We start from the raw sequence: 71,777 nt of genomic DNA, 5'->3' as shown, positions 1-71,777 counted from the left end.
CGCAGGAGATAACGATAATAAAATTATTATAATGTTCTTAATTATCGGAATTTGCTATAAATGAGCAGGTTGTATCAGAGTGAGTCTGAGAAAGAATCAGAGACATTTACTCTTCAGCTCAAAGCCAGGACTCAGCCTGCCCATTGATCCGGATTTAACGAATTTATCTCAGGACGAAAGAAAAAAAGAGATTCAATCGTTTTTTCTGCTTCAACATTTCCACAATTGACTTTATTTGCCTCAGAACCCGCGGACCTACAGTTACACACACACACACACACACACACACACACACACACACACACACACACACACACACACACACACACACACACACACACACACACACACACGCAGGGGTTGTGTGCTGGGAGGCAGCAGGTGAATCTTTGGTTTCGGCGCTCAGTCTTGAGCACATCGGGCCCACGGAGCGCTCTTTGAGGGTAAAGTGTCCTCCATCCGCTTCATTCTGTGTCCGTCCTCTTTGCCCACGGTGTCTGTCCACTCACAGCTAAAAACACAGTTCGTGCTGTCAGCTGCAGAACCGGGTTTTGACCCAGCTGGTCGGACCCGTCAGACGCTGGCGAACCTTCGGCACTGCGTGTGAAGGCCTTTAGTTCCGGATGTAGAATAAAAAGTTCCCACTTTACGGGGGTAAAGCAGGATGTGTTTCTTTTTTCTCCCCTTTTTATTGTTTTATTTGAAATGTCTTGATTCCGCTGGGGAGAAATCAAACCTGAAGCGTTTTGCTGAAATCTCATTTTAAGGCCGAAAACATCTTTACGACAAACCGGAAACACGATGAGCTGAGTCCGAGCCTGGGTCCACTTGTGGATTTTACACAGCAGCCAACACCAGGACCCACGGCGCGAGGTGACCTGAGAGGATCAGAACGGGTAAACTGGACACGTCACAACCTGTGACTGACGTCAGAATTAAAAAAAGAAAAAAAAAAACAGCCCTGAGGTGTGACAGAGAACGGGGTGGGGGTCTAAAATGAGGACTTAATTAGTCTGGAGGGTCCTGGTCTAGATCCAGGTCTAGTCGCTGTCGGACGAGCCGTCTCGTGCGCAGGCGTGGTTGTAAAGGCCCTGCGCCATCAGGTGCTGGGCCAAGGAGTTCGTGTTCCCGGAACTCTTCTTGATCTTGGCCCGCTTGTTTTGAAACCAGATCTTGATCTGGGACTCGTTCAGACTGAGTTCCTGGGCCAGACTCTGTCGGCGCTGCTCCGTCAGGTACCGGTTCTTTTGGAACTCCGTCTTTAACCGGAGCAGCTGCTCCGCCGTGAAGGCTGTGCGGGGCCGCTTGTCCTCCTTGCTGGGTGCCGGGGCTCTCTTTGGTTTGCGGGATCTAGGTCCTAGAAGAGAGAACCAGAAGTAAGACTTGGTTACTGGGTCACAATTAGCCTAAACCTCAGACAGATGTTTCTAGAACCGAAATATCCGATCAGGGATCCGTTTGATTTCAGGATGAAGCGGCGCTCTAACCGAGAGGCCTTACAACAAACCCACCAAACAAGCCCACACACCCCCGATTAGTCTGATGCCTGATTTTAAGCATATTATGTCCACATTTATTTATTTGTTCATTTAAAGGATTATTCATTTACTAGTCTCTTATTAATAAATGACAAAAGTTACACGTGTAGCCACATGACGCCTATGTTAAGGAGTTGTATGAACTAAGTAAAGCCGTCGTTTATATTTTCTATTTCTTTATTTGTTTTTATTCTATTTTTATTTATTTATTTAGGCTATTTATTTTACTTTTTTCGTTATTTTTTGTTGTTGTTTTAATTGATCATTGGCTGGCGGGCGGACTAGTGGAGGTCTTCAGTGAGGAGCTTGGTGGACCTGTGTCATCAGGGACGGTAGATGAACCTGGGTCAGCCCGTTCAGTCTTATGGGGCTGAGCACAGTCAAGTGGTTTTATGAAGTGTTTGCGTGGCAGGAGTTTGACTTTGTTTCATCGCGCAGCTTTTTTTTTTTTTCATCAGCCACACTTTGTCATTTTTCATTTACACCACCTGAATGTTTGAAACGAAGTTTTGTCAAAGAATCCAACATGAGAACAAAACATCCTAAAAATCTGCTCAATCAGGATCAGTCAGGACTGTGAGCGCGTGTGTGAGCGGCGTCCGGGACCGGGGGAGGAAGAGGAGGAGAGGGAGGAGGAGGAGGATGAGGGGGAGGAGGAAGAGGAGGAGGAGATTTTTTTAGGTGGGGGTAGGGTTGTATGATGGAGGATGGGGAGTTCGGCGCCTCTTTCCCTCCTTGTTACTATTTAAAAAAAAAAAAAGAAGTTTCCTCAAAAGCGTAAAAACACCAAACTTTTCGATTTTAGTCTGTCCCCGATAACAGCCGCACAGGAGAAAATAAGTGTGAGCTGCGGGCCTCACACACACACACACACACACACACACACACACACACACACACACACACACACACACACACACACACACACACACACACACACACACACACACACACACACACACACACACAGTTACTCCTTGATAGGGTTTAACACACATTCTCACTTTACAAAGGCACAGACTGTTGTAATCTGGAATCAAAGAGCTTTTATAGAAACAATTAGCTAAATAGATATCGAAGTGATGTCGATAGCGCGCGCGCGCGTCTGTGTGTGTGTGCTCGGCCTGCAGCTCTTAAACTTTCCTCTAACAATAAAAACTCCACGTCGCTCGGTCTAAACTTCACCCGTTGTTCAGATTAAAGCGCAGGTTAAAATCCCGCTGCCCCCGATTAACTGTTGGTGGATTAATTTATTAACCAGAGCAGGCCTGTTTGCTTTAAATCTGTTTTATTTCTCATCATGAACGCGTGAACACATCCTGACAAAGAAAAAGTCCAAGTGCAGATCAAGCTCGCTCCTTTACGGTCACCGGCTGTAGTATTATATTGTTTATTATTTACATGTTTATTATTTGTTTTCTTATTCATATGTTTTTTTTTTATTTATGTGTTGATTATCTAAATAATCTCTGTATTTATCTATTTCTCTGTATCCCTCACCGAGGCTTCGGTGAGAGCAGCGCAAAGCCTCATCACATGAATGATTTCTATGGACTGAATCACAAATCCAAAAAAAGATCCTTGGACACAAGAAGCGCTCATAAATCGGACTTTAATTAATCTGACTGTGGGAACAGATGGAAGCTTCTTTAAAGCGGGAAATCGAACAGATCTTTTTTCAACACTGACTCTGATTTTTTGGGACCCTCGGCCTCACTTTTTGGGACCCCTCCTCATTGTCAAAAAAATATGCTAATGACACATCAACAAAGAGAATTGACGAACAATGGCGTTAAACTTGGTTTTACTCCTCTTCCTCACATTCTACCTTTGCTTTGGCTCATTTTTCAAAACGAACTTTCCCCAAGAGAAACGAAAAGCCGCTCGGCCTCAGATTTAAAATCTGATTTCATCTCAGAATGCTGCTCGAGTTCAGTTTGTGTTTGGCCTGGGATCTGTTCTCCTCAGAGATCTGCTGCTGGGGGCTTTTCTTCACTACGAGCTGATCAAGATGTAAAGATGTAAAGGTGTTAAAGAAGGTGAGCTGATAATAAATACGAGTTCGATGGAGCAAGAAATAACTCGTTTTGTCAGTGTGAGCTGATGTGTCTATTAGATGTTCGTGTGTGTGTGTGTGTGTGTGTGGGGGGGGGGGGTATTTTCATAGTGAAGATCAAGATTTAGGCTTTTAAACGAATTACTATTAAATAAATAAATAAATAAATAAATAAATAAATAAATAATAATAATAATAATAATAATAATAATAATAACCTCGGTTATTCTCACGAAGATCTTTTCTCACTCTTTCAAATGTGACATCAATTTAGAGGCAGAGGACTATCACTGACCTGAGGACGGACGGTCGGAGTACCGGGTACAATAGACCCAAGCAGGCCACAGCATCGGTTTTCCCCTCTGGTCCTTGGCTGCCTCCCCTCCGGCCCTCAGCTCCGGCCTTTGGGCTTCACAGTCAGCCTGCTGTTCCTCAGAGGTCCCAGTTTTCTCCTGGTCCCGGCCTCCACCCTGCGGCTGGTTTTTGGATGACTTTGTTACCGCGCGCTCGTGTCTCCGTATAGACCGTCCACCACTCCCCTCCCGGTCCAAAGTGCCATCCTTCCTCTGCAGACCAAAGTCCGGCCTCAGGATGTTGTCTATGTAGAAGTTAGTGACCCGATGGATCTGCGGGGGTCCGGGAGGCTGCAAGGGGGGTGGACCGGCCCGGTTCAACTCCTCATCAGAGTCCCGAGGTCGGCTCGGGTCAGCTCGAGCATTCAGCATCCTGCAGGTTCCGGTTCGGCCACGGCCTCCTCTCTCTTTGTGTCCTGGTTTTAGGATGATGTTCCCTCTGTGGCCGTGCGCTGAAAAGAAATATTGTTCCAGTTGTGTTTTCAAAATAAAAATGGCGATGAGCAGCGCACTCCTTAGGTCCGAATTTATTTTCTGAAACCATCCAAGGTTAAAGTTTAAAGTTGGCCTCGTGCATCTTCTCTGATTTCCTGTTTGGTGTTTTAAAAATATCTGAAAAATGTGAAAAATAAAAATAGATCCGAGTGAGAGCTCTGTCACTGATGCTGCTCTGATCCAAACTGACTCACAAACACACGCGCTCATACTTTCACTACACATTTTGTTCTCTTGTCTGATTGGCTAACACAGATGATGATGACGTAGTACTAGTATACTCACAGACACGTGCCTTAGACCAATGACGCGTCACAGCTCAGGTCACGTGAGGCTCCCGGAATTAACCTAGAGGAGAAAGTAAATACCCGGGACATATGATGCGTTCAGGGACCTAAAATGTGTTCAGGACATGAATGCATTCAGGTACAGCGGTAGGCTAATTGTTTTAATCGACGCACTGATGGGGGGCGTCTGAAGCTGTTGGAAAATTAAAAATCTCCTCTGCAAGAGGATAAAACCAGGACAGTGAAGGTATCACAAAAAGCTGGGAAACAGACCGAACAGACATTAAACACCACACTGTGTTTGTCTTCTGCTGGGGCTCAGAAGAACTTAAAGAGAGCACCGTTTGGTTTCAGTACCAAAAGTGCTGTCAGACCATTTCTAATCTGATATGTGTGTATGCTGTATGTCAGTACCATGCAGAGAGTGTATGAAATCCTAAAAAACATTCAGGGATGCACTGATACTGATCGGTGGTATCGGTAATCGGTGTATTGGTGCCCTTCAAGGTTCGACTAGTAGGAAGACATCAACGGTGCCAATCCAGGCAAACAGCTCTCTGCCTTTTTGTTTTTTTTAACCAGCACTCTTTTCTACTTGATTTTGAAATTTTGCCTCTGATGCACTGTCTTTGTTTTTGCTGCATCACCAGTCTACAGGGTATAAAAGTTTACATTTGAAAAGAACTTGAGTAAAATCTGAAGGATTGTTTTGTTGGTAAACATTTAAATATTTCATAGTCTAAAACCGTGTTACCCAACCCTGGTCCTGGAGGATTCCTGCCCTGCATGTTGATGTTACCCCACTCCAGCACACCTGATTCAAATGAATGGTTCGTTATCAGGCTCGAGCAAAGCTTAATGACGAGCCGATCATAAGGGCATAAGGTTTTTATTGTGGCTTCAGGGGGGGTCATGCAACTTTAATTTGTTAAGTTTGTATGCATTTTTTTATGTTTTCCATTTGTATTTTACTCAGAGGTTTTGGTTTATACTCCCCTATATAAAGTTACCCTGCATGGTCCACAATGGTATTTCCCCATAGACTGTATTTCCCACTTGTGCACACGTCACTTTCAATGCACATGTCACTGACTGGAAAACCCAATAGAGTAGCAGAAGAAGAAACAAACAATTAAAATGAATCCGTGTGTTCGTTCTTTCATTATTCTATTACAAAACAAAATAAAAAAAACGGAAAAACTGACTTGTTTTTTTTTTCTGTTTTAAAACCAAAACCGCATAACGGACTGACAGAAAAACAGAAAAACCACGTTTTTCTGTCCTGGTTTTAAAAATAGAAAAACGATTGTGTCAAAATTGTTTATGTGATAATTTGATTTTAAATTTGAACATCTCTATATAAAATTAGACAAAAGACTCACATTGAAGGTTTATACAGACATGTTCCTGAGCTTTTTTTTTTATATATAAGTAACAGATCGCTGACGATCCACTCCATCTTATCAGCGCGCATGCGCACTCCCGTGTGTTTCAATGAGAGTCAGAGCACAGTCTGCTGCTGTCTGATCTGCTCTCAGATAAACCAAGAAACATCAGAGAGGAGCTGGCCCACACAGTGACGCGTTTCGTGTCCTCCGATGTGCCCCGCAGCCATTCTCCTGCTGCAGGGACAGCGGCTCTGACCGTTTCCGCTACCGGCTCTTTCGAGCACACTTTCCGCTGTGGCGGGGATCAATCTGACCAATCAGACGCTGTGCCTCGGCCGCAGCGCATTCAAAGAGGCGCTCATTTGATTGGTGAAAACAGCGCTCGGCTGTGTTAAACCCACCCACGGCTTTCTTCTCCCCTCTGGCATTTAGGGAGGCGTGGATGCGCTCCTCTGCGCCTCTCTTGGCACTGCAGGAAACTTGCAAAGTGCGCCGGTCACACCCTGTCCGCAGGGCGAGGGCCAGCGCAGGGCAAGTGCGCCTGTGTTTGTGCCTGGTCTACAAATTTAGAGCCCTGATTAAAGTCATGAAACTGATCAGCGCACATCTGATTAACCAAAGTGCTTCTGTGGTGGTGAAAGTCTTAAGGCTGACGTGAAGAGGGTCGAAATAACAGGAATAAACCAAAAACATGCTGGGCAATGTTGGAGAAGTTCTCAGAACACAATCTGGTGTTTTCACACCTGATGTCACAGTAAGTGAGCCAATATTGAAGTCATTAAAGCCTATATTTTATTTCTTAGGATCCTAAAGGCGGCTCCTTTACCAATAAGAGATTGCTGAGGATGAGAAATAAAGGCACAAAGCCGATATGCATGAAGTGAGCCATTCTAAAATTACTTATTGGTCTACTTTAATTCTGTTTTTCCTAAATGCAGACTCTTCACTGATGAGAGAGCGCTGCGGAAGAGAAATTAAGGAGCAAAGCCGTTACGCATGAAATGAGTCAAAGCTCATAGAACAGGTGAAAAAGAGGGAAAGAAAAAAACTTGATCACCTTCCCTGATGTTTCTTGGTTTATCTGAGAGCAGATCAGACAGCAGCAGACTGTGCTCTGACTGTCTCATTGAAACACACGAGAGTGCGCATGCGCGCTGATAAGATGGAGTGGATCGTCAGCGATCTGTTACTTCTAGGCTAAAAAAAAGCTCAGGATCATGTCTGTATAAACCTTCAATGTGAGTTATTTGTCTAATTTTTATAAAGAGATGTTCACATTTAATATCAAAATATCACATAAACAATTTTGACACAATCTTTTATTATTTTTCGTTTTTCCATTTTTAAAACCACGACAGAAAAACTTGTTTTTTCTGTTTTTCTGTTATTCGGTTTTGCTTTTAAACAGAAAAACAAAAAAACAAGTCGTTTTACCGTTTTTTTTTTAAATTTATTTTGTTTTGAAACAGAATAACGAAAAAACGAACCATACACGGATTGAAATGGCTACTGTGAGGAGATTGGGCTATCGAAAGGAAAGTTTCCTTCATGCTAATTTGAGAAATCGTCATCATTATTGCCCTCTGTACTGCTGGTGTGATTATAAACAAAAATTACCCAAAACATTACCAGTCTTCCCATGGTGGGGCATGCAGATTATTATTAAAAATTAACATCGGATCGGGATCGTGAGCGGGATTGGGATCGGTCGATACCAAAGCCCAGGTATTGGTATCAGAACCAGAAAAGTTGGATCGGTGCATCCCTAAAAGCATTGTATTTGTCTAATATGTGTTGGACAAATGCATTAAGTGTGTGAACAGCAAAAAGGGTGCTCAGCTCTGTGAGGGAAGAACACAAACAAATACAGAGAACTAACACTCTAGAGTGGGCCTCCTTCCTCTGATCCAGAAAAGAGGTGTTCTCCAACAGTGATGGAGTATACACGGGGCATGTCTCTGTCAGGCCTCAGCCTGATCTACTTTTCCCTTTTCTCTACTTTCCATTCACTGCCCATTTTTCTACCCACACAGGAGGAAACAAATGTGCAGGGTAGAAGCTAAAATGAGTTTAGCCAGTTGCTTTTCCTTTGCAGTATATAGGTGACGTCTTCACTTTGATGACGTCATTGCTCTGAGTTCATCCATGAATGTGGTTATTTTTTACTGATTATGTATGGTGTCAGGAATTAAAACAAAGGCAGAGCACAATCTCAGAGTCGGGAGCTCAGATTTTTTTTTGTTGACCGTCACTTATCGTCATGTTCAACTTTTTCACCTTGGTTCGACCATTGTTACTTGTTTAGTTCACATCCAGTATCATTTTCACATGAATTACATCAGAATCAGAATCAGAATCAGAATCACCTTTATTCGCCAAGTATTTTCAAGAATACAAGGAACTTGACTCTGGTTTAAACTGCACTCTCTCAGTACAAATGCTGTGGATAGAATTACAAAAGCAGAAAAAATAGAGCTTAAGTAGTAGGGAAGAATAATAATAATTACAATGTTAAATATTAAATAAAGAACTTTGCACAGAGTAAATACAAAATATATACACAATTTAAGTAAGAAATAGTGCACTGAATAAATGTCATAAAAAATGTGCAATTTGCAACAGAGAATGGAAGATGAATGTGCAATAGAAACAGAAACAGACAGACTGTGGCTGTACACGAGGTATATGAGTTGTTTTATGGCAGGTTAATTGTTCATCAGAGTGATGGCCTGGGGAAAGAAACTGTTCCTGTGTCTGGACGTCTTGACGCATTTTGGCTCATTTTGGATTTTGGACTTTTTGCATAATAAACCCTTTAAACTGATAACTGGACTTTTATTGAACTTTTTGGACGCATCACAAAAGGAAGAGCTTCACCCAGTGGCTTTCGGCTTTCTAACAAAAATTGTTTCTGACAAAAATTGTTAGAAAGCCACAATAAGCAGATACATTTCAGAGGGGGTTCCATCATTTCACCTTTTCTTTTATCATTTCTCAACCTTTAAAAAAAAACAACAACTCCCACACTAAACCAGGTGGCACCACATCGGCTGTTTGACCCTGCTCCTATAAATAACAGTTGAACTATTTCTCTTTGTTTACGCTGATTTATTAGGGCCATCAGCAGGGACACATGATGTGTTTTAGATCAGAAATTTCTTTTTGTTTTTATCACACTCCTTTGTCTCTACCCAGTGCTGTGTCCACTATCTCTATATTTAAACTCTAATGATCAGTTTCTGATGCAGATCATCACAGCAACACGAGGCTGTCTGCAAACTACTACGGATCTTCATCCTCATTAGCACCTGCCAATGAGAGCTCTGGGTCTGCTTCCCTCCAATGACATGTTGCACAGTTTCAACAGGGACACCCACAGGGTCACACAAGGTCAGTGCACAACACTAGTGTCAGTGTACAACACTAATGTCAGTGTCCAACACTAGTGTCAGTGTACAACACTAATGTCAGTGTACAACACTAGTGTCAGTGTACAACACTAATGTCAGTGTACAACACTAGTGTCAGTGTTCAACACTAATGTCAGTGTACAACACTAGTGTCAGTGTACAACACTAATGTCAGTGTACAACACTAGTGTCAGTGTACAATGAGGCTGTGGCTGCAGAGGATTGGTTTTAGCCCTTAAGACAAACTTATGGTACTACACACACACACACACACACACACACACACACACACACACACACACACACACACACACACACACACACACACACACACAGGTTTTATGTGAGATTGATTTAAACATATTCAACGTGACTGGCTGTGACTGTCATGTTGTTACACACTGACTGGATTTGATGGGATGGATAGAGAGATCAGACTGTATGAAGACACACCTGAGAACCAAAGAGAAAACCTTCATCCTGTCACCTCTGTGCTGAGAGAGACATCATGATGTCATTACTAATGTAGCTGTCACATGACGCAACCAATCACAGCCCTTTGTGCAGAGTCGGCAGACTGACAGGTGTGAAGAGCTCAGTGTGGTTAAATGACAGGTGGAGTTTCTAAAGTTACATCTTCACCTGACAAAAACAGAAGGCTGGTGTCTTCATCTTCAACATCATGACCATCGTTAACATCTCCCTTTTCATTATAATAATCATTGCAATTAACCATATCAATCCTTTCCTTCATTTATTGTCTTTATGACCATAATGTTTATCATTTTTATTATCACCATCATCATTATGAACATCATCACCATAACATACTTAACCACATCATCAACAATAACATCATGATCATCATTGCCATGATCTACTCCTGTTTTCATACAGAAGGATTTTTGTTTATCAACAATGTTGGATGCGCGTGAAACTTGAGTACAGAAGCACTGCAGAGTATAATGGTTTATCAACCGACATGGGGGAGTTAACCACCAAAAAGCTCCAGGTTTGTGAAATAGCAGTGAGTGAACAGAAGAGATCAGCAAGTGGACAGATATTAGGCAGACAGATGTTTTTAGAGGGGAAATCCAGCGTGTACCCAGAGAGGAATTTAAACACACAACTGTCACCCGATGCTCATGACTGCATTATCCGTGGACACTAACCAGACTGTGACAGACCAGGATGTAAACATGTGCAGATACCCTCCCAAACCAAAAAGAGCACACAGTCTGCTGAGTCTGAGACCAGGTTCATAATAAAAGAACCAGAAACTACGTCCAGAGAACTGCACCAAATCAGAATATTAATGGTTGTGCATTTCAGGGTTAATAGACTGGTTCATCATTTCATCATAATGTTCCCTAATTATACTTTGATTCCAAAATTCAATTTCTGTTCAAAATCATTTATAGCTTCATTTTTTATTTCCTCTCTAAACTGAGTCCATGTTTGGTCAGAACCTCGGCCCCAAAACCAACTTTTTCATTAAATAAGCCAAGTCAAATCTGGATTTTGAATATCAGCTGTTAATATTGCTTGATTGTGGTAAAACCTGGTTAACTGGGGTTGGATAAAGATGACTCATTAAGTTACACAGCTGCAGATGTCCCTGGTGTATCAGTGTAAAGTGTGACCCTGTTAACTGGTGACTCACTGATACCTTCAGCTGAGAGTCACCACTTAGCATGGTCACCATTAGCTCCAAAACATTGGTTGCTCTGTAATTGCCCAAACTTGGTAGATGTTGTCTCTTTTGACTAGTATTGTTTCTAACAGCTGACCACAGAGCAACGATACATTTTCATGCTGCTAATAGGTTGAATTTAGTGTTTAAAAAACGCTAACCTCGTCTGAATGAATGGAGCTAAACACTGCTTCTGTGGTCAAAATGTGTGCGCATCTTTGTGATGGCCGATAATCCCTCTTTAGTAAGCACAGCTGGTTCATATGTTGCTAGTGGCGCCTTAAACTGTGGACTTTGGGAACTCAGACTGAACCTCCAGTCTTCACCCAAGAGGTGACTGCCCCTATGACTTAGCCACAGGCACTTCTAACTCTTCTATATCAATTTTAATGAACATAATGTTGTTCTGAAGGAAACTTGAAAATAGTTATTGAGACTATAAATCATGAAAACCATCACTGAACTGGTGTATTTCTCCTCAGCTGGACTTAACATTCTGTGGCCTCCGTTCCCAGCACAGAACATTTTTTCACCTTTCGTTGGCAGTCTATGGTTGTGACAGTAACCTACAGCTGTTAATAAAATGTTAATGACAAAAAGAGCATTATTACATTAGACCTTGGACTGTATAGCAAATGGAAATAGTTTCTGTGATGTCATCCATCTGTGTCTGAAATGGAGTTTTGAAGTAAATCAGCTGGTACAGCCATATTGAAATGGAGCAGGCTTTGAGTCACCAAACTAACAGCTGTAGGGTGCCCGTCAGTCACAACTGAGCTCTGCCTCTGATTAGCCAAACTTGTGTTCTCAATAACTTCTAAACTAACAAGTTAGAAAAGAATTTAGCACTTTAATTAATAACTCTAGCACTTTATACTCAACTCCAGCACTTTTCTGTCTAAATCTAGCACTTCAACATCTGCTACTGACCACCTATGTACAATAAAAACTATGATTGTAATGTATTGTAAAATGTTTTATTATGATAATGTTTCTCTGTTCTTTCTTTTCCTTAAAAAGAAACAAAACAAGAGGAACAGAAACCTTTAAATATTATACTTGTATTTTATTTTATTTTTTTTAACCTGTTTGTTTTAGCTGGGGGGAACTACCAATGGAAATCAGCTTGGTAGCTAGATTTGGGTACAATTACATTTTATTTTTTTAAAGTGTGTATGAATGTACATTGTCCCACCTTATCAAATAAACTAAATTGAAATTCATCATCCATAAATCAAAAGTGCCAAATTTAAAGCCATTATAAGTGTTATATGGAGTTTTAAAGGTATTATTATTTTTTCAGACTATGAGGTGTCTTGTTCTGATTGAGATTCTATCTGCCAAAGTTTGTGTTATAGTTCATTTAAACATGGGCTTTAGCGTATCTTGGCACATGATCAACAATCCTCCTCTTGATCCTGAACTCTCAAATTTGTAGGCTGTGTTTGATGATGTCATATTGAATGGTCATCTGACACCTCAAACAACATGGGGCTGATCTGGGCAGCAAACTGGCAGGCATATCTTCAACATACAGACAATGATCATCGCTGTGATGGGAAAATGCAAGTTTTAGGACAGGTGGGTGCCACCAGGACTGAGAAAGACCCTGCATTCAGGGACTGGCTCAGACAAGGTCATACTAGGCTAACAACACATGTTAATGTTGAAATCTAATGATAGCAGCTCACTTAGTTAAATAGTTGATGCCGGTCTGTGAAGCAACATCAGCAACATCAGTGAGTCTCCAAATCCATTCTGTTGTGGATAGTGTTATGTGTTAAAATCTGTGTAAATCTTTGAAGGTTAGCTGATTAACACTTGCAACTTGGTGTTGTGACGGTTTAAAAAAAAATCTCTAGTAGTAAAAATGGTATCCAGGGAATTGAATTTCACTTTAACTTTTATTTTACTAGCTGTACATACCCTGTTTTTTAAAGTGGCTTTTATTTAGTATTTAATTTATTTACTTTGGCTTGGTGTGTATGTGACTTTCGTTGCTTCCATAACCAGCCAACCACCACCATTTTAGCACTTCTACATTTTTAGACCGAAGGTTGCTGCTTGTTAGACGTAGCCTACAGATAAAAAAATAAGACAAATGTTATCCTAACAAAGTGACCATGTTTAAAGGTACAATCAAGATAAGTTAAATCAGATATATGAACACTTACTGTTCATATATCTGATTCTCCCACTTTTTTCTGATGTTACTTTTTCTCATCATGAGGAAAAAATTGATATAAATGTGAGTTTTGTTCAGATGACACATTAAAATGTCCCCAATGTACTGTCTGCTTGAGGTAATCTAGGTTAAACGTTTAGATGAAGACATGAACTTCAATATTTTAGGGTTTGCATGCCTGATACAACATTTTTTACAGATCCATGTTCCTGTCGATACCTTACGTACTACTTATATTGGAGGTTTGGTGTGTATTAAATGTAAATAATTTGGTTAACAGCTTAAAAAGTAACAGAAAACCGCATCAAGCAGCAGTAATATATTTGCGTCCCCCCCTCGGTGTATCGGAGTGGAACAGTCCGAGGCGCGCTCGGTGGTTTGGCGCTCCTGTGTCACTGTAGGCTCAGGCTGCTGCTGTATTAGAGACTCTCTCCCTCTCTGCTTGCTTTCGGAGCTTTTTAACAGTAAACCGATGAGTGTAACGGATAGTCATGTCTGAAGAGGAGAGCAAGGTGTCCGAGGAACTCTTTAAAGATGTCAAATTCTACCTGGTGGGGGACATCGACCAAAAGGTGAGCCCTTGGACCTTAGCCTCTTCCAGCTAACTTTGTAGCATGCTTACTTGCTAGTACCATTCAATCTCAATGAGAGGGAGCTAACCAGCTAGTTCTCAGGCTGTTGTGATGGCAGCTTGTTTCAACTTTGGCTGACATTCAAGTGTCCTTGTGTTTGAGTTTTTGATGTAAACTCTGTGTTGGGTGCGTTCATGAAACGTGCCCGTTGACGCTCAGTGTTCTGGTTGAACAGTGGCTGTGAGTTTCGTGGTTGCACAGATGGTTAGCTGCTAGCTTGTAGCCATCGGTTTATCTGTCTCGGGAATGCTATGCTAACACCAGTACTAAAGCTATTGCTTTGCTCCTTTAAACTCTAAATCAGCTCCTAACGCTGTAAACGAGCCGTTAGAGTCTGTGGTAAATATCGATATGCATTGTTATTACTGTTGTTATTCCGCATCAACCTGTGACCATCAACACCCTCCTGACCCGCGGGAGTGCGCATGCGTTTTCACCGCTGTTTGAGACCTGTGGCTCACTACTGCACTTTTTGACACTATAGTAATCTCACAGCTGTCAGCGACGTTCTCCAGACTAGATATGAGCTCCCAGTCAAACGTAAAGTCACGCGATGCTGACAGTGGTACTTGAACACACAGTGAACTTTTCATCTTAGTCTGGTCAGGGTGTTTCATGGGGTTTAATATCTTGTTTCCAAATATACTCACGTATGATTGTGATGGAAGTGTAAACCTGCAAACTAAACCCACTGTCTCTAGCCGTTTTTCCATTACAACTGGAATTGTGCAAAACCTAAATATCACAATAATAAATGTTAATGGAAGCACCAAAATTCCTACAAACCTCTCAATTGTTCATATAAAGTTGTCATGCTCTCATGAGGGTTTTTTCAGTTTTCTATATTTGAGTTTATTACAAAAGTTCAATGGAAACACCTCTTTCACAGAAACATGACACTGGATAACCCCTTCCTCGCCTCCTCAGCCACGATCCTCTCCCAGGAGTCTGCAGCACATGTCCACTATGGATTTTGGAATTCATATTGTAACAGCTCTGCTGTTGTGTGGCTCTGACATTTGTTTATGGGTCGTTTCAAACTACAATAGACAGCAGCGCAGGAGAGCAAGTGTTGAATTTTCACAGAGGAGTCACTGGGAGACGTGTCTTGTGGTGGTTTTCCCAGCTCTCTGTCCCCTATATGGGGATATGTGCGCGTGTCTGCGAACTAGGGCTGGGTGATATGGGAAAAATGTCATATCACAATTTTATTTTTACAAAATCAGGATCATGGTTTTATCACGTTTCTTTTTATAGTTAATTCAGACTATTTTGCATGTTATTTAACAGCACAGAAATCAATTTACCTATTTTAAACCAAAGTTCTAAATAGAAAAAATGGATTAAAAATCATTATTTTGGTATTGTTCACTTTTTTATTTAGGTAAACAATCAAGCAAGTTTTTGTCAAGTAAAAGTAAAATCAAACAATGCTGATGCGCATAACGTTTAGTGCTCAGTTCTTAGTCATAGTCTTTTTGTTTTGTGAACTCAATAGGAAAATCAACTTGAACACAGCATTAAAGTAAGGTGCACACCTGCTACATAACAGCTAGCTTATCAAGGCAGCATATCAGTTTAGTGACTTCACCTTGTTTTTTTGAGGTCCAATGTAATTCAGAAGAAACACAAAAATTTGTGCAGTAGGGGTGTAACATATCATATCGTCTATGATAATACCCTTTTTTTTGACTATAGAAATCTGTCATTTTGCAACATCTCCAGTGCAGAGGTGAATGAGGTATGACGCTCCCTGCTGTGTACTAAACAATAATGACAGAGCGCGATAGTAGCACGGCAGCATCAACTTCATCCTCACATGAGGATTTAGTGCCTAAAAGAGGAGCTACCTCAGTGAGGTGGTTTGGCTGACCACAGATCAGACATGCAGCAAATGTGAAGGAAAACTACCACCGCAAAGGGTGGCAACACCACAAACATGTTCCACCACCTAAAGCTGAAACACGGCTGAATACAGCCAGGCTATGGAGACACCTGAGGAAGAAAACTTTATTATTATCGGTGTATTTTTGGCCTCTACAATGGACGTGTGGCTGAGCCGAATGTCCGAACCCTATGTCAGCATTACCCCTAATTCACACATACAGCGTGACGCCACGCAGCACAGTACCACATATTTTGGCCGCATGCCAATTCATACGGGATGTATCTCTGGAGCGCAGTGCAGCACAGCACAGTGCAGCGCAGTGCAGTGCAGCACAGCACAGCGCAGCGCAGGGCATTGCCCGTAGCAGCTGGATACCCGAGATCACAAGATCATAGGAGAACCACATGTACCTGCAGGAATCACACCCATGACAACGTACTTTCATGGTAATGAATTGGCGTGTTGAGCTCATCTGGCCCTCCCTAAACTTCAGCTCCTTCAGTCAATGTTTCTGTTGGCTGCAAGATTAACTATTCTTCCTCCAAAACTTCAGATTTCCTCTGGATCTGAACTTCTTACTGTGTTGTTTTGCTTTGTTTGTCATATGGATTATCGCAAGTGTCCTGAAAATATCGTGATAAAATTTTGAAGCCATGCCTACCCCTACTGTGCAGAACATATTTCACTGTAAAAAAGAGAATAAAGCAGTCCTTTTTGTTTCAACTCACAGATTTTTGGCCGTGTGGGGAACACACTCTTTACAGAGTTAAATGCTTCTGCTTCTGTCTCATCTTTACAGCGGTTACTTATTGTGTCATTGGAGTGTCCTTATGAGATACCTGTATCACAGCTGTTTGTTTTGGCTGTGTGAATGACGGTGTGGCCTCCCCTGTATGATGGTAGGGGAAACACTGCAAACAGTGATGAACCAGGTGAGAAGAAGACCAAGCCTCAGTGTGACATTTAACATGCTCTGAGAAACAACAGGAGCTCTTCAGACCCTGCTGGAAATGGTCTGAGCAGCACTGGGGTGGGTAGTCAGCTGGCCGGCAGTCTGTCTGTCATTCCAGCAAGCAGGCCTGGTGTAACATCAAGCCCTGGTCATGACTGACCCAGTCCTGAGCTCATCCAGGCTCTACAGAACTCTGAGGTCAGGACACCGTGAGCACAGTCCTCTAAGCTCTCTGTGGCTCTGTGACTGCTTCCATACAGGCAGACGGACAAGCAGGCAGACAGGCAGACAGAGCTCTCACAGTCTGTCTCTGTGTTTGGGTTTTGAAGGGACCTCCTGGACTCAGAAAAGGGCCAACATGTGGTTTAGAAAGCTGAAGCCTGGAAGTGCTCAAAGTCGCTCCATACCACTGAGCTAAAAAAAGACTTGACTGCATTCAAAACACATTTACTGGGCCAAAGAACATCTTGGTTCTAAAACGCTGATTAATTATCATTTCTGTTAGATAGGAAGCTTTAAGCAGCGTCATATCCAATGTGGCTGCTTGATGCCACTGTATGTTTGATACAGTCTATGGTTTTTGATCATACCTGGGACCTCTTCTTCTAGCTGATCTCTGTACCTGTGCTAAGCAGTGGGACCCTGAGCAGAGGGGTTCTGAGCAGAGGGACCCTGAGCAGAGGGACTCTATAGGCTGCTGTGGATCCTGACTGACAGGGAGGGTCACTTGTGTTTGCTTACCTTCCAGGTGGTGCAGCTGCTAAAAGCCGGTAAGGGGAAGGAAGTGTCCTACAACGCTCTGGCCACTCACATCATTGCAGAGGATGGGGACAATCCAGAGGTGGGCGAGTCCAGAGAGGTGTTTGACCTGCCTGTGGTCAAGGTAAGACCTGGACCAAGTGTGTCAAGGGATGGGTACCTTTCACATTTAAAACCTTTCGGTACTGATGATGCCCAGTACCTGGCAATTAGTGTCAGTACTCAACTGTACATATTTTCAGTACTTTTTGTGTTAATGTGGTGAAAAATATCATTTTGTTTCATAATCAAATCTATTTTTTAAAATGTAACATATTTTTTCTTCAATATTTAACCTTGCTGATTCATGTCCAGGATGCATTTTGGTACTTACACATAGTACCTTTTGACTTTTTGTGAATCGGTACCTGGTACTTTAGACAGAATTTGGTCAGTACCTATAAAAGTAATTAATTTGGTACCAATCTCTAGGTGTGTCACACTGAGCCTGTGTGAGGCCTCTCATGATGCAGTTTTTCCTCTTTGCTTAGATGAAGCTCTTCATTAGTGTGTGTAGCCTGTGTCAGTCACTGAGGGTTAATCCTCAATACACTGGCTCCAGTAAATGTGCAGCACTAACTCTGTGTGTGTGTGTGTGTGTGTGTGTGTGTGTGTGTGTGTGTGTGTTTGTGTGTGTGTGTGTGTGTGTGTGTGTGTGTGTGTGTGTTTGTGTGTGTGTGTGTGTGTGTGTGTGTGTGTGTGTGTGTGTGTGTGTGTGTGTGTGTGTGTGTGTGTGTGTGTTTGTTTTCCCTTGCAGCCATCCTGGGTCATCCTTTCCGTCAGGTGTGGAGATCTATTACCGTATCCTTTGCACACATGTATTGTCACTGATTAAAGGTATTGCTGTTAAAGAGTAATGACACAACAATGTTCAATGAATAAACAATGTCTTTAGAAAGTGATTGTGTGAAGTTTCACCTTCAGCCACGTCTATCCGTAACAAAACACCTCAGAGTGACCGGATTCTCTCCAGAATCAGGACAGATATTCTTTGGAGTGACAGCCTGTCTTCCCAGGGTAAGGGTCCATGTGTGTGCATGTGTGTGTATGCGCGTGCGTGTGTGTGTGTGTGTTTGTGGCACCGCATTGTACTGGTGTAAACTAGGGCTGCAGCATTTAGTTGACATAACTGATTGCATCAATTAAAATTTAATTGTTGTAGAATTTTAATTGTGGACACGTCATATTACTGATTTTACTGTTGTCATTTTTTGCCGCACAGCAGGGGACTTTACAGAGTTACAGCAGCAACAAAAAGTAGGAAGTAAAGAAACATGGCATTAAGAATATATTAGGTAGAATGATGTGAACACCAGGGTACTCTAAGACCTCACTGTTTCAGTTTCAGAGGTCATGGTGAAATCAAATGTCAGGGGGTTGGATTTTACAGGTCTGCACTCCAAAGCCACTGAGGTAGAACAGGGTCCAAACCAGTTACTTGTGATTAACCAAAAAAATAAACCACCCATCAGTCAGCATTGAAAAATACTCGCCACCCCTATACACTGGTAGAGGGAACACTGGTGTGTGTGTGTGTGTGTGGCCTTTGAATGAGCTCAGGTGCTCATTGTTTCTCTGTCTCCATCATCAGCTTCCTGATGACCTGAATGCACTGTGGGCGTATGTGACCTTCTACGGAGGAGAGTGTCAGCTGAACCTCAACAAGAAGGTCACACACTTAGTGATAAAGGAGCCAAAAGGGGTGAGTTCATCCTCTGTGTGTGTGTGTGTGTGTGTGTGTGTGTGTGTGTGTGTGTGTGTGTGTGTGTGTGTGTGTGTGTGTGTGTGTGTGTGTGTGTGTGTGTGTGTGTGTGTGTGTGTGTGCATGCGTGTGTGTGTGTGTGCGTGTGTGTGTAGCATTCACCTTCAGCTGGTGTTTGTTAGTTGCTGTGAGTTCATGTCAGTGACACTCCTGCTCACATGGTGATATGTGGTTTTGGTTTTTCCCTCCAGGCCAAGTTCGAGTGCGCCCTGAAACACCCCAACATTAAGCTGGTCACCCCAGACTGGATCACAGACTCCGTTAAAGGTTATTAATCTTTGAGGCTTTCATTTGAGTCAGGAAGGTGGAGTAGAGTGGAGGAAGCTGCAGTCATCACATTTGACACTTTGCTCTGATAAACTGGAAACTACCTCCCTGATGGTTCATGGACCTCCTGTGTTTTTCTTTGGTGCAGTAACTTTCCGAGGGCAGTATTTGGCAACACTCAGAAATAGTGACTGGAGTTAAACTTAAAACGCACATGGATCACACATTAATGTTTAAATCTCAACAAACATGACCTCTGGGGCTTGCTCACAGTCTCTGTACAATGTATTTGGGCCTTTAACATTACGGAATGAATGTCTTTCTCATCTGTTGAGTGATTCTATGATCAGGGGAACATTTCAGGTGGACAAAAATGTGAACAAATATATATGTGCTTTTTTCCCCCTATTTGCTTGCACAGCATAGACCTGGAATGAACTAAATTCAATAGTTGGCAAACTCAAGCTCTAATGAATTCTTAAATATTTGAGTACCGTATTGACCTGAGTATCATTCGAGGTTTTTTTAGTTGAAGATAATGTGAAAAAGTTGGGTCGTCTCATAATCAGGGTCTAACCATTGACACATGCTGATACTTGTCTAGAGTCACTACACGACCTGAACAGCAGAGAGAGCCAGCTTTTTTGTAAAGTCACTTTCCTTACTGAGGCTGAGTCACAGCAGAGACACGGTGACAGGAGCTTTGGATTGAAGGTGAGACGTGGAGAGGTGTAGTTATTGTCCAGAGCCAAGTGGACCTTAAGTTGGCTAAGTTAACAGACCACTGTGGAGGAGTTATGATGCTAACTTAAAGATAATGATGTTCAATGGGGCAACGATGTTGGACAGCTGTCAGGCAGACAAAACATGGAGTTATGGAGGGTAATGTCAAAGAACGCTTGTCCTCAAAGAGCGTCTGAAAAATGTGAACTGTAAAAGAAAAGCTTATCATGGTCTTCAAAGCAGCTGTTATCACGAGATAGACGGGAGTGTGAGTGAGTTTGTTACTGAGAAACATAAAGAAGGCATACCCCTTACCAGAGCTGTCATTAGAATTGCATTCAAACACAGATTTTAGTGACTAGATTTATAGCCAAAAATGAAAGCAGTCTCTGATTATTATTTCAGTGATTTTCTCTGAATTTCAATAAAAGTAGCATCTTTAAACAAGGTACATTTTGGTTTTCAGTCTTTTTCTGAAGATTGTTCATCTTATGACCGGGGTCGTCCTATATTTGGGTCAATACGGTAATAAAAACCAAGTTTGTTCATTAACCATGTCTCTAACCGTGGCTCTGATGTGGTCTAAACATTTGTCCCCCATCAGGCAAAAGCAGGAAGGACGAGGCGCTCTATCATCCCAGACTCACCTACGTGGAGCCTGAGGAGGACGATGAGAGTGAGGTGGAGTCCTACGAACACTCAGACGGAAGCTACAGCCCCCGCCGGTCCCGGCTTTCCAGTGGAGGCTCGTCTGGTGAGGAGTCCAGCCCCCGCAGACGACCAGGACCTAAAAAACTGAACTCCATCTCCCCATCCTCCCCCCGTAAACCTGAGCGCCGCAGTGAGCGCATGTTTGACGACTCCGACGACGACTCCCCCACAGAAAAGGAGGGAACCAACCTCAACTGGACTCCTGCTGAAGTCACCACGCCGCCGGTCCCTACAGGGACTGCCAGACGGCGGACTGGACCCCCTGGCACCAAGGACCCAGTCTCATCCTCAGGAAGTGGACTGATCAACCTGTGTGCCACGGTGCCGCCTGTGCCGGGCAGCGGGGCTAGCATGGCTGCAGACGCCCGTGCTGCTGTGGGTCACACTGCACAGCAAGGTTAGAGGAGGAAGAACCCTCCATTACACAACCAGTACGACACACCACAGTGTGTGAACACACTGTGCTATACCCCCGTCACTTCGCTTTACCCCGTCTAACAGATTCCTTCCTCTAACGCTCTGCATCATGTTTCACACACCCTCCTCTAAACCAGTGTTTCCCAATCCTGGTCCCTAGGGGGTCCCTGCCCTGCATGTTTTAGATGTTACCCCACTCCAACACACCTGATTCAAATGAATGGCTCGTTATCAGGCTCTAGCAGAGCTTGATGACGAGCTGATCATTTGAATCAGGTGTGTTGGAGTCGGGAACATAAAAAACATGCAGGGCAGGGGGTCCCCAGGACCAGGGTTGAGAAACACTGCTCTAAACCAGTGTTTCTCAGAATGTGGTCCTGTAGCGCCCCCTAGGGGTCTGTAATGGTCGTTAGTTAACTGTGTTTTTTTTATGGAACGTTAAAAAAAGTATAAAATAAAAGATTAAATGTCAAAAAAGATATGCCCGATCTAGGGATGCAACACGAATTGATAAACTCTATAAAAAGTGATAGAAAACATTGACAACATATTTCCTTATGACGTGTTGGGTCGCGTGATCATTGCGTCCTTCCCTGACGTGCAGTGCTGTCGCATGTAAACGTGGTGGAAGTGAAGCTAGTTTTTAAAGTTTAAGTTGTTATTCAACTTAAACTGTATTGAATTTTACATGGTCGTAGCAAACACATGTAACCAACTCCACAAGGAAAACTTTCTATTTTCAATTCTTAAAAGAGGGTCAGAGTAATGACACTGGATTTACTTAAGTAGTGAGATAAAGCAATGCATTTAAACATAGACCACTAGGCCTGTCAGGATAACAAATTTTGCTAGACGATAATTTTCCAAAATATTATTGCCGATAAACGATATTATTGTCAATATTATTTTGATTTTTTCCATTTTTTTCCATTCCATTTTTTCATTGATGTAATTATGATAAATGGGATAATAAAGTGAGTATACCATATCAAAAGCAAGAAACTTTAATTTTCTTTAGAGTATTAAACTGTAATTAAAAGATCAGGATCTTCTAAATGAAATAAATAAAACAAAAAATATAATAAATTTAACAAACAAGAAAGAGAAAAAAATACAATGAAAATGAAATGGACTCTCTTTAAGAAAAAAATACATGTCAATGAAAATAATTAAAACTAATCAAAAACAATAAAAAATAGACCCTGTCTCTAAAGAAAAAACTAAACTCCAAAATAAACCCAAAAAACAAACAAACAAAAAAAAAAACAGACACCTAAATAAAAGGGAGTTTATACAGTTCCTGAATTGTTTGTAACATGTACTTTTTCCCAGTCAATCCGTTCTGTCTGTCAAACATTTTAAACATTTCTGGCTTTCAACCGTATTGAAGGGCTGCATTTCTTTGGCAATGTAGCTGTCTTTGAGCGCCCACCATTTGGTGCTTTTATTTCTATTTACTTTGCAGACCAAAAGCCCCAGTAAGAGCGGATTGTCAAAGAACAAGGCTCTGCTGCACCTCCCCTTCTTCTTCTTCTTTGCCACTATTTTCAAACAAATGCAACATATCAGCTTGTTGGTGTTCATGAGCTCACACTTTGTTCACTCTGATAAAAAACAAAATATTCCCACACTGGGACTGTGGCAGGCGGCTTAAGAACCTTATCTTTCGTGCAATCACTCCGCTATAAATCCGCTAAATCTGCTATAGAACCTATGCACCCCGACGTTAGGAAAGATAGACGTAGTGAGCCATCTCCTCATTCAGCGTCTTTGGTGGAAAGAGAGGAGGAAAACAAACATGCATGCACGTGTCAGTTTATCAAGGCTGGCAAACTTACCGAGGACATTTTTATTTATCGTTCGGTTAATTGATTTATTGATTATCGTGACAGGCCTAAGCGCACGAGATGAACGTGATCAAAAAAAAAAAAAGTATGTTCTGTTTATTTTTTTGGAACAAAAACAGGAAGACAGAAATAAAAGAAGAGGGTCCACTCTTCTTAGGAAGTTTTGGTGTTGACATAGTCATAGAAAACAATAGACATGCACCGATTGATTGGTGCGATTTCCTTAAATTTTAGGGAATGCTGATCGGCTCCGTCCTTACATATGAAACTGATCTTTTATTCCTCCAGGAAGGTTTGACAGCCAGCCTTTGTTGCTTTTTGCTCTGAGACCTAAAACTCAGGACACTTTATTGGTTGTTTAAGTTAAAACATAAAGATTTTATTGTTTCACTGGTATTGGTCAATGATTTTCAATAAAATAAGATTGGATTATTGAAGGCGTATGCTGTCAGCTATAAAAAATGAAAAATAAAATTGCTATGAGCAGATCAGGCTTTTTAAAGATCGGTGATCGGCCAGAAAATTTTGATCAGTGCACCCCTAGAAAACAACTTTTTTTGGGTCTTGAATGATTGTTTAAGATGCTCTGAAAATGACGGGCAGCTACCGAGTAAATATAAGCCTACATTCACACATTGGCTGATACAGTTATGTTATAAAATGACTAACATACCGATATTGATACCAATATATTCTGTATCCCTATTTTGAACATTCTTTTTGCCGGTAAACATTTAAATAATTTATAGTTTGGATTAATATTAACTTCAGTAATTCCAAATACTCATTTTTTGTCTTCACCTACAACATTACCAGACTGAACCAACAGAAGAGCATGCACTGGTATCGTGCCAGGTTGGATCAATATCAGTATCGGAACCAGAAAAGTTAGATTGGTGCATCCCGAGTTATAGACAATCAGATTTTCAGGTTCAGAGCTCTTTCCACCACTGCACTGCTGTATTTAATGAACATGTCCTGTCTATGACCTTAATGCAAATGCTTAATTACGAATTCTAGATAAAAAGCATATTGTTTGCTCTGTTTTGCATCCTCATACTGTTTTTACTTATTTTTCCCTTCATTCAATAAGAAAACAGTAAACCATGAGGGAGTAAGTGCACCTTTTTACTCTGTAGTCTCTCTAGTTGTGGCAAATGCTACTTTCGGAATGAGAGGAATCAAAGAAATACAGAGCATATTTGATGTCTTATTCATGGGCTAATAAATAATAATGATAATTAATCAAAAAGAAATAAATGATCCAAATAAACATTAGTTGCAGCCCTAGCAAGTTGTAACATGTATGATGCAAGTTTATAATACATCAGTTTGTTCTCTGGGCTGAGATTTTTGGGGGTGAAAAGTGGTCCTTGGTCTGAAAAAATCTGAGAAACACTGCTCTAAACCTCTTCATTCTGTGTTTATCACCAGAGGCTAAGCCAGTGTTCTGCTTTAGGTTTTTTTCTCTCTGCTCTGCTCAGGTGTCACAGGTCCAGAGGGTCTCACTGCTTGGAGTCCTGCTGCCAGAACACTCCGGAACATCACTAACAACTCAGACATGCAGCCAACCAGCCGACCTGCAAATGCAGCACATGTAAGAGACCAGAGGGGTCACATGATCAGTGTCCTCAGTGTCCTGAACATTGGACACACTCTCATCAGTGATCTCCATTTCTTCTCTGTCCTCCCACAGATCCTCCAGAATCTCACAGCCAATCAGACGAAGCCCCTAGAGCAGCAGACCAATCAGAGCCACTCTCAGACTCCTAACAGCACCAACCCCCTCCTCTTCAGTCAGTCCAAACTGGGCAGCCAGCCCCTCACAGCTGAGCAGCAGCAACAGTTACTGCAACAGCAGCAGTCCCACCAAGCTGCTCAGCAACAACACCAACAGCTACCACAACAACCACAGCATCCCATGATGCACCTGCAGCAGCAGCAGCATCAGATGATGCAGCTACATCATCAACATCAGCAGCAGCCACAAGTGGCACAACAGCAAACTTTTTCACAGCTGCCCCAAGCACAGCAACAATTTCTGCAGCAACAGCAGCAGCAGCAGCAGCAGCAACAACAACAGCAACAACAGCTTCACCAACAGCAGCTGTTCTCCCAGCAGCAGCAGCAGCAGCAGCAGCACACATTCTCCCAGCAGCAGCAGCTGCGGCCACAGCAACTCATGCGGCCAGGCTTACAGCAGCTGCAGCAACAACAGGCCCTGCAGCAGCAGCTCCAGCAATTTCAACAGCAACAGCGCATGCAGATGTTACAACAGCAGCAACAACAACAACAACAACAACAACAACAACAGAATCAACAACAGTTACATCAGCAGCATCTACAGCAGCAGCAGCAGCAGCAGCATTTTCTGCAACAGCAGCAACACATACAGCAGATGCAGCAGCTGCAGAATCAGCAGCAGCAGCAGGCCCTGCAGCAGAACCAGCAGGCCCTGCCACAGCAGCAAACATCTATGCAGCCTCAGATCCAGCAGACTCCTCACGTCTCCCAGCTGTTTGGACATGAGCCTGGGCAGGACAGTGAGTATAAGAGACTCTGTGACTGCAGGCCCACAGCAGGACAGGGTCTGGTCTGAGCTGACTCTAACTCTGCTTTTGTCTAACCTGTTTGTGTTGTCTGTTTAGTTCCTCAGGAAAGCTTCCTGCTGGGGTGTGTGTTTGCCATCGCTGATTACCCAGAACAGATGGCTGACAAGCAGCTTCTGAACACCTGGAAGAGGGTGAGACCTGCACTCTGACAGGGGGAGGAGCTAAAGTCACATTCACAGCTGATCAGAAGTGATTTCATGTTCAACATGTTACGTAAACACAGCTGAGCATCAAACAAACAAACTGACAACAGGACTTCATGGTCCCTTAGGTGATCCAGGCTTGTGGAGGAACCGTGGACCCCACCCTGACCAGCCGCTGCACTCACCTGCTGTGTGAGAGCCAGGTCAGCAGCATGTATGTACAGGTAAGAGACTCAGACATCAGGACGTTTCCAGTTTTCCTTCAGTGATCCAGCTCCACAAATTCAGGAGTCTGAGTAAGAGACTGGAAGCTGGTGATAATCAGTCTTTGACTGGCATTATGAAAGTCATGAGGTTTAATGAAGCATCACAGCTGTAAGTGAAAAACTGTGAGTCCTTGGGAATGACCACGGTTTCTGCAGAGGTTGATCATCAAAGGCATCTTGAGTGTGAACATGTTCACTGAGCCATGATGGAGCCAGCTTTAAAAACTTCATGGACCTGCCTGACCATCTGGCCCCCAGGTGTGTTGTCTTGGATGATCTGTAACCAGATGTGCTCCTTTGTGTGTTTTTACCTGTGACAGGCTCTCAGAGAGGGGAAACGCTGTGTGACAGCTCACTGGTTGAACATGGTACTGAAAAGGAAGCGGATGGTCCCACCTCATCGAACCTTACACCTGCCCTTTGCCTTCCCGCCTGGAGCCAAACCCTGCTCTCAGCACGTATGTATCTGCCACACAGCCCCCTGTCCATTAAGGGTGCTCAGAAGCCTCACATTCAGTCCACAGTGCCAGGTCAGAGGTCACTGAGTGCTAAGTAATACATTTGATCAGCATTTAAAAGTTCCCCAAAACAGCAACAACACAGGGCAGTTGAAATCAAGGCCACCATGCTGGGCCAAAATACAAGGTGCAAATGCAGGGATACCTTGCAGGCTGAACATGTAGGAAGAACATGCAGGGCTCACATGGAGGCTGGACATGCAGGGTGAACATAACTCTCTTTGGGGAGGAATTTTTTTTTTCCTTCTGTTGTCTTTTTTTATTTTTATTTTTTTTAATTTTCAGGGGAGTGTTTTCCATCTTTTTTGATCACACATTATAGCCTGTTAGCTTTCATAGCACACTGTTACCATGTCCCTCTGTGCAGAGGCATGTCCAGACTTCCAGACTGGGAGGGCTCAATGTGGGTAGTGACATAGGTAAGGCAGACAAGGATATGCACACATAATATTTATTACCTCACCCTGTACTAAAACAACTATAAACTAAATATGACTAAATCTGATTTCATATATTATATTCAGTGTATGATTTCAGTATAAAATGTGTTATAGTTTAATGACCATCAGCCAGTCTGATGACTTTAAAGATGTTTTTATGCCCAGATGAAAAAAATGAACCTTTAAATTACACCAGAAACAGGCAGACACCATGTCTGAGGGCAGTGACCATTTAATTGTAACACACTGCCACAGTACACACACACTGCAGTCAGAGCTACATGAGTGTTACCTGTCACACAGTTTAAGACTGGCCTCTGCTGGACTCAGACCTGACATCCCACAGACTCTTCAGGCTCAAAGTAAAGCAGTTTGTTGTGATAAGACTGAGGACAGCAGGCGTGTGGACCCATCAGATGAACTCTATATTACATCAGACTTCTGTCGGGGTGTCAGAATGAGGATTGAACTCTGTCCTGTGTGTGTCTCAGATCATCTCCGTGACGGGCTTTGTGGATGCTGACAGAGACGACCTGAAGCTGATGGCTTACCTGGCTGGGGCACGATACACGGGATACCTGTGTCGCAGTAACACCGTGCTCATCTGTAAAGAGTAAGAAGCTGTTATCAACAAATACCTCAACTACTGTCTTTACTGCTGCTTCTATGAGCTCCTCGCCATGCAGAAGATGCCGTCCACATAAGATAAGATAAGATAAGATAAGTCATACTTTATTAATCCCCGGAGGGAAATTCAAGTTGTTTGGGCACTCTTCCAAGCAGAGAATTGTACACTCTGATGGCTGCAGGGAGGAATGATCTTCGGAACCTCTCGGTCCTGCAGCGCACAGAGGTAAGGCGTCCCCTGCTGCTGATCCTCTGGACTATGATGTTGTGAAGTGGGTGATCAGAGTGACGGATGATGGCCTCCACTTTCTTCTGTGTATACCTTTCCACCACAGCCTCCAGTGAGTCCAAACTGGATCCAACCACAGAGCTAGCTCTCTTCACCAGTTTTTCCAGTCGCCTCTTGTCCTTCTGCTTTAAACTATTTCCCCAGCAGACTGCACCATAAAACAAAGCACTGGCTACCACAGACTGATAAAACATCTGCAGCAGCTTTCCACAGACATCAATTGATCTGAGCTTCCTTAAGAAAAAGATACGGCTCTACCCCTTCTTAAAGAGTGCATCTGTATTAAGGGACCAGTCCAACTTGTTGTCCAGATGTACACCAAGATATTTGTAGGTTGGCACCACCTCCACGTCCACCCCATGGATGTTAACTGGCTGATGGCAGAGCCCAGACTTTCTGAAATCCACAATCATTTCCTTTGTTTTTGAGGTGTTCAGTAGGAGACAATTTCTATGACTCCAGTCACAGAAAGCTTTTATCAGATCCCTGTATTCAGATTCCTGTCCATTTTGGATACACGCCACAATAGCAGTGTCATCGGAGTATTTTTGGATGTGGCAGGACTCAGAGTTGTATTTGAAGTCTGCAGTATAAAGTGTGAATAGGAATGGAGCCAGAACAGTTCCTTGTGGAGCCCCCGTGCTGCTCATGACCGTCCCAGAGACGCAGTTTCCCAACCTGACAAACTGTGGCCTCTCTGTGAGATAGTCTGTGATCCAGGAGACAAAGGATGGGTTCACTCCTATGTCTTTGAGCTCATCTCTCAATATCATGGGCTGGATGGTGTTAAATGCACTTGAAAAATCAAAGAACATAATTCTTACATAGGTGCCAGGTTCTTCTAGATAGCACAGGGCACGGTGGAGCATGTATGTAACTGCATCATCCACTCCAATATGATTTCTATATGCAAACTGCAGAGGTTCTATTGTGTCTTTGACCTCAAGTCTCAACAGACGTAAAAGCAGCCTCTCAAAGGTTTTCATAACATGTGAGGTGAGGGCAACTGGTCTGTAGTCGTTAAGTTCAGCTGGGCATTTGAGTTTTGGTACCGGCACAATACAAGATGTTTTCCACAGAGCCGGGACCTGACCCAACTGTAGACTCAGGTTGAAGATCCTCTGAAGGGGTTCACACAATTGGGCAGCACAGTCCTTAAGCAGTCTTGGACACACACCATCTGGACCAGCAGCCTTCCCTGAGCACAGTCTTCCTAACTCTAACCTCACTCCTAAAGCTGTGACAGACGGTGACAGTGGAAGAGGCACAGGTGTAAGAGGGGATGTAGCAGGAGTGGTGGAGAGACACAGATGTGTAGAAGGAGCAGCAGTAGAAGAGGAAGTGGTCGCTGTGTCAAACTTGTTGAAGAACTGGTTGAATTCATTAGCACGTACAACATCACCCACAATTGGCTGCCTTGTCTTTGTGTTATATCCAGAGATGTTGTTGATATATAACACATAAGGAATGATTTGATTTTTTTTAAGCAGCAGAGGGCGCTATCTGCTCTGAGCCAGGTTTATTCTTCTGTGTTGATGCTACCCTGCTCAGTGTCACATCAGACTACTGGTGTAGTGTCGATTAATCTATCGATTATTTTTGGGATTAGTCGATTCATCACCATTATTTTGTGTTTCAACCTAATTTGGCCTCCATGTATATTGGTGGCTGAGGAGTGCACACCTTTAAAATCCAACCGGTGTAACTCACCCCATGGTGATCTATGCTGACGTTATATCTCCTTCCTCTAAATGGGAAGAATGAAACTAATGACTCAGAAATTACATCATAAATGACATGACTTAAACAAGTTTTGTACAAACAAGAATTAATTATTGTGGTCCAACAGATTAATGTTTAACACCAACATAAACCCATCGACTATTGTTTGTTGTTTAAAATACAGAGCGCCTGCTCACATTCCACGCTAGCGTCTTCTGTAAACTCCATACAGAGCTGCTGCTCCTCCGACCAAAACATCTGCAAAACTCCCTGGTTCAGTGAAAACCGGTGAAAAAGTTGAAGCAGATGTCAGGCCAATGTTAATGAGCTCTTCCCTGGTGTAAATGACCAGAGAAGAAGAGCAGAGTGCACTAAAATCACACAAAAATGCACAAAGTATAAGAGAGCGCAGAACCAAGGCGACCATCCGCGGCGCCATCTTGATCCTATCTTGATACTAAATCCACCTTGAAATCCTGCCCCCTGTTGGGATCTAAATCTTGTGTTGTAAAATGTGACTGTGGTGTAAACAAACATGACAGACGCATGGGAAAAAACAAAGATGTTTATTTTTTCAGACTCTAGAATTTAAAAAAAGCAAAAAACAAAAGAAAAAGGGCTTATGGAAAAGGTTGTGGAGACGGTGGGGATATGGGCTGTATGAATAACAGTGCAAGTTGGAGGTGAGTAAAGTCGTTTGAAGTATTACAGATAGATTTCTTACTTCCTCTTCAGTCAGTCGGCTGAGTCAGCTCGCGTCTTGATTGGCTTCGCTCTGGTACGCATGACATTACACGCTATACCTGCTCCACTTCTCTCAGAGTGCCCCACATACTACAGGAATTTAAGTCACAAATATTAACCATGCTCATTGTGTGTGCATGTGTGTCCACCTGGCTCCACATGCTGGAGGACACTCTGAATCTAGGAGATGATTGTTGACTGACTGATTGATCTCTCTGTGAGCAGACCCAGTGGACTGAAGTATGAGAAGGCCAAGGAGTGGAAGATCCCGTGTGTGAACGCTCAGTGGCTGTGTGACATCCTGCTGGGAAACTTTGAGCCTCTTAGACAGATTCAGCACAGCAGATACTCCAACTACACCCTGCCAGAGCCCCTGGTACCAAACCCCCAGCTGGTCCAGAACCTGCTTGGTATGTTCTCCATCCTCCATGAATTAAAGTGAGAGCTTTTTATACAGGAACAGGAAGAAGAGGGAGCATTCCTCACCAGCTCAGGGTGTGTTTGGTAGAGTTAGGACAGGTGGGGTGGTCTCAGTAAAGAGCATTAATGAGGTTTTCAAGGCTGAAGCAACAGCTGTAGATTATGATGTCAGGTAGCTTTGACATTCAGCACACAGTATTTATGAACGCTCTGATGTGATAAAGTTCAGAGGATTTATTGCTTTTCTGCATCCTTCTCTGCAGCTGCATGGAGATCTCCCATCAAAGTGTCCCCTGAGTCTCTGGCGGTGAGTCTGGAAAGCTCTCCTCTCTGCTCTGGTTTGTTGTGTAAGGAACAGATCAATATATCAATACATAGTGACATACATTCACATGAGAGACCACAGACCTGATGAGTTTTGAGCTATTGTTTAAGTTAGGTTTTTAACTTAAAGTAATGAGGCTTTCTCTAAATGTCAGCAGTGTATTGTTCCAGTTCTTCTGACTGCCCTGAACAGACAGCACAAAAAACACAGTGAGACCAGACAGCACAGACAACGCAGTTGAAATAGACTGCACAAAAAACACAGTCTGCAGAAACCTTACCTATTGGAAGATACACCCCAGCATTCATAGATCACACACAAATGAAGAATTACCTTCTTAAAGGTCCCATATTATGCAGAATTCCCTTTAGACTGGTTTTGTAACAGTAATATGCGTCCCCAGCCTGTCTACAAACACCCCCCATATGAAAAAATTCTATTGTCTCCTTCTCTTGCTTGCTCCAGACAAAGTTTGCTTTCAGGACATGTGTGCTCAAACATGCGGAGTTGAGATCTGCCCTGCATGACGTCATGCACAGCAAAAGTAAAAAAAAAAGTAACTCCTCCAGGGCCACCTCTTGTACTGCTCGTTCTGTGCAACATGTTTTTCACCTTGGCTGCTTGGCTGCTGCTGTAAAATAAACATGGCGAAGGTACGAGCGAATATGGATGGGTACCTTCCACGTTTGAAATGATACGGTACCAATACCCGGTACCTGGCAATCGGTATCTGTACTCAGTGGTACCAATTTTCTGTACTTTTGTGTGTTTATGTGGTAAAAAATATCAACTTTTTCAATCATGAAATTTAAATTCTTTTCAATTTGACATATGTATTCTTCAACATATAACCTTGTAATGCTGTGTTCGTGTCCAGTATGAAAAATCACTTAATCTTCCACTTCCTCACAGTCACAAGGATACATTTAGGTCCCCAAACATGGTACCTTTTGAATTTACATGAATCCCTACTTTTGACAGAATTTGGTCGGTACCAAAAAAGTACCAAATTCGGTACCCATCCCTACAAGCAAAGCACTGCTGTTGCTCTGTTGTTGGCTGCACAAAAGTCTTTTTTTAACTCCATCTCATGAGGTTTTGAAGACGCAGTGGATTAATTTTATTTTTGATGAAGATGCACCCACAGCAACTCCTAAAATGTTGTATGTGTGCTCACCATTTCACTTTGGACTGCTTTCTCAACGAGGGCCAGTACAAAGCAGGATTCACCAAGAACCTGAAGCATAGATCTGTACCAACTGTCTGTGACTCAGCCACATACCTGGGAGCTGTAAGTTTTACTAATTTGTGTTGCTTCAACACATGCTCTACCTAGCCTGATGAATGTGGTTTCAGCATGGCAGCTAACGTGAGTTACGGTTTGTAACTGTGTTTCCTTACACTACATTAGCACACATGAGTAAATAATATCAGGGGGATATTAAAGAGAAGATATATAAACATATATTTCACGTGAAGCTAGCTTTATATACACAACGTTGTTTCGTTTGGACGGATGTGACTACTTGTTGCGGTAGCCCCCGGCGGAGCTAATGTTGTGCTACAGGGTAGCTAACGCACTCTCAGCTGTTATTATGGACTCTTAAGACCACAGTCACCACTAATGTCTGTGTTACCGCTGCAGTTTAGTTTGCTTGATAGATGTCCCTCATGGTACTGTCTTGAGAAACTAACAGTCCAGGCTGGACACAGTTCTTTCTGCTCGGTATGGTCATATAACTCTGGTTAGCACCAAGCTGCTAATGTTGGCTTTGTTTACCTGGTGGTAACTGCAGCAGCATATCAAGACACATAATATTTGTTACTAACCACTCAGAAACGTCCTGCTGCAGCCGTAGAGTTTGGATTTCTTCAGGCGCCTCTCCTTCTGGGTCAGACTCTGGATCAAACTGGTCTAACTGAACCACGGAGCTTCTATGAGCCATATCTACACACTCTGTGTAAACACTGCAGCCATGCTACCGGAAGCGAAAGCCACACCCTCGTCCAAAGAAGTTGTGAAGGAGGTGTGGATGGGGCAGCTCATTATCATGTAGAGCTACACCCACAGAAACAGCTTGGGAGCACTCAGGAGAGGGGATTCACAGAGTGGCTAAAGTCCAGAAAATAACTGGATTTTGAGGCAAGAAAACTTTAAATTGATTGTCCTGAGACCTCTGAGACCTATTTGAACTTGTTGAAACGTTGCATAATATGGGACCTTTAAGCAATAATATAAATTCCTATAATTGTGCAAAACACATCTAAGATCATTAGTGACTCCTGCACAGGTAACAACGAACCACAGCTAACACAGGTAACCTGCGGATATTAGAAGAGGAAACCACTCCCTCTGCAGAACAGAATTTCAAAATAAAGGTTTCTAAACATGGAGAACACAACAACAAGAGACCAACTGTTTGCTTTAATAAATAATAATAATAATAATACATTTTATTTGAGGGCCCCTTTCATGACACCCAAGGCCACCTTACAACAAAAGATAAAAGCAACATTGTAAACTGTGTGTGTGTGTGTGTGTGTGTGTGTGTGTGTGTGTGTGTGTGTGTGTGTGTGTGTGTGTGTGTGTGTGTGTGTGTGTGTGTGTGTGTGTGTGTGTGTGTGTGTGTGTGTGTGTTCAGAGCCTGCAGATGCTGCTCAAACAGAGGATCAGTGATTCTAACCAGCCTGCCAGCAAGAAAGCGAGGTAAGTGACAAACAGCTGCTCAGACCCCAGCAGTCCTGGACACCTTGTCTCCCCTGAATCAATAATGTGTGTGTGTGTGTGTGTGTTTTCAGACTGGACGATGTCCAGTCTCCCAGTAAGAAGCTCCCTCCTGAGTCCACGCCTCGAGTCATGTTCACAGGCTTTGAACCTGCACAGGTGCAGCAGTACACCAAGGTAAACACGCACACACAAATACATACATACACACACACCTTGAGCAGGAACTTAGCTGGGTTATTCATGTGGCAGACACAGAGAGGGTAAACTGTCACACTGTCCAGTGTGTGTGAGAGGTAAGAATCAAGTGAAAACAGAAGCAGGACAAGACAGGTTTTTATTTCTGGAGAATGGAAAAATTTTCTGTCAACAAGAATCAGTTGATGCCTGTAACAGGTGTGACTGTTACCTGTGACAACATGATGCAGGCTTAAAATCCACACAGGTATTGGTAAACAGAGATCCAGGGAGCTAAAGATGTGTTTCTGTGTGTGTTTCTGTGTGTGTTTCTGTGTGTGTTTCTGTGTGTGTTTCTGTGTGTGTTTCTCTGCATGTTCTGCTGCAGAGGTTGCACTCGCTGGGAGGGGAGGTGACAGACTGCAGTCAGAAGGTGACTCACCTGGTGGCGAGTAAGGTGACCCGCACAGTGAAGTTCCTGACGGCCATGTCTGTGGTCAAACACATCGTCAGCCCCGAGTGGCTGGAGGAGAGCTGGAGGAGCCACACCTTCCTTGGTACGTTGGTCTGAATGTGTATTTTGTTTGTCAGGCTCAGGTTGTGTAAATGTAGAGACTCCACTCACATGTGTGCATTAAACCGGGCTTCATTTTTTGAGTCAGTTCAGCATGAACCATTTCAAATAGAAAGATGTGTGTTAGCATGAACTCCTCCACTCTGATGATACTTAAGCTAATCATTAGCATGAATCAGCTGGACCTGTTGTAACTGGTCTCTGACTGACATTGACAGAGTGGACGCCCACCCCACCTGTGAAAGTTGTGACTTCAATGTTGCTGTGAAAAAGTTAATTTTTATTGTTTTTTATCATGATTAAACTTTAATTACTTTTTGAACACGGTCAAAGGGCATACTGCAAGTTAAAGACACAGTCAATCAATTGATAGTAAAATAACCTAAAAGTTATATTATAAAGAAATTCCTGATAGACCTAACCACAGGCTCTCCTGGAGACATTTCAGTACAGGTTTTTCTACTTCTTCATTGGGAGTCCAGTTGGGAGTCCCTCTGCCTCTGTTTAAAATAAAAAAAAATGGATCAGACTGTCACTCCTGTCAATGAAGAGGAAGAAAACCTGTATTTCTATCCATATGATGGTCCTCAGGGTTATATTTATGAGCCTGTTAGGGAACAGGACAGGATCAGCAGGAATTACTGCCGTAGGAGAGCAGAGGAGTTGTGGTGTGAGGAGAACCAGAGGAGAACGGAGCAGGTGTCCCGGTGAGTGAGCGCTGTTAGCTAGTGATATGTAGCCTAATGCTGTGTTCACATCAGCATGTTTTAAGTTTAAATCAGATACACTGACTTAAAAAATGAGTATTAGGTGTAAGAACTGGTCTTAAAGCAACGCGCTTTGAGCCGTCATGATAAAGCCCATAGAGAGAAAGACAGAGAGGTCTATCAGAGGTCTATCAACTGATCCAGAGTCAGAAAAACAAGACTTAGCTACAGTGCTCAGCTCACGTTTCCGTTGGGTTGAATCTCAGGCTGAATCTCTGACAAATCCAGGGAGCTGGGCTAAAGGCTGCTGCTGGTGGTGAAGCTGCAGTTGGCTGAAGGGACAGCAGCCGTGTCAATCTCACCTGGACCTGGCTTCAGTATCCCATCCTGAACTCCATCCATAGACTTTATGAAACAGACTCCATCATATCACCAGGCTCAGAATCTGCCCGTGGAAAAATGGGCTCCATGGCTGACTGCGTTGGTTGTGACCAATGCAGAAATAAAGTCCTGTCTCTTCACATTCACGAAAATGAATCAGAGCACCAAAGCTAACTCCATGGAGTCTGAAAAAGTGGACTGGACGTCCTGTTAAGCTAGTATTTCTGCTTCTATCCATCACTCCAAACTCATCTAAATCATCTAAATGAACGGTCAAAACAAAAACACTGTGGAAGAAACACATTAAACAGGACCTGAAACGCCGGATCTCTCTCATGACAACCTGTTATTAACATTGGCTAAAGATGGAGTGAGGGGATGAGAGTCCCCTTTGCTACGTCATGTGACTCATGTTAAAAAAAAGAGAATGTTTTAAACAGCTGCACTGAAAACAGACACTTCATCTTCTGGACTTGTTCCTTTTTGGTTGAATAACATAAAATCAGTGATAAACTTATTCTACAGCCATTATCAGACGATGTTAAGAGTTGATCTAAAAAAAAATGATCATCTGCTCTTCAGAAACAGTCACACAAGAAGAGCACACACAAAACTGTTTGTTCCTTTACTAATCCTTTTGATGTGTGTGTGTGTGTGTGTGTGTGTGTGTGTGTGTGTGTGTGTGTGTGTGTGTGTGTGTGTGTGTGTCTGTCTGTCTGTCTGTCTGTCTGTCTGTCTGTCTGTCTGTCTGTCTGTCTGTCTGTCTGTCTGTCTGTCTGTCTGTCTGTCTGTCTGTCTGTCTGTGTAGATGAGCAGGGTTTCACACTGAGGGATGCAGAGGCTGAGGAGTTGTTCAGTTTCAGTTTGGAGGATTCTCTGAAGAGAGCTCACAGCACCCCACTCTTTAAGGTAAGACCTGGACACCAGTTGGACCAGTATGACCACAGGTCTGAAGAACAAGCATAACATCTGTCTCACCTGCAGGGTAAGTTTTTCTACCTGACCCCCGGGGTGTGTCCCAGCCTGGGCACCATGAAGTCCATCCTGGAGAGTGCTGGAGGGAAGCTGCTGTCCAAACAACCGTCGTACAGGAAGATCATGGAGCACAAACAGAACAAGGTCCTGGAAAGTCCTGAATCACATCATCAGTGTGGACAGAGTGATGTCTGATGTCTGTAATGACTAGGGATGGGTGCTGATTGAGGTGCTTTTATAGGTACCCACCAGATTCTGTCTGTAGTCCTGATTACTGATTCACGTAAAATCAAAAGGTACCATGTTTAGGTACCTAAACGCATCATTGTGACTGTGAGGGAGTGGAAGAGTAGGTAATTTTCCTACTGGACATAAACACAGCATTGAAAGTTTATATATTGAGAAATGAATATGATGAATTGAAAAACTTTGAGATTTTTTTTTTGGACAAAATGATTTTTATTACCACATAAAAACACACAAAAGTTTCAAAAAATGGTACCGTTGAGTACTGATACTGATTGCTGGGTACCAGGCATCAGCACTGCATCGTTTCCAATGTGAAAGGTACCCATCCCTAGTGATGACTGGGATCAGAGTCCTGAGGAGGAGAAAGGGGACAGTGATGAAGACAAACTGTCGTTGATTTGGGTTTTTGTGTTCCTGTAAACATGTTTGACTTTCATTTCAGAACCTTCCAGAGATCATCCTCATCTCCTGTGACAATGACCTGCACCTGTGCAGAGAGTACTTCATGAAGAACATAGGTAAACTCACACTTAAGTATTACTGCATGATGTTGAAACATTTCACTTGGTTTGTTTCCAGAAACTGGTTTGTTAACAGAAACTGAGCATTGGTCTGAGTGTACCAGGAGCCATCAATGACATTTGTCCAAGGGTCACATTTATTTTTCAGCTAGCATTGTTAGGGCCATACACTCTCATGAAATCAATACATTTGACGTTGTAACCTGAGTGACTTTGTCAGAAATACATATTTATTTGATGAATTAATTTTTATCTTATTGTTCAGTATTTATCAGTGTTCAAAGACTTACCGGTACTGCAGCAAGCCACCAGGGGGCGACTTTTAGAGCTGAGTATTGGCAAGAACCCCCCAATACGATGCGCATCACGATACTTGAGTCACTATATGTTAATTAGGGGCTCAGACTTCCAACAACTGATGGCAGCTCATCATCATCACCATGGTAACCACACAGCTGTGTGTGCTAGCTGATGATGCCATTAAGAGACAGAAACATGTGTTTGTTTACCTGCCTAAACAGCCAACACACACACACACACACACACACACACACACACACACACACACACACACACACACAAACACACACACACACACACACACACACACCCCGGTACTTTAACATGTTCTCATGTGCTGACTGGGGTGTGGGCTTTGCAGCGAGCCCCCCTCCCCCTGTACTATGACACGTGGGTGAATATTGGTGACGTATTGTTTTGGACCCAGAACAGCACGGATATCAAAGTGTGTCTGATCTCTCACAATTTCCATGGAAATTGTCAAATATCATAATATTCTAATATATTGTGATATTCTATACAGTTTACTATTTTATTGAAAACAACTTTTCAATTTTATTGTGTTTGAAATGATGAAAGTCAGAGGCAGTGTTTCATACAAACACTTAGCTTAAAAACATTAAGTGCATCAAGTTTGTCACTTAAACTTCTGTGACATCAAACTAATGTTGCAAAGTAATGAGTGGGTGAAAGACGTGGTCAGTTGGTCAAACTGATCTGAACTGAAATGTCACTTGGTGTAACCAATGTTACTCATAAAATAATATGACATTGCAGAAACCGTGACTGTGATCATTATTTTATCAGTCTACTACACTGTAAAAAAATGAATCAAACGTGATTTCTAACTCACTGACCCAACAACAGAGAGAAAACACTGATGTTTACAGCATCCAAACCCACATCATCAAGTTTAGGAATCAAATATTTTGGATATACTTTGAGATTATATTTATTATACAGTTTATATGCAACACACAGCAGAGTAGTTCTTTGAAATAGTAGTTCGTTGAAATATCAATATTTTATCACAGGTCAAAGTATCGTATATTAATATTTTTTCACACCTCTTTTAAACATATACCTCTGTCTGCTATCACTCTTTTCTTTTGTGTCTAGATTTTGTAATTGATGTGATCAAAGAAAACCGATGGCTGGGTTTTGATAAGTCCACTGACGATACTGATGTTCCCTTAATGTGTGTTTTTGTCAGTTTGATGGCAGAGATTTCAGAGTAGAGCCACAGGGCAATACCTCCTGTCTTTAGGTGGGTGGAGGAATGGTTTCACACACGTGGACTGTCTGTGGAAAAGTCATCCTTACCCTAACAGATGGTGTTTTTGCCATGATCAGCCAAAGCAAGGGATCAGTGAGAAGAGTTACGACTCCCAGCATGAGCACACTGCATTGCCTCAGTCATTTTCTCCTCACCAGGGTGTTTTTCAGAAATATTCTGGAGGCTGGGTCCAGTGTAGACTCAGGTTGGACCTCCTTCCTGAGGCGGACCTGGGAAATGAACTGTGGTTCTGTTACAGATCAACTTATCCTGATGTCATGTTTGTCTTTTTGCCTTCAGATGTCCACAACGCAGAGTTCATCCTGACCGGGGTCCTCACACAGAAACTCAACTATGACTCATATCCTTTCAGCCAATCAGAGCTCAGGACAGATTGCAGCATCACTCGCAGGTTCAGAAAAGAGCTGGGTGCTAAACCAGTGTCTGATATACTTCATGATGGTATAGATTTCAGGGACAGCGGGGGGCTGTCATGTCTCATCATATTCCCCACACGCTCTCTATGCAGGCTGTTCAGCTACACTTTGCTCTCAATGTGCGCGAGCCTGTTACACAGTTACATGATGGGGTCCTCTGTCCACTGCGTACCCTCGTCACATCTCGAGTCATTAAAAATGATAATGACGTTCATCCATCAACCCTCTATGCTGACGTTTCTAACTCTTGGTTCCGTGTGTCAGCGCTGCGTGCTCTGACCCTGTCAGCGGAGCAGAGAGTTAAAGTTTGAAACAGTTTAACTTGTGAACTGCGCCTGCAGTTTCTGGAAGTAACAGCAATAAATCTCCATGATTCAAACGACGACACGAATACCACTTTGCACACCATCCTGCACAGACGTGAACGTGCAAGCGCATTTTTATTTATTCATCTCTCGCGGTCCCTCTGTGCAACAGGTTGGCACTGATTTGTTGTTTCAGAGCACACTATCATATCAGTGATAAAATTTAAATGAAATTGTTAAAACAGTGTTACTCTGTAAATCCATCTTTAATGATCTGCTTATCCAGGAGTTTTCAATGCTCTCCGTTTGACTGAAGCTGGATGCAGGCGTCTTCTTCTTTTATCACTTTGTACTACTGGCTGGGCGCTATGAGGGAGGTGCATTGACTGTAAATAAAATGGACGTCTGCTTGCTTGGCTCGAAGTGAGGTCTCGACAAAAACTGCTACCCCTGGTGACTGGCTGCAGTGTAGGTTTAAAAAAACGGCTTTCCAGTCATTCCAGATGGGCTGTGGTCAAACTTTAAAAAGATATTACTCCTCGCAGAAATGTTTCTCATGTCCGATTGTTGTGGTGATTTGAAGATATCATTTAGCTGTCTTGTATCCAAGTCCTCTTTTTTTCTGAAAAGTTTTTTTCATTAGTTATTCGAGGTTAAAAACAAGGCTTTACGTAACGTGTAACCATGATTGACAGCTGCTGTTCTCGTGTATTTTTTTCGGGGATCGTAAAATATGTCAGGAGGTAGTCAGGCAGTGATTAGACTCTCGAAAGAAAAAAAATATATATATATTTTTGTCTTCCAGCTCCACTCAGATTCTCCCAGAATCCTCCATCGTCTCTCTTGAGCAGCATCTGGCTCCAAACTGCTACAATGGTGGCGCCTGAGATGGCAGTATTTTGGCTTCAAAACCGTACAATGATAAAAGGCGGAGCAATGCTGTCCATTCTATGTACAGTCTATGGCGAGGTGCTGCTACGAAAGCTTGGGCAGCGTTTTCAAAACATCAATTGATTTTCTGGCTTAAAATGTGCCGCACCACATTACCCGTTCAGGAAGGTCCCCATGCAGTATTCATCCCAATCCACAATACTATTCATTTGGTATTATAAAACTACCAAACTACTAACACATTCACACACACACACAAATACAGAGATACTGTTGCCATCTTAAAAATAGCGTGATATCATTTTTTGGTCATACCACCCAGCCCTACTACCTCACCTACAAGTCAGCCAGAGTTGAGAAGGTTTTTCTGAGTTTCTCCTGGTCTTTGTATATTCCCGACTTTCTAATTGTGATGTGGAGTGTGATCATCTGTGTGTGTCTGCGTGCGTGAGTGCGTGCGCTTTGATCCAATGGTTTTCTTTAACACTCACACGTACAGGTTCACCTGATGCAGCAGCGTGGCGATGAGGGCGATGAGGAGGAGGAGGAGGAGGAGTGTACAGCTGTCTCATTTTTCTGTCTTCAGTGTTTTTGTAGCTTTTTGTAACCTGTTTGAATAAATACATAAATAATGGATGATGTTATTTTTGTGAAATGAATGTTTAAATTATGCAGGATTTTAACCTTTTTCCTGTTCTTAATATGGAATGTGTCCCAGCTTCAGCTTCTTTTTGGAATAAAACGGACAGTTTGACACCAGTCTGCTCTTCTTCACTTCACTTCCTGTGACCAGCTCTGTGTTGGTTCACGTTGTTCTTCATGCTGGATATTCTTGCTGGAGAGCAGACTAGAGTCTTTTATTTAGGAGGGCAGGTTAGAGTCTTTTGTTTTGGAGGTGAGATTGAAGGTTTTTGTTCAAGAATAGGAAAGACTCTTTTTTTGGAAGGCAGGTCTGAGGTTTTTTTCCATTCTTTTGGAGGGCAGGTTAGGGTCTTATTATGGAGGGGGGAAGCAGTGTCTTATTTTGGGGGGGAAGTTTGAGGTTTTTGTTTAGGGACAGAAAAGGGTCTTTTTTTGGAGGGTGGTTTGGAGTTTTTTTTTTTATTATTATTATTTTGCAGAGTTTAGAGTATTTTAGATAAAAGGGCAGGTCAAAGTCTTTTATTTTGTAGAACAAGTTAGAGTCTTATTTTGGAGGGCAGATAAAAGTGTTTTATTTGGAGGTCAGGTTTGAGTCATATATTCTGAAGGACAGAGAAAGATCTTTTATTTTGGAGGGCAGGTGTTCAGGTACCCTCCTCCTGCCTGAGAGTGGGTCCTGGAGAATCCCTGGTGGATTTGACTCTATTGATTGCTAAAGAGGGTCTGGGGTAGTTACTGGTGAAGTCCTGATTGCAGGCTGTCAGCCTGTTAGCCCGGGGGTGGGGCTGTCTGTGGGAGTGGGAGTGGGTGTGGGCTGAAGTGAGCATTGCCTGAGGTGCTGCTCTTCATACTGTATCAGACTGAAGTAGACCAAGGTCGTGTGCTACATACGGAGCTGGAGGAGTGAGCGCAGGGCGGCCTGTCTGCAGAGAAACAGAAAGTAGGCTGACAGGAAAAAGGAGAACACCTTCTTTAATTAACCGTTCAGCTCTTCTCAGTGTCTTTGAACTGACCCTGCAGCTCCTTAATTCAATTAGCTTCAGCTTCTTTACTCCCCCAGGGTTTGTTTCGTACCTTCATCAGTCCCATCCTTTTCCTCTTCTGGTTTTTCCCCTTTAGTCTTCCTGCTCTCCTCCACTATTTAAAATCTCACCTAGACAAAGCTGAGCTCAGGAAACAGCACGGGAGGAGAGCTCCACAGTTGAGGAGCAGCAGCCATCTGCAGATGACCCCGTCCTGTCTGTCACACTGACCCTCACGCCAGCACCTGCAGCGAGGAATCCTGATCTGATACAGAGCCAAGAATGTTCTGGAGCTGCCACTGAAATGACAACATTGAGCCAGCGAAGAAACACACACACACACACACACACACACACACACACACACACACACACACACACACACACACACAGGAACACTAAGTATCCCTATTAAAAATGCAAATGAGTGGTGTGTCTGTGATTACAGCGAGGGCTCCTTGTTGGTTTGTACAGAAGAAGACAGAAAATGTTGTAATTACAGAAAACAGTTTTTATTTCTAATTACTCCCCAACACACACAAGCACACACACACACACACACACACACACAGAGTGTGTCTTGCTCATCATGCAGAGAAATCAAACCCTAATTACACAGAGACGTGGAGGCTTGGGGATTCATCTGCTCATCAATTTACATGTGAGCTAATTAGCATTTGATGGAACTAATGACTAATAAAGGAGCTAATTACAGAGCAGCTTCATCTCACTGATGAGGAGGAGGAAAGTACACCTTGTGTGTGTGTGTGTGTGTGTGTGTGTGTGTGTGTGTGTGTGTGTGTGTGTGTGTGTGTGTGTGTGTGTGTGTGTGTGTGTGTGTGTGTGTGTGTGTGTGTGTGTGTGTGTGTGTGTGTGTGTGTAACTGTTTGGCATACAGGGATTCTGGGTGAAGCTGAGACTCTCCAATTTTGTTTTTCAATTACACATTTCCAAGCCATGAAACAAGACAGACAAACTGATCCAATAAAAGCACAATAAAACAAGGTCAGCATGGTCGGGTCAATGTTAAAAGTGGACAGTTTTCTCAAAGAGAAGAGGGGATATAAAGATGTAGATATTCTGTTTGGTCTGGTGTAACTATACTGAACCTGTTTTAGCTGAACTCTTGCTGCCCTTTCCTTTCCAGAGCACTGTTGTGAAGTAGTGACTCTCAGGTGTTCCTCACTTTGGTGTGACAGCTAAATAAAACTCTAACACGTTACATTAAATCAGTCTGTATTTGACTTCCCTGTGACTCACCTGAAGTACGCCAGCTGTGTTGCCATCTGCACAAAAGCATCAGCGCTCATCTTGAAGGATTTCAGGAGGTTTTTACCAAAGTGGGTGAACACTTTGAGCTCCAGATCAAACCCTTTGGCCAGCCTGTCCACATGAGAAACAGACTGAGTGAGATTTTTCTGATTAACACAGAAAGTGTAAGTTTTTATCAGCACGTCTATGATTGTGTGTGTGTGTGTGTGTGTGTGTGTGTGTGTGTGTGTGTGTGTGTGTATGTGTGTGTGTGTGTGTGTGTGTGTGTGTTTGTGTGTGTGTGTGTGTGTGTGTGTGTGTGTGTGTGTGTGTGTGTGTGTGTGTGTGTGTGTGTTGTGTGTGTGTGTGTGTGTGTGTGTGTGTGTGTGTGTGTGTGTGTGTGTGTGTGTGTGTGTGTGTGCGCGCGCGCGCGTGCGATTTAAATCTGGAAGCTGAGCCTGTGTTCAGTCAGAGAAGCGGTTTTGTCACAGCGCTGAGCCGGCTGCTTTCTGTCACATGACATCAAACTTTAAAGCTGCTGCTGTTTCCTGAAACCCCTGATGTTTGTGTTCCTCACTCCCTCATGGGATCTCCTTTCACCTGTTTTTCAGGGCCTCAAGAAACAAACCAGTGAAAACTTTTCCTTTGGTTCTCCTCAGTGCTTAATTAGCAAAACATAAGCAGCGTTACAAAAAAAGAGCATACGATTACAGAACAGGCAGACCGAGAGCCAGGGGTTTGAAAAGAAGAATTAAACAGTGTAAGCAGAAGAATGATCAAGCTATGGACATAAAACATTTACAATAACTAGAGTCTGCTCTGTTTTAGATGGTGGATTCGATACGGCAGGGTAAACTGCAAACTGGATTGCAGTCAGGGATTAATAAAGTCGTATGAATCTGGATCTGAGTATGAGTTCATAGATAGAAGAGAGAAATAAACAAACAAGAATCTAAAAAATATTTTCAATTTGGAGCATGAGGTCACAGCTTTTTGTTACAGGAGTTTGCTGATGTCTCTTTAAACCTTGTACTTACAGTTATAAAACTTTACTGGCAAGATAATGAGATTACAAACATAAAATTCTCTTTCCAGTTTCCTCGTAAACACTGCACACTGCAAAAACAGAAACCTTATGATTGATTTATTGATGAGTGGATTTGTCTTAGGCCTTGTACACAAGTAGCCGGGTATTTCCAAAAATGGATATCAGCCCCTCATTTGTTATTTCAATTTTTTTCATCCACATGCAGCAAGCAAACCATGGATAAGTGCGGCTCGCAGCATTTGAAACCAATATTTTGTCAGTGTTTCTCAGACATAAACCCGTGCCAGCCAATCAGAATGAGCCCCCGTCATTTAGCTGTGGTGTTTGAGCACCAAAAACTCTGTTTCCTGGTGTATACACGAAACCATGAAACCAGTTTTCCAAAAATCTTCACTTTGGCCGGAGTTTTCAAAACACATGGTCTCAGTGACATAAAGCTGCGGTGTGGTGTGGGTGACACACGGTAATGTATTAGAATATATGCAGTTTCCCAGATACCTGACTGCATGTGGACATGGCCTTATTTTCAGTAAACAAAGGTATTTTGAGCCAGATTTACCTGAATAGTCCAGAAAAACATGTTGTTTCAAGTTATTTAAAGGGGATATATCATGCGTGTTTCTCCTTCTCACTATGCCAGACTAGGATGCCTGTAAAGCATTTCTGCCCTCAGTACAAGTCATTTAGTTCCTTCATTGCCCCACAATAGTGTTCTCAATATCCTCATTTTAGGCCATTCTGAAGATCTCGTTGAAACGCTCTGTTTGGAGAATGACCTCCAGTAACCTCGCAACGTCACAGCCCTTTGTGCTCTGATTGGTCAGTTCTATCAGAGGGGCGGAGGGGGTAGAGGGCGGTTTTTGCAGTATGGCAGTATTTACAAAATCGGCATATTGAATGGAGCAGACCGAGCGAGTTTGCTGTTTTCCAAAACTTCACTGTAAGGCATTGATAGCACTAATAAAATGGCAGAGTGTAGGACACGTCCTTTCGTATTGGACCCCGAGTCAGACCCGGACGGTTCTGCAGCTCAGGAGGAAGAAAATCCACCTGGACACAGATCATCTCAGGACGCTTCAGTGTGGCGAGTCAAACCGGTACTGTAACATGTATAGTTTATACGTTTATACTGGGCTCTTGGTGGGTGTATCCCTCGGTGGCGGTTGTGTGACTAACTGACATCACAGAGGATGAGCTGCTTTATCAGATTACTCCAATAAAAAGAAAGGATCCTCGTGTCGTCACAACGGTCAAAATTTCGCGACCAACTGGTAATGAGCTATTTTCAGAGGCATCAAATCTCTGTCTAGGAAATCAGAAAAAAATACAATATCTAATTTTTTGAAAATTCAGGGGGTGTAAGGTCTTGTTTTCAAATTTATTATATGTAAGTATTAAATCAGGCATCAGCATGATATGTTTCCTTTAAACAGAGCTCAAAGTCATGAATACAGTTGAACACAAAGCCACAGATACTCTAGCTTAAGGCAATAGTGTGTTCACAAGTCCAAAATAAGTGAAAGAAATCTCATATGAAACAGAAATGCAATCACGTAAAAATAAATAGTGAGTGATTTTGTTATTTGGCGTGGTAGATTCAGAGCAGAGTTAGAGCAGAGTTTGCCCACAGGAGTAAGAGCTGGGTCAGTAACAGGAGATACATCAGGGAATGAATAACCTTTATACAACAGAACAGCTCCTGACAAGCGAGAAAAAATTGAGCACAGTAACTGATCTTTGGTGTCGTGGTGGCAGCAGGCGTCGGTCTGCAGAGCTGCGCCTGCATGCTTGGTCCACAGGTGGGAGCTCAAAACCAGAGACTGCTGGTGTTTCATGTTTGATTGGTACAAAGGGCAGATCACAGACACAGACTGGGAGCAGCTGGTTTTTAAGCCAAATGTGCCGTTCAGACACAGTGATGTCGTTACTTTCCCCCACGGTGCCAGCAGTGAGCTGGAGAGTGCCAAGGGACGAAAGACATGGAGCATCATGATAAGAAAAGTGACAGCACACACTCAACGATAACGTGTAGCTGAAGTTAAAAACACGAACAGGTGATGTTGGAAATTGTTCCATTTTGATCAAGTTATGCATTCTGATGTGTTTTTAAATCATATCTCACTATGTATTTAATGTCATGGTTTGATCAGTGTCAGTTTAAAATTTCAATGGTGTTTTTTCTTTTTTTGATACCAGTTTTTTGTTTTTTTTGCTTCCTGTTTTTTTTTTTTTCAATTTCAACTTTCTGCCACTCTTGGAGGGGAGGGTTTGAGGGAGGGGTGCAATTTGCATAATATTTGCATGTTGTCTGGAAATAAAGCAGTGCTCTGCTGGGCCTTAGACTCTGTTTCACAGTCTGTGGCTGGACCCCACAGAACTTATGGGACCCTATAGCGTCAGACACCCACAAGTTCACCTGAAGCTCCAAAACCAGCAGTCAGTCTGTTTATCTGCTGTTGTTGATCAGGGCCTCAGACTCATGGGGCGATAAAAGAAATCGCAGAGCTGGACTCTTTCTTTATCACAAATAGCATCAGGTTAACTAGATGACGCCTATTAGCTAACACTGGCTAGCTTGTTTCAGCTGACCCCTGCAAACCTATTACATTATTTAAAAATAACAGTAGAGAGAATCAGACTAACACCTGGTTTTGGAGATTCAGGTGAACTGTTTATGTCTCACGCTCATGATTTCCAGTGTAGTGTGAAAATCCAAGGTAGTATCTGTTGTAGACCACAAGGTGTCACTGTTGCTCCATTTTCCCATTTTTCGTCAGGGAGGTGGTCACATTTTAGATCATTTAGCTCCTCAGCTCCAGGCTCATCCATTTTGCATATTTTATTTTACTTTTTATTTTTGTCAGGTTGGGAGTGATCGTTCTCTTCATGATGTTTAAATCACGTCCTTGGTCGTGACTTCTTTCACCGTTTTCACCCCAAGGTCAGAGGTCAGCATCCATTCATGATTTTTATCCACAGATCTGGTTTCATCATATTTTTATTGTTTTTCAAACATGTCGGTGTTCATCATTCTTCCATGAATTTTATCTGCCGCTCCTGTAAGGATTTTATCATTCAGCTCCCTGTTCATCACTTTTTGTTTAAATTATGTTTATCTTCACACATCATGAAAAGTGGGGCTTCCGGCAGTAACCATCACTGTGGAAGTCTTGGAAGTCTTGGGGTGTGTCTCCAAAGTTTCATCCTCACTTCCTCCACTTGCGTCTCAGTCCCTCCCTTCAGAGATGATGGAGAGATGAGGAAATAAAGTGAGGAGAGAGGATGGAGGAGATTTGTTTTTAGAGCAATGGAACATCCTCTCCTCCGGAGCGTCACATGAAGTGACGAGTTTCAGTGATGACGGCATCAGTTGATCACCTCTGGATCATCTGTCAGTCAGCTCTAACAGCTGTTTGTGCGTCTACACATGTGCGCTGTAATAACTCTGATCAAACAGAAACAGTAACAGAGATTTATCTGTTTCTTTAACCAGTTTAACAAACATGTTACCATGAAGAAAACCTGCTCTCTGTTTATTCTGTGTGCTGTTTAGAAGCTCACTGATCACTTTACTGCTAAAATGCGTCATTTTTAGATTATTTACTTATTTATCCTTTATCTAGAGCCTATCTGATGGTGAACTCTGAAACTTATAGCCTGGTTAACTGTGTCTCAGGATCACTTGTTTCTTAGATCTTTGCTGGAAAAAATCTTGTTCCTCTTTACTAACCCCAGGAAGGAAATTATATGAGCTCTTTTTTTTCTGACAGACTTTTCTCTCAGACTGAAAAAGAGAATCTATGAATTATTCCATTGGATGATAATCTAAACTGGGTATTAATCCTCTGTTTTTTTTTATTTGATGATTCAGTATTTTGTCCTTTAAACGATCCTCATTATCTGTCCTCAGCTCGTCTTTTCTCTCATTAAACTCTGTTGTGTTTCTGAAGTTTCATGTACAGGAGTCTGAGCTGCTGCAGCGTCCAATCAGAGAGTGATTTTCATTAAGGGGGCGTGTCTGTCAGTGAAAAGACTTCCTCAAAGTCAGCTCTCATGTTGAGCTCGATCATCACTCCTCCCATCAGTCTACTTGGGATATCCTTCAGTAGTTTGATCAGAAAGTACTTCCTGTGCCTTCAGCTTCATTCATACCCTCATGACTGGAATTTTGCGTTTCTAAAAAAATAAATAAATAAATAATTAAAAAAAACTATCAGTTCCATTAAGGATTTGACTGAATGACTTTCCATTTCTTTAACTCATCACACATTTTCTCCTCTTTCCTTTGTTCGCTCCTTCCTCATTCTCTTCTTTTCCACCAATATTTCCAAATTCTCTAAAAATCCTACAGTGTGGTTTCCTGGATTGTTTTTTTCATGTTGTCTCATAGTTGAAGTGTACCTCTGATGAAAACTGCAGACCTCTCTCATCTTTCAAAGAAGGAAAACTGCAAAATCAGGGGCTAACTGAATACTTTTTTGCCTACTGTAACATTTATATCATTATGTAGTAACATTTTCAGTCCCAGTAAAATAATAAATTCAGTGAAGAAATGAAGAGCCTTATCGAGGTGCCTTAACGCAGATGGACCCTTCTTGAAAAGATGACATATTGGTCATACAGCGCACACTGGATGTTGTTGGTGCTGAAAGGACTCTGACTCTATCTCTGAGTGTGAAGCGCGATCCCATCAGTCACGTAAGCCAAAGACTTCATAGACCTGATTACCTGTAAATAGTGGTATAGAATTAAACATGAACTAGTTGGAAAAACCCTGTTTTTAATGACATATTAGAGTCTATGTAGAGCAAATTCAGACATTTTCCTTTAAACACATGAAAAAGTTCATAAATGTTTTTCCTTAAAACATGAAAAAAGTCTTTCAACCATTTAGGGTTTAATTGTGGAGCTAGGCTCACAAACTGTGTTTTAAAATTTCCGTGTTCAGGATTTAATGGGCAGGTCAGAAATCATAGCCGCGTTAAGTAACGCAGCCATCATTAGCATAGCCCTGTCCCTGCTGCTGGTGTGGTTTAAATACGTTCAGGGTTGTTAGCCTCGGTGTTCCCCCGCTCGCTCTCGAGTCTCAGATAGCATTTAACTAGACTGTGAGGAACGAGGCTGAGCACGATCAGCGTCTGAGTCAGCATCAGGTTCTGGCTCTGATGGCTCAGACAGGTGGGGCCGGGTCAGACCAATGAAGTCGCTGGCTCTAGCTTCCATCTGTAGGTTTCATTTTTGTTCAGGATACCGAGGCGGTGCCCCTCCTGCATGTGGGTGTGGTTCCAGCACCTGGATGATGATTTTGAGACTTGAATTTATATACTTTGAATTTTTTAAAAATCTTTTGAATTTGAATTTGTCTCAGTGGTCGATGACACGTGGCTGTGTGACAAACTCATAACACACATTTAGTGCTGCCTTACACGGACTTTAAAGATTGTCTTACTGTTAACGCATCATCATAGCTGACTCCAAACTAATGTCATCACCTCCCAGCTCACACCCGAGAACCAGCACGTCGTCCTCACCTCCTCCTCCTCACCTCGAGGGAAATCATCAAGCCCTACACTAGTTAGCATTGACATGCTACAGGCTGCTAACAGCTAATTTCACATGTAAACAATGCGGCCATGGTTACATGTATGACCTCCAGACAAAAGCAGGAGCAAAAATAGTAAAAATATCACTGAAGCCACAAAAAGTTTGGTGTCCATGACCAACAATGAACCATACAAAGTAATGATCCACTCCAAATACAAAGATGACGAAAAAGAGACGAAAAAAATTACAAGAAACGGACAAAGAAGAGAGAGCTGCTGCAGGAGGCAGCTATTGGGCAGCGCCAAGAGATGACCAATCTTGAAGACACACACCCCACGGCACATCAGCAGCTTTTTTTTAGGTGACTTTGTAGCACAAAGACATCAACAGCATGGTTTCGCTGGCACTGCATGTGACCAGGTAATTGAACAAACAGCCAACCGTAACTCAAAGACAAAAGGAGGCAGCAGTGGATTCTCCTTAAACAAAGGTACAGTTCACAGATGGACCCTGACACAGCATGAGAGGGCAGCCATCACACTCGAAGCTAAAACAATGGCTGGACAATGCTCAGTGTCACACCTTCATTCTGAGCTTGACAGTGCCAGAATGCAGAGGGATCAGGCTGATGTAATGAAAATAATACTTGCTGTCCAGACACTGATGTCTTTGTGTTGGCTCTTGGATTCTGCCAAAAAATAGATGGTCATCTCTACTTTCATACAGTCAAGTGGAGAAATACTTACATAATTGACATTAATCTCACCTTGGAGAGAAAAATGTGATGCTCTTGTTGGTCTCCATGTGTTCTCTGGATGTGACACTGTAAGTGCTAAACATGGGATGGGGGAAAACAGAGCTTTCAAAAAGCTAATTTCCCAGGAAAAATATATATAACCCTGTTTACAGAACTAGGAACAAGTTTCTCTGCATCACCAGAGCTCTTCCAGGGACTGGAAACTTTCACCTGTGACCTATATGACCAGGACTGTCAGAACGTTAATGAGATGAGAGTCAGGCTTTTCAAGTCAGCAAAGTGTTCTGACATAGGCCTACCTCCAAATAAAGACTCCCTGCACAAGCACATCCTGCATGCCAACTACCAAGCTGCAGTCCACAGAAGAAGTCTTGAGTGTCAGCCTGACATTCCAGTTCCTGAAAATCATGGATGGAGGCTGACAGGAGGTTTCCTAGAGGTGGACTGGATGACAGTTCCCCATCTCCAGTGGCAATACTAGAGTTGATGCACTGTTCCTGCAAAAAACAAAACAAAAAAAACAAAACAGCTGTGTTCAGTGTGAGGCCTGAAACCAAAAGGTTTAACACTTCCCTCTATAGGTAGGGCCAGGTAAAGTTTCCTGTCTTTATAAGGCCAGGTGGGAGCAATCAGTGCCTCCCTTTGTCTGAGTCCTAGTAGCAGTGTGGCAGGACTGCTTGTTGTGTGCAGGTAAGGGAAAGCTTGGGAGAAACTCTTAAAATAACAAGATTCCAGTCTGAAACCTAATGTATTGTTGTAAATTTAGATGCTGGGAAGCTGTTAACTGATGAACTTCAACTGTAAAGTGCCTGGTAGGCTTATGTACTGTAAGGTAGGCTTTAAATGAGGATTTCCTGGTTGTCATTATAGGCTGAACACTAATAATGCCATTCATTCTCTAGGAGTTCCACAATTGCCTCCCCCCTTCCTGTTGAGCCAGAGTAGCCATCTTGTTGGTTTCCCTTAATCAGGGCCCAGATCAAGCCAGGTAATATAGCTGGGTATGGTAAAGTAGGAGGGTTATCACCCTCTGAGGTATTTTAGCTGTTTTGATTATGATTTTCATGTATGTTTCTTTAATTTCAGATTTAATTGGCAGACTGCTATTTTGCCTTCGTCGTCTTTGTGTTGCAGTACTCTGCTTTCTTCTGCTTGGCTTAATTTAGCCAGGCTTAGCTTTGGGCCTAAGCCAGTCTGTTTGGACTGTTTATTTGTTTGTTGCACTACTGTACAAGATTTAAATATTTGCTTTCAGGCCAATCCCTATCAGGATTCTAGTTCTCAGAGTAAAGCATTTTTCTGTCTTTTGTGCATTATTGACCTGCTTCTGTTGGAACACTTGTTGTTTTCTGTCCACAAATGACCAGTGTAGCATACGCTACCTTTTTGTAATACTGGACCAAATGATATTTTCCCGGTTTTATTCTTTTCCCTAACAGAGGCACAAGCTGTGGGGAGTACCCGTGGGATCCACTTAATGGTGTGCAGTGTGGTAGGTCTGGTGGTGGTCACCTGGATGCAGTGGATATTTCACAGTGTAGGTTTGAAGTGAATATTGCAGTGCCTAACTGCAGTGGGTTCCTACAGTGAATTTGAAGTGAGTATTACGGAGCCTGATTCCAGTAAGTGTAGGGCCTATTTGTAGTGATCAGTCTCAGTGTGTCAGTTCACGAGGCGTTCACTGGGTGTTCTTGTGGGTGCACATAGGACCTCCCCACAGTAGGTACCCTGTCTAGGTTTTGTAATTTAATTGAAACTCCTAGCCTCTTTCTTTTTATATAGCTAGCATTTTTACTTATTTTTTATCAACCTTGTGGAAATAAATTATTGTTCTAAACTACCTGTGTTTTCCTTTCTTTCAGGCATTTTAAACTTTAGAAGTACATGAACTTAAACTGCTAATAATAAACTCAATTTGTGAATCAAATGCACGTCTCTGGCTTTTCCTCGAACCTCTAAATTTTGTTTAGTGTCGACACATCAAAGAAGGGGCGCTTCCAGGCCCAAAGGTCTATTGAGACCCTAGCTGTATTTAAGGGTGTGTCTGGTCATATCAGGGTAGATGCCCATGCAAGCTGCATGAGCTGCCATGTATCAACTTCTGCCAATGCACAAACTGTGGCAATGGGTCATTTGAAGACTGAATTTAAAGTAACCAACAGATTACTGTACATAAGTTACCGATACACCGTAAAATGGTCCACACAATGCTTATGTCAATATTTCTCTCATTGTAAAAATCAATTTCTTCCACAGTAAATGATCCTTGATAGACTAATTGTTGTTAGTAAGTTGTCAAAATAAAAATGAACTTTGATTTAGGCCTTTAAATCTCAATAGTTGCTTATGTTTGCAAAATGACAGCGAACCTTTGAGTTTTTCAAGAGCTAACGTGGTCAAAACCTCGTGTAAGAGGGCTAAACATTGGACAAACAAACTTGTGTTTTCAACTCTTACCTTCAGCTATGGAACTGTTATCTGAAGAGCTTGTATTCGGCTAACATGCTTCTGTTTTGAGAGCTTACTTTCGGCTAACGGTTTGCGCTACCTTTCAACGATATACAACTTTGCCATGCATCAGGCATAATTTCTACCTCTGCTAACATAGAATTGAACTGATTTGAATAGAATAGAACAGAATAGAATGGAACTTTATTTGTCATTGCATCAAGCAAATTGCAAAAGCCCTTCAGTCAGTGGAAAACAGTTAAAAGTGCAAAATAGCTGCCATGTTCAGGTACATTAATGACATGAGGTAACTGTTATGTAATTATATGACGACATATGAGGTACTGATTTCAGCCTTTGTTCAGGACCCTTACTGCTGTTGGGTAGAAACTGTCTCTGAACTGGTTTGTCCTTGTAGTGATTGACCTGTACCTCCTGCCTGACGGTAACAGATTAAACATGTGGTGTCCGGGGTGAGAGGGGTCCTGGGTTATTTTTCCCGCCTTTTGGAGGCAGCGGGAATGGTGCAGTTCTTCCAGTGTGAGGAGAGGGCAGTCTGTGATGTTTTTATCTGTGTTGATGATCCTTTGTAGTGACGTCCTCTGAGCCACTGTGCAGCTGCTGTACCACACACACAGACAGTACACCAGGATGCTCTCGATGGTGCTCCTGTAGAAAGACACAAGCAGTCTCTGGGGGATGTTGTTCTTCCTGAACACCCAGTGCAGTTTCTGCTGGGCCTTCTTTGGTAGCTCAGAGGTCTTCACAGTCCAGGTCAGGTCCTTCTTTAAGTGGACTCCCAGAAAGCGGAAGTCCTCTACCCTCTCCACACATTCCCCGTTGATGTGTTGGGGTGGAATGTCTGTTTTAGTCCTCCGAAAGTCGATGATCAGCTCCTTGGTCTTAGCTGTGTTGAGGAGCAGGTTGTTATCTCTGCACCACCCAGTCAGCTGCTCCACCTCAGCCCTGTATGCAGACTCATCCCCCCAGAGATGAGCCCCACTACTGTGGCGTCGTCGGCAAACTTCATGATGGTGTTACTGGGTGTGCAGAGGTAGAGTTAGATGTGTAGAGGGTGTAGAGCAGAGGGCTCAGCACGCAGCCCAGGGGGGAGCCGATGTTGAGGCTGATGAACCCAGATGTGTGGTCTCCTACCCTCACCCTCTGCCTGTGGTCCAACAGGAAGCTGTAGATCCACATACAGATAGTGTGGAAGTCCAAGGTCTCCCAGTTTACCCACCAGTTTGAGAGGAAGGATGGTGTTAAACGCGGAACTGTAGTCCACAAAGTGACTGTCCACAGTCACCGCGTCAGCACACCAGGTGTTGTTTATTTACAAACACACACCACCTCCTTTACTCTTCCTACAATCCTTCGATCTATCTTGTCGATAGGCTAAGTAGCCCGCTAGCTCGATAGCCTTGCCCGGTATGGATGAGTTACGCCAGGAGTCCGTAATCATATCAATGCTGCTGTCTTTAATGATGTTGTTAACTACAACCTGGAGCCTCAGTTTATCCATTTTGTTGGCGAGGGATCGTGCATTCGAGAGAAAGATGCTTGGAAGCAGTGGTTTGTGTGGTTGCTTCCATAGCCGCGTTAGCACTCTGGCCCTGCAGCCCCACTTCTGCGTTCTCTCTCGATGCCGCCTACGTTGCCTTTCCGCCGGCATGGTGATCCACACAGACCCAGGAGTTCTTGCAATGTCAGTCGTGATGTTAACGAGTTAAAATCAGCAGTAATGCTCTGTGTGACCTCTTGTCCTATCCGGGGCAGTTTCTGTCTGTCATATCGGTTATTAAGATCTTTCATAAGTCTGTTTTTAACACACTGGCTGGGAGAGCATTTAACAGCAGCTGTTGTGAGCGCCACCATGGAACGTCAGGGGAACATTCATCAGCTACTTACCTACATATGTGACAGATTTTTCTTTTGCTGGAGAATCCTCTCTTGCCGAGCAGATTCTCGCTGATACTACTCATTGAATTCCAGTTGATGGTTGAAAACAACAGTGGGTCTTCACACAGCCACGTCTTGATTGGCTGAATAAGATCATGCGATCTTTGGCCTTGCGCATGATAGGTTCATCTGATTTAGCATGCTGTGTCGTTTGCCTGTAATTTTAACAAACTTTAAACATTTATTGTGAAAAAATGTACAAAAATCTCAGGTAGCACTAAATGGAATCTGATTTTTTTTAAAATAATCTTTTATCTTTCAGAAGTTGAGGTCCTCCCACTCTGCAAACCAAAGCAGACACAACACCTTGGCCCCCCACATTAGAGCCACAAAATCTACTTTATCTTAACAATAAAGACAATAAAGTGCATTAAATTCTATGGACTGAAAGTGATGAAGTTTAGGGAGCGCCAGGTGAGTTTAACACACTAATTAATTACCATGAAATTATGATGTCTTGGGTATGATTCCTGCAGGAACATGTGGTTCTCCTGTGATCTCAGGTCTCCAGCTGCTTTGGGCGCTGCCCTGCACGGCGCTCCAGAGACGCATCCAGTGTGAATTGGCCGCAAAACTGCAGTGCTGGGTAACACAGAGCTCATGCTTTATCCCATTGGGGCAGGCAGAAAGACTGAAAGTCACAGACACACTCAGCCGTAAAAACAAACTTTTACGGCATTAAAAAGCATATTTACAGCCTGGTTCAAAAAATGGCTTTGGTGTAAAAAGCTGATTTCACTTTTGGCACACTGTATGCTGAGTTATTATTTCTATCTCTGCGGTATAGAAGTTGGATTTAATTTTCCAATCAGATGCACAGCTCAGGTCACGTAACCACCGGGCAGTTAAGACCAAAAGAAGTTTCTATATTGAGTTTTATGAATATGGAAGTCTTTTTATTTGTTAAATAATGCAGGAAAAGAAAAATGCATGTTGAAGAACTGATTCAGTTTCAAAGGCTTTATTTTATTTAAGGAATGACACACAGAGACAGGCAAATTTTTTCCTCCAGACAATTTACAGTGACTGCTTAACCAGATGAGTGTTTCTTTTTGGCCTGTGGGGTAGCCGGGGCACCCGGAGAAAACCCGCACATGGGCAACGGGAACATGCAAACACCACAAAGAAAGGCCCACCAGGCGAACTGGGATTCATACTGGTGGCCTTACTGTGCAGCAGCAGTACCCCGTTGTGCCCAGTTTTCTTTTTACAGACATATTAAATTAAACATGACATCTATTGTCAGGATCCTAATCTAAATTTCATGTTAGCCTGACTAAAATGGCACAAATTAAAGCATTCATCACGGTTAAGGTCACCTCACCTCATGGGGCTGTAGAGGGTTTGCAGTCTGGAGGTTGAACCCTCAAACCTCTTCGTCGTAACAGCCGTCTGTAATGTTCAATAAACACTCCGGGTGTCCGAGTTTATGAACTTTAATGTAAGAATTCCGTCAGGAACACGAAACAGGAGTTTCCCTCCTTCTCGGTTGTAAACAGTACTCCTGCGCATGCCTGTACTACGGCTCTCATAGCCTACAATCCAAGATCGCTGCGCAGCCTTAACTAGTCCCTACATCTAGACATTACACCTTCCCTCCTTTGAGTAACTAATCAAATATGAGACATAATAAACCAAAATCTAGCAGTGTTAAATAACCAAAATATGAAATTGAACAAACTAGTCTATATTATGACCCTTGTTGTTATGAACATTTTCTCAGTGTATTTCTGTCTTATTTTACATTTTAAACTGAACAAAGACAAACATTTCTACAGAGTATCTGCATATATATATATTTTTTTAAAGTAACAAAGTCTTTCAAGTAGGTTGGTTGTTTCACCACTCTGCCTCTTGATGTGGTGACAGCTGCTGGTGTTTGCATTGTTGTTGGTTCATCGATCTGCTGCTGACTGTTTTCTTCTGCCATGTTGCCTTCCTCCATCTCCTCCTCCTCCTCCACAGGCTGTAGACGCAGGTGGCGTCTGTTCCTGCGCAGGATGCCATCGTCGGTACGGATGATGTAGGATCTGGGGGTGTGGTGTTTGTGTAGAACAACAGCATTTGAAGTCCATCCTTTCTGATTGTCAAGTTTGACAGCAACAGAGTCACCTGGCCTGAGAGGTGGTAATGGGCGGCTGGAGTGACGTCTGTCATAGTGGTGTTTGTAGGCGGCTTTGGCTCTGGAGTCTGCTGCTTTCACCAGGGCGATGTCCGGCCACTGTGGTAGGAGCTTTTCTTCCAGTACGGGAACAGGAGTCTTTATCTGCCGGCCCAGCATCAGTTGAGCCGGACTGCAGCCAGTTGCTTGAATGGGGGTGGCTCTGTAGCTGAGAAGAGCAAGTGAGGGATCCTTCTGTTTTAGAATATGTTTCGCCGTCCTCACAGCTCTCTCTGCGGCACCATTTGCCTGGGGGAAGTGTGGGCTTGTCGTGACATGCTGAAAGTCATAGGCCTTAGCAAAGTCCTGAAACTGCCGTCCACTAAATTGAGGCCCGTTGTCGGTCACCATAACTGTGGGGCAACCCCATCTTGCAAAGATGGCTCTGAGGCGGGACCTCACTGTGGCACCTGTCATGTCAGGTAAGTGGGCGAGCTCGATGTATCTGGAAAAGTAGTCTGTTACCACAAGGTAATTGTTCTTGTCCACCTCACAGATATCTGCAGCTACCCTCTCCCAGGGTCTGTTCGGTAAAGGGGTGGTCATGAGCGGCTCTCTGTTTTGGGTGGGTTTAGCTGTTTGACAGTGCTTGCAGTGTTCAATCCACTTTTGCAGGACTTTTCCAATGCCCGGCCACCAGACGCTCTGTTTTGCACGCTCTCGGCATTTGACTATGCCCATATGTCCATCATGCAGCCTCTCGACTATCTCTGACCTCAGGCTTTTTGGGATGACGATCCTGTCGCCATAGAGAAGCAGGTCGTGGCATGTGGTGAGGGTGTCTTTAACTGCATAATATGGCTTGACGCTGTCTGGTACTTTGGATGCATATTTTGGCCAGCCGTTTCTCACAAACAGCATCACTGCCTGCAGCTCTGCATCAGCCTTTGTGTGTTCTTTAACTTCATCCAAGCGTGAACGAGACATCGGCCATGCTGCTCGTGTGGCTTCTTCTAGAGCGGATATGTCCTCTGACAGTTCAACAGTCTCCAGGTGTAGTGCTGCAGAAGGGTGGCGTGACAGTGTGTCTGCTACTACAAGCAGTTTGCCCGGGACGTACTCAGCTTTAGCGTTGAATTTCATCATCCTTAGGAGTAGTCGCTGGCAGCGAAGTGGCACTGCATCAATGTCCTTCACATTGAAGAGGGGGACCAACGGCTTGTGGTCTGTATGTACAGTGAAGCTGTCTAGGCCATACAGATATTTTGAGAACTTTTCACATGCCCAGACAACCGCCAAACACTCCTTCTCAATCTGTGCATACCTGGTTTCAGCATCGGTCAGGGTGCGAGAACAATAAGCTACTGGTCGTAACTGTCCCTCGTGGCTCTGCAGAAGAACAGCACCCAAACCGTAGCTGCTGGCGTCAGCACTCACGATTGTTGGCTTTTTGACATCATAGAAGGCTAGTGTGGGCGCCTCTGTCAACAGCTGTTTGACTTTTGTGAAAGCCTCCTCTTGTGCTGGGCTCCACATCCAGGCTTTGTCGGCCCTGAGCAGGTCATTGAGTGGGTGTGTGACATCTGCTAGGTTGGGCAGGTAGCGTCCCAGGTAATGCACCATACCCATGACCCGCTTCAGCTCTGTGGTGTTCTGTGGTGGTTGAAGGTTTCTTATGGCCTCCACCTTCTCTGTATCAGGTCTTACACCACGTTTGTCAACAATGTGGCCCAGAAACTGAATCTGTGTCTGTCTCAGTTTGCATTTTTCTTTGTTGAGCTTCAGCCCAGCCTCTTTGAGTGTATGGAGCACTTTGTTTAGGCGCTGGTCGTGCACCTCAGATGTCTCTCCATAGATTATAATGTCGTCCATGAATGCTGCCGTGCCTTCATGGTCTTTAAGGAGATTGTTCATCTCTCTCTGAAAGATTTCTGGAGCGCTGGAGATACCAAATGGAAGGCGGTGGAAAAAATACCTCCCGAATGGCGTTATGAACGTCGTGAGTTTGGCGCTGTCTCTGTCCAGAGGTATTTGCCAGAACCCTGTTGCCGCATCTAGCAGCGAGAACACACTTGAACCGGCCAGCTTGGGGAGAATATCGTCCAGGGTGGGCAGGATGTACTTTTCTCTCTCAACAGCTTCATTGAGGCGGTTCAGTCCCACGCATATTCTCACACGTCCATTCTTTCTTGGCACAGGTACCATTGGTGCACACCATGCTGTTGGCTCAGTTACCTCCTCTATAACTCCACATCTGACCATCCTGTCTAGCTCATCTTTTACCTTTGGGAGTAGAGGTACAGAAACCCGACGGGCTGTGGTGACAGAGTAGGGCGCTGCTCCATCTTTTAACTTTATTTTTACTGGAGTTGTCTTCAGAAGCCCCACTGACTCGGGTACACTTGTCACATTCTCCACTCTTTGGATGAGGCCCATAGCCACTGACACTTCTCTGCCAAGCAGGTTATTAACTGCAGGACCTTCAACGACATGTATATCAAAGCAGTATTTTGTCCCTCTTCTGTAGGTGAAGGTTTTGAATTTACCTTTATTCTTGAGCCTGCCTCCAGGGCAATCCAACACGGCATGAGAATGCTCTAGTTCAGGCTTTGTCTTTAATGTGTCATAGGTGTTTTGGGAAATGACACTGGTGTCTGCTCCACTGTCTATTTTAAACTCAACATCACTGCCTTGAAGTTGCAGTGTGACTGGCCATGGTGTGTTGGTGTCTTTTACAGTGACAGCACCCAGGAAAAATGTCTCTGGCTCATCTCTCTCAGTAAACACATCACTGACCTGAAGAGTGCGACACATAACGGCGTAGTGGCCTCTCTTACCGCACTTACGGCAGTCTGCGCGTCTTGCTGCGCACGCGTCGCCTCCGCCGTGCTGCTTGCCGCATCTCGAGCACTTTCCTCGGGCTGTACTGCCCGCACCTGAGGACTGCTGCCTGGGAGATCGGTGGTGTCCTTGACTGTCCCTTCTCTCCGGCTTGAATGCGCCTTTTGGCCGCACCGCGTAGTCCCTCTTATGTGTGCGCGTCACCTCACACAACGCCGTGGCTCCGCTCTGCTCCGAGATCTGTCCTTTGATCTGTTCCGACTGCCTCGCTTGTCTGCATGCTTTATCCAGGGTTAAATCCGACATCATTTGCAACCTCTGGGACAAGTCTTTATCTAGGATGCCTATCACAAGTCTGTCCCTTATATTCTCGTTCTTCACGGCCCCGAAATCACATTTCTCGGCCAGTTCGTGCAGACAGCGTATATATTCCTCCACACTTTCTCCATGTTTCTGTGCTCGTTGGTGAAACCTTGCTCTCTCGTGGATTACGTTCACTTTAGGCACAAAATAGTGGTCCAATTTATCCATAACGGCTTCATACTTTTCCGCATCCGCAGCGTTATCGTAGACGAAAGTCTTAACTATTTGTTCGACCTCACCTCCAAGGGAATACAACAGAGTCGAGACCTGCACGTCTTCATCCTCTTTGTCGAGCTTGGTAGCTTTTCTGTACCTGCGGAACCTCTGCTTCCATTCAGGCCACAGCTCCGGGTGGGTGAAGTCAAAGTTGTCTGGCGGTGGGAACTTTGCCATGGTCGACTTCTGACACCATGTAATGTTCAATAAACACTCCGGGTGTCCGAGTTTATGAACTTTAATGTAAGAATTCCGTCAGGAACACGAAACAGGAGTTTCCCTCCTTCTCGGTTGTAAACAGTACTCCTGCGCATGCCTGTACTACGGCTCTCATAGCCTACAATCCAAGATCGCTGCGCAGCCTTAACTAGTCCCTACATCTAGACATTACACCGTCTTGGGTTAAGAAGACTCTCCTCTTAAGTGATTTAGTTTTTGGTTTGGGGCAGACTGGAGGTTTGGGGCTCAGTTTCCTGGTTGATGACTTGGAGCTCCCTCCGATTGGGGGTAGAACTGTTTTTGCCCCAAATGTCCTAGATCTGTCTGCTGAATTTGGTGGGGCGGGAGGAAAAAGGTCTGTGGAGTCCAGCTGGGACTCTTCAGCAATAGGAGCAAAATGGTATTGCTCTTCCTGAGTGGGTTCTCTTGCAGGCCACTGTGTGGTTCCACTCATCTTCATGGCCTCCTCTAATTCGTGGTTGTACTTTTTCTCTCTGAGATACAGCTTTTTGATGGCGGGCAGCTGATCAGCCAGGTTCTTACTTTTTTCCTTTTCAGCTGCAGCTTGACTACGCAGAAAAATAGTCTGACCTTTCAGTGCATTTACCTTTGTTTTCAACACTCGGTTTTGCCCCTGCAGCTCTCAAACTAACAATAAATCCTTCCATGCTGGACATATTGAGAGCTTGTGTCTCAGCAGCTCACACTCCTTCTCCAAATTATGAATGATCTCATCTTTTTCCTTCAGGTGTTTGTAGAGTACTCTTTGCCGTTTGTTGTAACCATCTAAAGGTTTTAATTTTTCCTGAGCTTTAAGCATGTGTGATGTTTCCAACAATTTAAAAACATCTGGCTGGTTGTTTTGATGCTCCATTTTGTTTCTTTTTCCCCTCTCTTGAGTCAGCTCTTCGCTCAGTTTTTTAGATCTTTGCCTTTCTATGACAATGGCGTATTATTTTCTGCAACTTTTCTTATTCTTTCAGCATCCAGACTTTTTTCCAGATCACTGTTTGTCTTCTTGAGTGCCTCTACCTCAAGCTCTAGGACATGGATTTTTTGCTTAAACTCTATCTCATTTTTGCTCATATTCTGTTTAAGGACCTTGTTATTTTTTTTCCCTTGCCATATTTATCCACATAGTCTGAGAGTTCTTTCTGGTAAATTTGGGCTCTTCGTTCCCATGAAGTTTCTGCGTCCTTTTCGGCATGATTCAGGCTCACTTTCAAAGTGCTCTCTGCTTTCCTTTTCATCTGCGGCTCAATCTGAAGCTCATCAAGGTTCTTCTTATTGTTGTCAAATCTCTGTCTCTTAATAAAAACAAAACCTGCCCTTTTAGAGCAATGTTTTCCAGGCGAACACTGTCCACAAGCGCACCACCAGTTCGCATTGAGTCGTGGACGTGCTCCTGTTTGTTGTTCTCGAGCCAGCTCTTCGTCTCTCTCCCTCTGCATCCTTCTTTCATGGAGCTCCTCGCCCATGTACTCAGGCTCAAACCGGTAAGGACAACCGTCAAACGTTTGTTTACCAGGTCAGCTGACCCACCTGAAGACGGTAGACAAGCTGACTTTATGATAACACTGGCGATGGATGAAAAAATATAGCCGAAATGAGCGATTTTGCAGAGATTATGTCCCGCGCTGAAGCTCCCTTGCTGTGACCCCCGCTAAGTGCAGCTAAAATGGGTTGGATCTAAATAACTTCTGAAGGACTCCGAGCTGCAAGATGTTTGTCTGAGTGAGTATATGAGCATACACACACCTATAAATAAGGTCCAGGTGTCAAAAAGGTGGAGTTGCCCTTTAAATGTGTTGGTGAGTGGTGAGTGGTGAGTAGTGTTATTTACCTGACGTTAATACAGCCAAGGAGTGACACCATGATCGCGATATAGTCGGTTGTTAACAGCTTGTCAACAGAAATCACAGCTCGGGAGCCTCCTTCCATGAACCTCCGCCTGATTGGGAACAGGACCTTGCGTTGCTCCAAGATCTCTTTAGGGAACTGGTCGTTGACGCTGAAGTCCGTCCCTCTCAGCTCCCTGCCCCGGCTCTTAACCTGTTCTTTCTGTTTGAAATTGACAAACTTAGCAACAATGGGTCTAGGTCTGCTTGAATCAGTCCTCTTACCTCCCAGACAATGGACTCTGTGAAACGAGATTTTACTTGCGGTTTCCTCATGAAGCTTTAGCTGTTTTCTTATAAAGGCTGTGATCGTAGTTTCTGGGTCCTCCTCAGCCTGCTCAGGGATGCCTGCAAAAACCAGGTTATCTCGCATGCTACGTGCCTGTAGATCAAGGACTGTTTCCTTGATCTTCTTGTTTTCCTCAGAGAGTCGGGTCATCCCATCGGAGAGAGATTTCACCGACTCTCTGAGGCTGTTGTTCTCTGCTGTGAGCGTCTTCACCTGGTGTTGGCTGAACTCCAGCAACTCGCGCAGCGCTCCCTTGTGGAGGACCTCCAGCAAGCTCAACTGGCCATCCAGGGTGGTTAACTCTGTTATATGGACAAAAGGATATCAGTTGTATCATTACCTGGAGGCCAGATAGCACCAGATGATTCCCCGTGCGTGGTCTGTTCGCCTTGGATGAGGTGGACGGGGTTGATGTCATGCTAGGCTTCCCCATGACGATCCTTTCAAAGCACCGATCGATGTTGTCCGTCAAGCTGGCCAGGTCCTCCTCGTTCTTCTCCAGAATGACCCTGTTGAGATATGAACTACTTTTCGACAGATTAAGTTTGAATTGGCGAATGTATTAAGTTCTGAATGAATGTTTTGTGCGCGCCTGGACTGAGTCTGCCGTCTCACGAAATCAACGTCACAGCATATGTGTCACTTACCTGCGACCTAACCTGAGGGGTGGGGGGATGAATAACTCTTAAAGCAGTTTATGAACTCCAACATTTCACCACACACATCTTGAAGGACCCAGACGTACTAAAGCAAAGAGTGAATCAAACTGGTTAAAATGATGGCAGTAAGCCTCGCCGGTTTAAGACTTTGATTGCCTTTTATATTACATCTGTTCACTGAAAAAATGTCCTGTCTCCTAAATCTAAATTTGCTGTATGACACATCACCACCTTTCCAAAGGACTGTCCAGTGTCTTTGTATATTTAGTCTCAAATGGTAACACAATGCGCCTTTAAATCTCTGCCTTCAAACAGCTGAAAAGTGCTATAATCCTGCGATTAGCGCCTGTCACGGAGTCTACCTCCATTAAATTTAGCGCTCTTTTGGCCCGTTAACCTGGCTCATTGTGCTATGCCGAAGTTGTGGATAGCCATCTTGAAAGAAGCTAAAAGGTCTAGTGAGTGAGTAAATGAATAAAAAAATAAAGGTCACATATTTAAAGGCATAGGTTGAGGGGGCTGCCCTGGTGCTCCAGCTTCAGTCGTACAGACGCCACGCAGTGGTCATTTTAGATTAAAAGCTGACGTCCCAGCGACACATTGGCCATGAGCAAATATCCTGCAGCGATGGAACTTTATCTGTCTGACCGACATCGGGTGACGTTTGTGTGCTGTCCAGTAAAGGTATATATAAAGATACTTTCCAACCCAAACACCCTCCTTTTGAAGAGCCGCCTACAGCCATGAACAAACAGTGTGTCAGACTGGCAGTTTCTACCCACAAGCAATAACTGAACTGACCACAGCCGAAACACAAACATGCAACTCCCACATTCACATTAGCACAAGTAGTTCTCTTCCAACCTCGTTATTGTAGTAAAATATGGTATGATGTATAACTCTTACATAATATTTGTGTATTCCTGTAATGTGACATGATAGAATATGATGTGATGCAGGGTAAACTGAGCTCTAGAGACAAGACATAAGGGAGGTTAATGAGTTTATTTAAGGTCAGACAAACAAATAAGAAAAGAAGGTTCAGAAGGACAAACTAACCGATTGAGGAGACCAAACAGCTTGAGGCTCTTTACAAGTCCAGGACCAGGCTTTAAGTCCTCCACAGGTCCTCCTGAAGTCAGAGGTCTCATTGACAGCAGACACTTCACATCCAAAACCTCGGTAAACGGTGAGGAAGATTTCTGGAAGGAAGATGTTGAGGCTCTGCAGCAGGACTTTGGTGAGTCACAAACTTTACTTGATCTTCTCTGTTTGATGCCTGGTTTATACTAAAAGTAACTCCATGACCCAGATCACCAAGTCTTCTTCAGTCTCTGTTCACTTTAACCACACTTGTATATTTTTGAAATATGACACACACATTTCATATGACGTAAGGGATCACACAATTTCCCTGTACTGCTCTGTTTAAGACTGGTTTAAAGGGCTCTTCAGTCATATTTCACTGTGGTGACAAATAATACGTTTATTATCAGGTACAGGTGAGCATGCTGAAACCCTGTAACCAGCTAAGACCTGTGACTCTGCACTCATGTCGATACATGAGTCTGCAGCAGAGTCTGCAGCAGGATCTGCAGCAGGATCTGCAGCAGGGTCTGCAGCAGGGTCTGCCCAAACTGCCCGTCCCCCCTCTGAAGGAGACCTGTGAGCAGTACCTGAACTTTCTGGAGCCTGTGGTGGAGCCTCATGATGTGCAGAGAACCAAACAGCTGTTGGAAGAGTTTCAGAAACCAGGAGGAGTGGGAGAGAAGCTGCAGAGAGGTCTGCAGAGGAAAGCTGAGAGCACAGAGAACTGGGTGAGTCTGAGGAGCACCGAGGACTGATTCTGCTGTTGTTCATCCTTTACTCACTGAAATACGCTTTATCCTGACATCACTGAGCTACTGACACACCCCGCTCCTTCCACTGAATCACTGCTCAACACAGACTCTAGTGGACACTCAGGGAACTGCAGTGTGTTTGTTTCTCAGTTCTCAGCCCATTGGTTGACGGTTCAGTTCTTCTTTGTTCTTTCAATGAACAAAGTTTGACCTGCCTCACATTTTCCAAACTCAGTTTGTCCTTTAATGCCCTGTCTGTATATGTTTGTGTGTGTGTTTCTTTGTCTGTTTTGTTGGCACCAGTTAACCGATACTTATGTGAGGAACGTATACCTGAAACAACGAAAACCTTTACCTCTATTTTCCAATATGGCTGGGATCTTCCCTGAAAAGGACTACACTGATATTAAGGGACAGATCAGGTAACACACACACACACACACACACACACACACACACACACACACACACACACACACACACACACACACACACACACACACACACACACACACACAGAGTAAACAAAGAGACACACAATGGTAATAATGGTTACAGGATGATAGTGACTACTGAAAATTAAATAACGATGTTACTAAAGATACTAATGATACTGGTAATTATTTTGATGAGGTTAATGATAAAAGTGATGACAATGGTGATAACTGATTGTAACTACATTACAATGATGATAATGGTGAAAATAGCTGAATGGTATTGAGTTATAATTAATATAATGGTGGGCTAACTGATAAATATTGAGTTACAGTGATACTGACAGGGATAATGACTGAACAGTATCAAGTTATATGATGATATGAATGATAACAACCGATTGTTATTGAGTTAAAATAATGCGTACAGTGATAATAGCTGAATAGTACTCAGTCAAAATTATGCTAATAGTGATAAAAAACTGAATAATATCAAGATATATGATAATAATTGTGGTGATTACTGATTATTATAAAGTAAAGGTGTTTATAGGTAAATAGTGACCAGTTAAAATGATGCTAATGGTGGTAGTAACAGATCATTATTGAGTTAAAATGATGCAAATGGTGATAACTAAACAGTCATTTAATGATAATAGTGATAATAACTGGTTATGATTAAGTGAAAATGATGACAATGGTGGTAACAACTGAAAATTATGAAGTTAAAATTATGTAGCTATGATAAGAACTGATGGTATCGAGTAATAATGATGATACCGTTGATATTAAATTGTTATTATTAAGTTTAAATGATGATAAAGTTGATGATTACTGATTGTTATTGAGTTACAATGGTTATAACCATGATAATAACTGGTAATTATTTGGATATAATGATGATAATAACTGATTGTTATAGAGCTGTATCGATGATAATGACTTAATGTTTTTAAGTAATAATGAGTAAAACAATGTAATGACTGATTATTTTTGAATTAAGATGATAATAATGGTGATAAAAACTGATTGTAACTGAGTTAAACTGTGGGTAATGAAGCAGATTAAAAACTTTCATGTCATCTGTCTTTAGTTGTGCTGCTGATGTTATCCTGGCTTTTCTCCATTATAAACTGAAGACTGATAGGTGAGTTTTCTCTCTGCCTTTAATCACTTAATGAATGACTAACACCAGTTATCTCTAAACTTGTTACCCTTTTAGTTGTATAGACACAACATAAATATGTTCCTTTATGTTCTGATGTACTTCAAGGTGCAGGCAGTAGCTTTCTAACACCCGGGATGTTGGGGTTGGGGAGTTGGGGTGGATACTTCCACCGTTGGCTGTATCCTCAGTGCAGGGCTGCGTTTGCCTCTGAAACGACCTGTAACTGAAGCTGATCAGTTGATGAGCAGGTCTTCTGCCTCTCAGGCTTCTTCAGGGACTTTGTCCTGGCTGGCATGTAAATACTGTTCATTTGCAAACAGTTCCTTTGTCCAGAGGAGGATTAAGGTAGTCATGGGCCCCTAGGCTACTCTTTTTGTGGGCCGCCCTCTTACAGTTCATCCTATCCCACAGGCCACATGCTCCAGGCAATAAACAGTCAAGATAAAAAATGTAAATAATATATTTTTTCTTTAATTGAAAAATAATCAATAAAATAGAAAAACTCAAAATAATTACATTGAATAAATAATGATAAATGTTTCTTGTTGTTTTGAAGAGCGGAGAGAGAATCAGGTGGGGATTATATGGGGTTACAAATCAAGCCCTTGGAGCTTTGGGTTGTTTTAAAGTGTTAGCCCATACATGTGGTGTAAAGTTTATCAATCACTGACATTGAAGATTGATTTATTAAAGATTGTAAAAGGCATAGGGGACTTCTATAAATGTGTTGATGAGCAGGATTTTGATGGATCAAATTTTTTGCAGTGGCACACTTCCTGTTCAATCCTTTCTTGGAATACCGATGTGTAATATGCAGCACGAGGGGCTCATGTCCTCTGCCAGAATCCCACATCCAGAAATCGATTCACTTGTGTTTTACGACAAAAGCCCCAACCCCCCCAAACATGTCAGCGTGGCTCACAATGGTCAGGTAAGAGATGTCCATCTCATTTTGAAACATAGTCCTTCAGTTCTTGCATGGCACTCTATGTTACAATGCTGAGAGAATGAGACAGCTCTTTGTTAATCCAGTTTAATCCGGTAACCTCTAAATTGAGCTCTGACTAGAACACGGCTGAGTACACAGTCTACTGTAACACCTCTTGATGTCAAACTCAGGGACTCTTTGAGGTGACTGAATCTTGAACTGTGCATCATCAGATCATGAGATTTTGATCCTATGTGTGTATGTGTGTGTGTGTGTGTTTTCAGTTCTTTGCAATGGATGTGTATCACAGTGATGGTACTCCACTGAATAAGGCGGACCTCTGCGTTCAGCTGCAGAGGATCTATGACTCGTCTCAGCAGGCCGATCAGGAACCTGTCGGCATCTTGACGAGCCAACGCAGAGACGTCTGGGGCAGAGTTTATGAGAAGCTCATCACTGGTGAGAAAGAGCAGTGCCCAAACATTAAAGCCGAGTTTCCACCAAGCAGTACGGGTCGGTTCAGTATGGTTTGGGACCGTTTGGTACAGTTAAACCTGATCCTGTTTGCGTTTCCACAGCAAACTGTGCCCTCTTGTGGTAGGTGGCGTGTAAGGTGGATGCCGCAAGCCCCAGCTGTTAAACAATAGCGTGACACCGTAGCAGTGCTACACAGTTTACCCCGCTTATAAATCCAACGAAGAAGAAAGATGTGACACAGTAAACAAAGAGCATAGATGGAAGGTATGCAGCATTTCATCCTCTCTGTGATTGGCATGTAGCTCTTTGATACAAAGTGCAAATCAAGCTTTGTTTCAGAGAAGTCTGTGTTCCGCCAGGAGATACAGCCACTGTTGGGTTAAGTGACCATTCTTTTGACCAATCAAAGGTCTGCAGTGTTGTAGCTCCACCTTCCAAGAGCAGATCGGTTCAGTCTGGCACCCATACGAAAGGGTCCCAAAAAAGTAGGCCGGCTCGGCTCGGTTTTTGGGGATCTGTCCCGGGATAAGTCAGTGGAAACGCCACAAAATGCGCGCTGTACTGAGATGAATCGAACCGGTCCGCTTGGTGGAAACACGGCTTAAGACAGCCTACACACTTTGAGTTCATGCTTAACAACACAACAACCAATAAACCAACACCACGCTACACTGTAAATAACAGGACTCTACAACACATGGCTCCAAACCCACTGACTGCACGTTGACTGAGGGAGAAAAACCTGAGACTAATTCAAAATGACAATAATAAATAAATAAAATTAGTTCCAGAGCAAGCGAGGTCCCTGTCTACCTCACTTTAAAACAAAGAGAGAAGTTTCAAACTAAATTCAGATTTTTATCCCTAAATTTCAGCCAGCAGTATTCTCTGAGAAGTCAGAAATTTATGAAAATAACATTCAACTACTTATAGTTGTGTTTCTGTTCAGGGATGAAAGTTCATAACTTTAATCTGGAAGTTAAAATAAAAAAATCTGATCAGTATTTTTTATCTGCTTTTTGAAAACAGTACATTTGAAAATTCATGGATACATTATTAATAATATTTGAGTATTAAATAAATCACTTTAATTAAAGAGCTTGCACACCTTGGATGGTTAACCATTACAGACACATAAAAAAATTAATCTAGGAATCAGAAAAATTACTGTTACTTTAACACCTCACACTGGGTGGTGCTTTCATAAAGTTGTTAAACATTGTTTATCTACTCTCACCGGCCACTTTATTAGGTACACCTTGCTAGTCCCGGGTTGGTCCCCCTTGCGCCTTCAGAACTGCCTTAATCCTTGGTGGCATAGATTCAACAAGGTCTTGGAAACATTCCTAAGAGAGTTTGGTCCATATTGACATGATAGCATCAGGCAGTAGCTGTAGATTTGTCGGCTGAACATCCATGATGAGAATCTCCTGTTCCACCACATCCCAAAGGTGCTCTATTGGATTGAGATCTGGGGACTGTGGAGGACATTTGAGTACAGGGAACTCATTGTCATGTTGAAGAAAGCAGTCTGAGATGATTCCAGCTTTATGACTTGGAGCGTTATCCTGCTGGAAGTAGCCATCAGAAGATGGGTACACTGTGCTCATAAAGGGATGAACATGGTCAGCAACAATACTCAGGTAGGCTGTGGACTTTAAATCATGCTCAGTTGGTACTAAGGGCCCAAAGTGAGCCAAGAAAATATCCCCCACACCATTACACCAGCAGCAGCAGCCTGAACCATTGATACAAGGCAGGATGGATCCATGCTTTCATGTTGTTGACGCCAAATTCTGACCCTACCATCCGAATGTGGAGCAGAAATCCAGACTCATCAGACCAGGCAACGTTTTTCCAATCTTCTATTGTCCAGTTTTGGTGTTGCTGTGTGAATTGTAGCCTCAGTTTCCTGTTCTTAGCTGACAGGAGGGTCACCTGGTGTGGTCTTCTGCTGCTGTAGCCCATCTGCCTCAAGGTTGGACGTGTTGTGTGTTCAGAGATGCTCTTCTGCAGACCTCGGTTGTAACCAGTGGTGATTTGAGTTACTGTTGCCTTTCTATCAGCTCCAACCAGTCTGTCCATTCTCCTCTGACCTCTGGCATCAACAAGACATTTTGACCCACAGAACTGCTGCTTACTGGATATTTTCTCTTTGTGGGACCGTTCTCTGTAAACCCTAGAGATGGTTGTGACTAGGTCTACATGCCTAAATGCATTGAGTTGCTGCCACATGATTGGCTGATCAGAAATTTGCGTAAACGAGGACAGGTGTGCCTAATAAAGTGGCCGGTGAGTGTGTATGTGTGTGTATATCTATCTATCCATGGAAAGAGAGATGTCAGGAATGTTTTTTTATGTTTTGTTCAGATGAAACCAACAAACAGTCGCTGTTGGCTATCCAGAGTAGCATTTTCACCGTCTGCCTCGATGGACCATCACCCTACAAGGACAAACCCTGTCATCGCAGCAGGGGGATGCATCAGATGCTGTACGGAGAGGGAAGCAGCTGGAACAGCGCCAACCGCTGGTTTGATAAGGGAATGCAGGTCAGAGAGCACACACACTCACATATGGAAACACACATGCACCTACTTAGAGACACGCACATGCAGATGGTGTCAGATTTGCTGGTGTTTGGTGGCT

General features: G+C 43.2%; 4 protein-coding genes across 6 annotated transcripts in view; 3 read left to right on the top strand and 1 right to left on the bottom strand.

The window, feature by feature from the left end:
• Positions 1–260, top strand: part of cnpy1 (canopy FGF signaling regulator 1) — a 24,802-nt gene extending 24,542 nt beyond the window's left edge. For all 3 annotated transcript variants that reach the window (XR_012599609.1, XM_074687829.1, XM_074687828.1), the window contains one exon: positions 1–260. This exon is cut by the window's left edge. The gene's annotated coding sequence lies outside the window, so the exon portion shown is untranslated.
• A 104-nt stretch (positions 261–364) lies between these two features.
• Positions 365–4,626, bottom strand: LOC141803872 (homeobox protein engrailed-1-B-like). The gene is made up of 2 exons (XM_074687913.1): positions 3,890–4,626; positions 365–1,357 (listed from the first exon to the last, which is right to left on the bottom strand). Exons 1-2 carry the CDS (start codon positions 4,317–4,319, stop codon positions 1,041–1,043), a joined length of 747 nt encoding a protein of 248 aa, XP_074544014.1. The 5' UTR covers positions 4,320–4,626; the 3' UTR covers positions 365–1,040.
• Positions 4,627–13,764: 9,138 nt separating this feature from the next.
• paxip1 (PAX interacting (with transcription-activation domain) protein 1) lies at positions 13,765–41,775 on the top strand. The gene is made up of 23 exons (XM_074689201.1): positions 13,765–13,977; positions 17,626–17,760; positions 18,433–18,476; positions 18,629–18,692; positions 19,267–19,377; positions 19,629–19,704; positions 21,032–21,535; positions 24,887–24,999; positions 25,099–25,945; positions 26,051–26,145; positions 26,286–26,381; positions 26,744–26,881; positions 27,873–27,994; positions 30,989–31,173; positions 31,447–31,490; positions 34,151–34,215; positions 34,308–34,410; positions 34,799–34,967; positions 36,881–36,981; positions 37,057–37,191; positions 37,739–37,814; positions 39,694–39,754; positions 41,520–41,775. Exons 1-23 carry the CDS (start codon positions 13,897–13,899, stop codon positions 41,533–41,535), a joined length of 3,381 nt encoding a protein of 1,126 aa, XP_074545302.1. The 5' UTR covers positions 13,765–13,896; the 3' UTR covers positions 41,536–41,775.
• A 26,753-nt stretch (positions 41,776–68,528) lies between these two features.
• LOC141804906 (carnitine O-acetyltransferase-like) overlaps positions 68,529–71,777 on the top strand; it is a gene marked incomplete at its 3' end in the record, with an annotated part of 10,116 nt that continues 6,867 nt past the window's right edge. The window contains exons 1-3 of the mRNA XM_074689580.1: positions 68,529–68,657; positions 68,939–69,113; positions 71,502–71,680. Of these exons, the coding sequence (XP_074545681.1) occupies positions 68,529–68,657; positions 68,939–69,113; positions 71,502–71,680 (483 nt within the window). The remainder of the gene's footprint in view (positions 68,658–68,938; positions 69,114–71,501; positions 71,681–71,777) is intronic.

Source organism: Halichoeres trimaculatus, unplaced genomic scaffold, assembly GCF_033239565.1.
Source record: "Halichoeres trimaculatus isolate MK-OKI-2021-1 unplaced genomic scaffold, fHalTri1.1 fHalTri1_scaffold_15, whole genome shotgun sequence".
Lineage (NCBI taxonomy): Eukaryota > Metazoa > Chordata > Actinopteri > Labriformes > Labridae > Halichoeres > Halichoeres trimaculatus.
The sequence above is the reverse complement of the archived record's forward strand: the minus strand, read 5'-3'. Positions and strand labels throughout refer to the sequence as shown.

Excerpts from the sequence above, each read along its gene's own strand:
- LOC141803872 (XM_074687913.1), bottom strand. The coding sequence starts at position 4,319 with ATGCTGAATGCTCGAGCTGACCCGAGCCGACCTCGGGACTCTGATGAG. Across the intron at positions 1,358-3,889 it reads CTCCGACCGTCCGTCCTCAG|GACCTAGATCCCGCAAACCA; the intron begins GTCAGTGATAGT and ends TCTCTCTTCTAG.
- paxip1 (XM_074689201.1), top strand. The coding sequence starts at position 13,897 with ATGTCTGAAGAGGAGAGCAAGGTGTCCGAGGAACTCTTTAAAGATGTC. Across the intron at positions 25,946-26,050 it reads ACATGAGCCTGGGCAGGACA|TTCCTCAGGAAAGCTTCCTG; the intron begins GTGAGTATAAGA and ends TTGTCTGTTTAG. Across the intron at positions 37,192-37,738 it reads TGGAGCACAAACAGAACAAG|AACCTTCCAGAGATCATCCT; the intron begins GTCCTGGAAAGT and ends CTTTCATTTCAG.